General features: G+C 44.2%; 1 protein-coding gene across 1 annotated transcript; it reads left to right on the top strand.

Annotated features, from left to right (window-relative positions):
• Positions 1-21,801: 21,801 nt before the first annotated feature.
• Positions 21,802-60,017, top strand: NPTX2 (neuronal pentraxin 2). Its single transcript, XM_078664211.1, has 5 exons — positions 21,802-22,662; positions 43,066-43,282; positions 47,149-47,393; positions 52,952-53,131; positions 56,959-60,017. Exons 1-5 carry the CDS (start codon positions 22,219-22,221, stop codon positions 57,184-57,186), a joined length of 1,314 nt encoding a protein of 437 aa, XP_078520337.1. The 5' UTR covers positions 21,802-22,218; the 3' UTR covers positions 57,187-60,017.
• Positions 60,018-72,089: the final 12,072 nt, after the last annotated feature.

The raw sequence follows: 72,089 nt of genomic DNA on the forward strand, positions 1-72,089 counted from the left end.
CACCCTACCCAAGAACAAACAAAAAAGGCCCACACACTGATCTGTGAGCCCCGCCCCGCTTGCACTGCCTGTTTGCTCTATAGAGCAATTCCACCCTGCCTGCAGCCCCTCTTAACAATACCACAGAGAGCTCGTGCTCTCGTGTTGCATCCTGGGTCCATTATTTCTGGCTATAGGCGGGTCGGAGTGACGGTAAATAGGATGAATGAATCCAAGAACAAGCGCCTTTAAAATGTGTATAATTTGCCAATACATCATTAAACATTAAACACCAGTCGTGCTGGCTCTAAAATAGTCTCTAAGCTGTCAGGACAACCCCAAGGGGCTGCGGTTGGGCTGTTCATGATTAAAACTACGCAGCCGGCACTTCTTCAATAAACCATTTCATACCACATGATGGAAAACATAATTTACTGTAAGCTATGCAACTCCAGGTCCCCACTAACTCATGGCACACGACAGGCCCAGATTTTATGTCAAAATAAATCGTCTCGAAAATATTATTTAATCAAACCAGCTGGAAATATGAACCCGGTGCAAGCAGATTTAATAACAATTATGACATTTGTTGCATGGTTTTCGAGAAACCTTGTTTTCTTCCTGTTTGCCCTTGACAGGTATGCATGCTGCACTCTTCGTAATGTGATAGATATCCATTTATTACATTTACTCCGCATGGGAGCGTATATTAATTCAACGTTTTGCGTCAACAGACCATCTGTGCTTACAACAAAGGTGCATGGAATAATGCTGTGCCTGTGACATGGGTTTAGATTTCCGTGCCAGGGGGACACACTGCCCGCATTACTAGAATGCTAAAAAGTAGCGATTTTGTGTTGTTCGACAGCTTGGAGATTTTTTTAATGTAAAAACGTCCATGGGGAAAGCACACGATTGTTAGAACGACAATAGGACATTACATGTTCAGTTATGCATCACTATAGTGCACGTATTTTTATTCAATTCTACTACAACCCATAATTTCTCTGAATTTAATGATTTTGCCTGGTGGAGCATGCTGTGACACTTGCTAAGTAAAATACGTTTATCTGTTTTCTCATGTTTTTGACCTTGTGACCCTGCCGCATAAACTGGCAAGGTGACTCAATGAGTTATGTGTTTGTTGTTTACTTCTGCCAGATTACTGCTTCAATTGCCTTCTACGTCTCTTAATCGGTATTTGTGTACTACAGTTTTTATGTTCTTTCAAATAAAAAATATATGCAATAAAAAATATGGATATCTACAATTAGCTGCATACCCCCACCCCCCAAAAGTGTGCATTGTACTTTAAGTTTGACAATTTCCAATTGCTCTGATTTTGATACAGGACAATGGGTATACTCAGAATGTAGGTGTAGGGAGGCAGTGAATGATGAGTGTGGCATTTAAGGGTTAAATGATGTGCTGTCTGCTACTTTCACTTATTTTCACTGTCATGAAGGGTTCTATTTAGGGATTTCTTACACCGACCATGCTATTTTTGTAAGGGTGTTTTAGTTACACTTCGTAGCCCGCACCCTTTTCAAAGACCCCATGTCTCTCACACTCAGGGCCGGCTTTAGCGCTGGTGGCGCCCGGTGTGACAATCACTTTTGGTGCCCCCATGTCCCATGATCGCCTCCTTCTGGTCTCTCGCTACCACCTGCAGAAGTGACCCTCATCTCTCATATTGCCAAGCACAGCGTCCCCCTGAGGTCTCATCACTCCCAACTACAGGTCAGCGCCCAGTGCGACTGCACCAGTCGCACTGCCCTAAAGCCGGCCCTGCTCACACTTAAAGCACTGGACCCTATGGTAGCTTGTGCCGCATATATTACTTAGTACTTCAGAACAGTGGTAGAAGTGGGTGGAATCGGAAGGGCACAGCGTGCCCCTACTTAAAAAAATTATTTCAGTCGGTTCCCCTACTTCATTCTTTCAAAAAATCGTCCCGGGGCGGCAAGAATAGACCTACTTAATAGCGATAACTTTTTCATTCAGCTTCCAGGGGCTGCTCGCACTTTTCAGTTGAATTCCAGAGGCTGCAGCAGTCCCTCCCTGAGCTCTCACAGACTGTGGACAGGCCCATTGTCATTCCGATCCAGGATGATTATCCCCTTTTGAATGACAATGCACCACCGCCTGCCGTTAGCATATCATGTGCCAGTGAGATCCTAGTGAGTGATTACAGAGGAGCTTTCCCCAAAAAGAGTACTGTGGGGAATTTGGCCCCTTGTGTAATTTGTTAATGTTGTACACAGAGTCAACTGGGCAAGAGCAGTGATTGGACAGAAGAGGCAACAGGAAAGGAGAGGTAATGGGACAGGAGAGGTGACAGCGTAGGAGAAGTGACAAGGCAGGAGAAGTGACAAGGCAGGAGAAGTGACAGGGCAGGAGAGGTGATGGGGCAGGAGAGGTGACGGGTCAGGAGCAGTGACGGGACAGGAGAGGCGACAGGAAAGGAGAGGTGACGAAGCAGGAGAAGTGATGGGGCAGGAGCGGTGACTAGGCATGAGCAGGAGCGGTAACCGGGCAGGAGCGGTGAACGGACAGGAGCAGTGAACGGGGCAGGAGCAGTGAACGGGGCAGAAGCAGTGAACTGAGCAGTGAATGGGGCAGGAGCAGTGAACGGAGCAAGAGCAGTGACAAGACAGGAGAAGTGATGGGACAGGAGAAGTGACGGGATAGGAGAGGTGACAGGGCAGGAGAGGCGACGGGGCAGGAGAGGTGACAGGGCAGAAGCAGTGATTAGGCATGAGCAGGAGCAGTGACCGGGCAGGAGCAGTGAATGGGGCAGGAGCAGTGAACGGAGCAGTGAACTGGGCAGGAGCAGTGAACGGGGCAGGTGCAGTGACAGGACAGGAGCAGTGACAGGACAAGAGAAGTGACAGGACAGGAAAAGTGATGGGCAGGAGAGGCAACAGGGCAGGAGAGGTGACTGGGCAGGAGGGGTGATGGGCAGGAGAAGTGACGGGCAGGAGTGGTGATGGGGCAGGAGTGGTGACGGGGCGGGAGAGGTGACGGGGCATAAGCAGTGATTAGGCATGAGCAGGAGCAGTGACCGGGCAGGAGCGGTGACTGGGCAGGAGTGGCGAACAGGGCAGGAGTGGTGAACAGGGCAGGAGAAGTGAACAGGGCAGGAGAAGTGAACAGGGCAGGCGAAGTGAACAGGGCAGGAGAAGTGACGGGTCAGGAGAAGTGATGGGGCAGGAGAAGGGGGGCAGGAGAAGTGATGGGGCAGGAGAAGGGAGGAGGCAGGGGAATTGATGAGGCAGGAGCGTTGATCATGCAGAAGTACTGACTGGACAGGAGCAGGGAAAGGGCAGGAGCAGTGAAAGGGCAGGAGCAGTGACGGGGCAGGAAAAGTGACGGGGCAGGAGAATTGATGGGGCAGGAGAAGTGATGGGGCAGGAGAAATGATGGGGGCAGGAGATGTGGCGGGTAGGAGAAGTGATTAGGCATGAGCAGGAGTGGTGAATGGGTAGGAGCAGATAACGGGCAGGACTAGTGAACAGGCAGCAGTAGTGAACGGGCAGGAGCAGTAACGGGGCAGGAGCAGTGAACGGGAAGGAGCAGTGATGGGGCAGGGGAAATGTCAGGGAAGGAGCGGTGATGGGGTAGGAGAAGTGACCGGGGCAGGAGAAAGTGACAGGGCAGGAGAAGTGACTTGTACTTATGTTCCTTGCCTATTTATTTATATACTATTCATGACATCCTCTGATGTGTCTGTGAAGCATACCTGTTGCCCTGAATTTTTGTCCTGAGTTTTGACCTCCTGTCCTGAATTTGAGTTGTGAAATTTGACCCCTTGTCCTGAACTTTTACAGTCACCATTCTGAATTTGCGCCAATGCCAGTTGGCCACCCTCCTCTGCAGTGCCCATGACCTCCTCCCCCTTCCCTTCTATCTAGGGGCTTGCAAAGCAACACTGAAAGGGCCATCAGACAACTGTGAATTAACTGGTGACAAAGCAGAGCAGATTGTTGACAATGCAATATCGGCCCTTGATTAGCAGTGGATTCCAGAACAAGGAGTGTAAAATCCTCTGTGTAGAGGGTGCTGTGGTGCAGGGAAACTAGTTTATTTGAACAAACTGACTACACTGAATGGGGTACCTGTGCACCCTAAACTGGAAACACAGTGATCTATGACGTTTATATCTAATAAGCATACATATCTGCAGTATTACATTGAAAAGGGTAACTATGTCGGACTGGGAGGAGCTTAGCGGGCATCCGTGATGGCCGCGTGAGCACAGCGCTCTCCGGACCCCCGCCACTCCCGGCATAATATCCTGAAAATATCCTGGATTCTCAAATGGATTATTGAAGAGGAACCTGGGCTGAACTCAATACTGGTTTCGGATTTTGAATTGGACCAGGGGCACCGAAGATACGTCGACTCGAACTTCCCGAGGCCCGCCTTGGGACACACCCGGGACTTGGCGAGGCTCTGATGCCGTGTCTGAGTTGAACAACAGCGGCAGTGGGATTCGACTTCTGAGTCCCCCCCTTAACTTTCGGTTTCGATTCTCACTCTGACTACGTCTCTCTACCGATGTGTCTGGCCGGTGGCTGATCCAACAACGAAGACGTGTAAGGGAGCCCTTCGCTCGATTTGGATTTGTCCGGGCCGTCTCCCACCTTGACTTGCCCCCGCTGGTGATTTTTGGACGGTGGCACCCTGTTTTTCAGCGGCCATTTTCACCAGGTCGCGAGGGTCCCTCGGGGGCTCATTCTCCACCATGTCTGGCAGAGGGGACCAAGAGAGACGGAAGACCAAGACTCCCCTTCGTGGGGGCCCGGTACAGTCTAACGTCATGGACCGTTATACCCAGTCTAAATTGTCCCCGGGTGCCGTCATACCTACCCCGAGTGCAATGGGGGAACCGATGGCTGCTTCGGCGGAGCTATCCCTACAGGACGTCATGGGCGCCATCTCTAACATGAAGGAGACTATCGGCCAGCAGTACGAAGCCTTGGCTCACAAAATCGACACTGTGGCCATTGATGTGAATCTGATTCGGGCCGATCTGTCTAAGACCAATGAGAAGGTGAAGTCATTGGACCTCAAGACAACTAGTCTCACGACCGACGTCTCGGAGCTTCAGACGGAGATTGGCAATCTTAGAACGGCGAACGATTTTATGTCCCATCGTCTGGAAGATTTTGAGAACAGGGCACGTCGCTGTAACGTGCGTGTAATTGGCGTTCCGGAAAATCCTGAGGCTCACTCCGTTGATCTCCTTGTTGAAGACCTGGTTCAGAACTACCTTGCTCTGTCTGGGTTGAGCAAATTCTTTGCGGTGGAACGTGCCCATCGTGTTCCGGGTGGAAAGGGCAAGCCGGGCGCCCCGCCGAGGCCCATTGTTGCCAAGCTTTTTCACTACAGGGACCGAGACACTATCCTGCAGGCCTCGAGAGTGAAGGGCCCGGTGGCCTTTGAGAATGCCACTGTGAATTTCTACCCAGACTTTTCTCAGCTTGTCCAGAGACAGCGAATGGGCTTCCGTGGAGTCAAGAAGCGTCTCCGAGACTTGGGACTGAAATATGCCATGCTTTTTCCCACCAGGCTGCGAGTTGAGTACAATGAGTGAACATTTTTCTTTGATCGACCTGAGATCGTAAGTGATTGGCTGGATTCCTTACCGGACCGGACTAATCTGACTGATTCCACCGAACACCCGGGTGGAGCCGAGGGTGGCGTTGAGAGCTGAAAGCAATATCTCGGCCCCTGCCTCCGTAACGAGACACTTTCTACTGGGGTTCCTTAGTTGTGTGGTTTATGTTTTCTGTGTATTCCCCTCCTCTTCCTCCCTCGGGGTGGCGGGTGGGACAAGGGCCCTTTCCTCCTCCGGGGTCTTTCTGTAGAATGGGGTTGTTTGGGCGACAGGCACACTGCATGTTGGGGTGGCTTTTTAGTCTACTGCAGGGGTGCAGGGTGGGGGGTGTTGTGTTGGGTGTTGGGGGTGGGTTGGTGGGGTGTTTGTGGTTGTGTTCTGTTCTTTTCAAGGCGATGTAATGTTTGCAATTTTGTTTTCAGTGCCTGGCTCTTTGTGGGGTGGCTTCTGCGTCACATGTTGGGATGGGGGGTAATGGGTTGAGGTTCGTTTCGTGGAATGTCAATGGTTTGGGGGATCGTATAAAACGGGGGGTGGTGTTGCGATATCTGCGACGACTGTCTCCTGATATTGTGTTCTTGCAAGAGACACACCTAGTGGGTAATACTTGTCATGCGATGAATAGGTGGGGCTATCGTCTTGTTGCACACTCGGGGTTTACTACGGGTTCCAGAGGGGTAGGCATTCTTGTCCGGTCTTCCCTTCCCCTTGAGATAGATGAGTTACTCCTGGATGATAGGGGGCGCTATGCCGCCCTCGTGGGAAGGTTCGAGGGCAGGACCCTTTCCCTGTTTACCGTTTATGTACCCCCTGGCCTGCAGACCTCCACCTATTCAGATGTTGGCCGAATGCTGTTGGGACTTCCTGATGGTGCTCTTTTCATGGCTGGTGATTTCAACTCTGTTCTCTCGGGTTTGATTGATCGTCACCCCCCCCAGGGATACTCCTTCGGCCCAAGCGTGGCTGGGTGGTTTCCTGGATACCTTTGGTTTGGTGGACTGCTGGAGACTTATGCATCCCACACAGCTCCAATATACTTTCCACTCCGGGGCTCATGGGAGCTTGTCCCGCCTTGATTACTTCCTCATGCCAGCTGCGCAGGCTTCCTCGGTCCGGGAGATTAGACACCTGGCCCGGGGCATCTCTGACCACTCCCCGCTCTGGCTCTGTTTTGAAATGGGTATAGAAGCAGTCGGACGGGTGGCACCTATCAATCCTTGGTACTTGAGCTCTCCTGGGACACGTGATCAACTAATCAAGTCCTTAGACCACTACTTTCTGGACAACGAAGGGTCCGTCTCCTCTGCAGTGTCCCTATGGGAGGCCTTTAAGACGGTGATTCGTGGGCAGGCCCTATCTCTTATCGCTGCAACTAAGAAGGCAAGGAATCGGGAGGTGGTGGATCTGGAGACGGAAATACTTGGGTTGGAGGCTGACCTGGAGTTGGGTGTTACTCGTGACAAACTCCATGCCCTTGGTCTGAAGCAATTTGACTACAAGTCCCTGGTCACGGACGCTGCCAAGAAGATGTACAGGGAACAACAGGGCCGACTTTACGATGTTGGGGATAAGGTGGGTAAATTGCTTGCCTGGTTGGACAAGAAGGAAAGAGCGAATCGTGTTGTACCTGTGATTCAGACTTTGGATGGTGTGAGAGTGACTGACCCGGTTGAGATAGTGGAATGTTTTGCGGATTATTTCCGTACTGTTTACTCCCCGGTGTCGGCTAGGGACGAATATGACTCCCACTTCTTGTTGCGTGACATAGATGTGCCTTGCCTTTCCGAGGTGGAGCGGGTATCTATGGAGGCCCCGTTCTCTACGGACGAAATAGCGGCGGCAATTCGATCTCTCCGTTCGGGCAAGGCTATGGGCCCGAACGGCCTGCCGATTGAGTTATACAAACTGCGGCCTGATAAGATTGCGCCCTATCTTTGAGCGATGTTTCGGGAATCCCGTGCTCTAGGCACACTCCCCTATGACCAGCGCCTGGCCACGATAGTGGTTATTCCTAAAGAAGGTAAACCCCGAGACCTTTGTGCGTCATATAGGCCCATCTCCCTGTTAAACGCTGAGCCTAAGGTTCTAGCCAAGGTTCTTGCCACTCGTCTGCTAGTGGTCATCGGTGACTTGATTCATCCGGACCAATCCGGATTTATCCCGCACCGGAACACGGCCCTTAACCTGCGGCGCCTTCATGGAGTCCTTGCGAGGGCGGGGTCACTGACGGAACCGGCCATTTTGGCTTCATTGGACGCCTCGATGGCCTTCGACACGATAGAGTGGCCCTACCTTTGGGCAGCCCTCGTGAAGGTTGGTTTCGGCCCGGAGTTTATCGGATGGGTGAAACTGTTATATACCATCCCCCTGGCGCAGGTCGTTGTTAACGGTCGAGTGTCGGTACCCTTCTCCCTTGGTAGGGGGACCAGGCAGGGATGTCCCTTGTCTCCGCTGCTTTTTGCTCTCGCATTGGAGCCGCTAGCTGCGTGGCTCCGATGGGAGCCGTCTATCAAAGGCATACGGTGGTCCCCCGACTTTGAGGATCGTGTTTCGCTTTACACCGATGACATTCTTCTCTATCTCACCTCCCCGCGTAAATCTCTAAATGTCCTCTTTGACGTCCTTACCTCGTTCGGCAAGAACTCTGGCTTGATTATAAACTGGGCTAAATCCTGTGTGTATGTTATTTCCGGCGACTTGCCTCCGCTGCCACATAGATTTCCCATCCAGGTTACTCAATCGGGCTTTAAATATTTGGGGATTTTTATTACACTGGACTCGTCGCTCCGCTTCGAACGCAATCTCCTTCCCCCACTTCATAAATTGAGGCTGGACGTGGCCCGGTGGCGTAAATTACCTTTGTCGCCGCTGGGCAGGGCCGCCCTCTTCAAGATGATGTCCCTACCGCGATTTCTTTATGCACTCCAGAATTCTTTTGATGACATCCCTACTAGTTATTTCCGGGAGGTGGAGGGTTTACAGCGACAGCTGATTTGGGACGGGCGTCCACGCATTGCCCTTGCGAAGCTCACCATCCCTTGGTATGATGGGGGTATGGCACTTCCTGACATCAGAAGATATTATTGGGCCTCCCAGTTGTCCGCCATTAACCATTCGATATACTCGCCCGGCCCGAATCCGGCTTTTGAAATGGACAAATTCCAATTGCCGGGTGGAGACTTCAATAGAGTGCTTTATTCCAGGGCGGCTGGGCTTCACCTTACGGGACCGACTAGGATTGCAGTCGGCGTGTGGCGAGCTGCGAATGTGAGCATGGGCTGGGTTGATCGAGTCACGCTGGCGACTCCACTTTATGCGTCTGAACGTTTGGGATGTCTCTGGACTACGAAGGGGTTTGAACGCTGGGACATGATTGGTATCTGTAGAGTGGGTGACCTTTGGGTGAACGGAGCAGTGAAGTCCTTCGAGGCCCTTCGGAATGAATATGAATTGAGTGACAGAGAGTTTTTTAGATACTTGCAGGTCCGTCATGCTCTGACTTCGGTTCTGGTTTCCGGTGCCGCCATCCCTGAATCCTCCCCCCTTGAAGATCGTATACTTGACGGTCATCTCCCTGATAGCACTATCTCTTTGATCTACAAGAAGTTGATCAACAATCGAGCGGATCTGCTCGGCCGGCTTAGAGAAGTGTGGACTGGAGACGGGCTGGAATTGGACGACGAAGATTGACAATCGGCTCTGTCTTCCCCGAAAGAGGTCGCCATTCCCGCCCGTCTCCGTCTCGTCCAGCTTAAGATATTACACCGGGTGTACGTTACTGGTCCTCGTTTGGTTGCAATAGGTTTCTCCCCGGATGGGCTGTGCAGGCGTGGGTGCGGGATGAGTGCTACGTTTCGCCATATCCTTTGGGAGTGTTCGGAGGTGGCTGATTATTGGACTAAAGTGCTTGCGGTGATGGCTGATGTTACTGGGAGTACCCTGTTGCCTGAGGCCCGGAGGTGTTTGCTGAACGTGTGGGAACCCAACGATTACACAGTGGCCCAGACGAGATGGGCGACCCTGGGGTACATGGTTGCAAAACGAGATATAGCGCAGCTTTGGGGCTCGCACAGACCCCCTACCATGTCTGTGTGGGAAGAAAATATGGACTAGTCTATGTTCAGGGAAAAGACGGTATACACAGCTAGGGGCAGACCAAGGGCATGGACGAAGATCTGGTGTCAGTGGAACGCCTATCGTGGGAACATTTGTACTCCTCCCCTGGTGGAGACCCCTGATGTCCCCTGGTCCCCCTGAATTGGCATTCCCATAAGTTCGTTCATTATTCATATGGCTTGCTTGACCTCCCCTCTGTCCCCCCACCCTGACTCGTTCCATTGATTGCAATTTTGTATCTCCCATTAGTGAGCTTCCCCCCTCATAGGCTGACTCTGTCCGTTACGCTATTCGCCTTTGTTTTTGTGTTTGTTTCCTTTTAGTTTTTTCTAAAATAAGAAAAGTTTTCTATCCTGCGTTACATTCTGTGCGGCATTTTGTGTCCTGTTCTCGCCTGACCGCTGGGGTTTCGACCACTGATTTTCTTATACTGCGCCATGCCTTGCTGTTAGCGGCCGGCCCGTGTGGTTGTAGGCCCGTGTTTGTAAATATGATTTCTGCTGCTCAATAAAAGTTTTTATTAAAAAAAATAAAAAAAAATAAAAAAAACTATGTCGGACCAGGCATCAGACGATTCCCAGGGTGACTAAAGGGTAGGGGGCCAGTATAGTTTGGGGGGCAGGTTTGTACAACTACGGGAGTATTAATAACACTGCAAAGTTCCTTGTATATTCAGCAGGTTTCGGTCAACAATACAAGGGCCAAAATAACTTTGGTGATTAATGTACCTGCCGGAGAGAGATGGGAGCATGTTTTGTCCAGTGGCTGTTTTTCTCACCTAAGGTAGCGCAGAGGGGTAACATGCCTGCTGGAAAAAACGTGTACCCTGCCTATCAAAGAGCAATATTTTATGTGCATACTTCAGTGGATGCTGCTTTGTGTTCACTTCCCGAATGAAAGGACACTTGAATGCATATGGCCTGGCAGTTCGGGCTGGACTGCTCCCAATGGGCTCAGGATCAAGACTGATTTGCATATGGCTGGGTCCAAACTGGAATGGCATGGTGAGCAAAAAAAATATGGATTTAGGCCCAGATCTCTGTACTGGGATGAATGTATGACATCGTTCTGCATTCTGTCCACCAGTTGTTCTTTTTGCTATATTATGATTGATCAGCCAGCTGGCTGATAGGAATATGAAGGAGCCTTTCTTTGTGGGTTTCAGTAAGTCTAGATTCTCCTGAAGAGTACCTTTCTCTTCTGAGCCCTGCTTAACACATGTGTACAGGAGGAGCCCTGTATTCATGTCCTCAATGTTTGAGACAAAAAATACTCATGGATTTCTGAACAATGAGAATAAAAGTATTAAGGTAACATGTTGTTCCTGCTTATATTTCACACGCTTGACATCAACCTGTATTCCCGATGAGTGTTTGCTTTTTCCTGAATTAAACCTCAAATAAACATGTTTATCCATTGTTTGCATTAAATAACTTTATAAGCTGTAACTGGTCAGTGAAATGCTAAACGTACTAAAAATGGTATGTTTTGCTATTTCTAGCCACACCCCTGACTCCGCCCACTGATCCAATCTTTGGTTATTCCCACCCCCTGATTCTCCACCTCCAGTTCCCCTACTTTTTTCCCCCCACTTCGACCATTGCTTCAGAATTAATGTTTCAAAATGAGGTAAAAACGGATGCGACTTTTGCCCTATTTGATGGTATTCAGTGTAACTTCAGAAGGATGAAACACTGAGTTGGGTTCGTCAAGACTCGAATTTGAGAACTGGTGCAGGACTACATGCTTTGCACTGATGATTGAGAAATTCTGAGAGGGCGATAGTTCAATTTTGCACTGGCGTTTGCATTAAGGGACCTGTGTAAATGGCATTTCAGTCAGTGCAAATGTTGGTCTTACATTGGTCAGTCACTGCATACATAAGTTTGCAGCCATCGGTCAGCTCAAATTACGGTTCACAACTGCTAGCACATCAGTGCAAAATTGCTCAGCTTTCGATGCAATTCATAGAAACCAACCTCAGAGAAGTGTTTCGGGTCCTGCAGCAGGCAGGCCTGGCTAACAAAAACAGCAAGTGCCAGACAGGGCAGGGTTCTGTAGTGTACCTGGGCCACAGAGTTGGCGGTTGACATGTGTAACCTCTCCAACCCAAGGTCCAGTAAGACCTCTTAAAACTCAGACTCAGGTCAAAGAATTCCTGGGTCAGACAAGTTAATACTTAACGTTTGTCAAAGGGTAAAGCATGATTGTAGCCCCCCTGACTTCAAAGAAACAGGAAAAGAAAGTCATCTGGATTGATAAGTGTCAAAGGTCTCTGACACCCTGAAGAAGGCACTGAGCACAACCCCTGTACTCAAGCCACCTGATTTTGGCAAGGGGTTTATGCGTCAAACAGATACTTCTGGAAATGGAATTGAGGCAGTGTTATCACAGCAAAATGATGAAGGTCGGGTCAACCAGTTGCTTTTCTTACCAGGTGACCACACCCCAGCGATCAATGTTGGAGTAACATGAACAGGGAAGTTTTTACTGTGGTTTTGAAACTGAAGAAGCTGAGACGCTACCTGTTTGGTACTCACTTCAGGGTTCAAAACAACTACAGGGCTCTCAGATGGTATGGACTTTACAGTGGAACAGCATCTGGCATTTACCATGCCAATGCAGATGGCTATTCAAGGTTGTTCCACTTAGATAATATGAACAGCCAATGGAATATGTGAGTTGCTGAGTTGCTCCTCACCTTTCATTTAAGGCGGGAATGTAAGAAAATATCATGTTTTGTCAAAATCACACACCCTTTTTTTTACTGATGCTGCTGTTTTTTTTAATCTTTGAACCGTGACACTGCTAACGAGGCCCCAGTGAATGTGCACTGACCCCTAAAACATGTCAAAATTGGCTATGCTCTTAAATGCCTAATCTAACTAACCTTCAAGTCCCTATTATTTGATTCATAGTGTGCCCAGGTCCTATATGGTAAATGTCACTAGTGGGCTCCCGCATATATTGTTCAACTACTAATGTGAAAATGCAAAGCATGTCTCCAGGCCTTCCCCTACAGCCTGGGTGTGCAGTTTTGAAAATGCCAATTCAACCTGTAAAATAAACCTTTTACTATCCCTAAACTTTCCTTTTTAATGCTTATAAGTCACCCTTAAGGCAGGCCCTAACTGCCCCTTGGGCAGGAAGCATAGTATTTAAGAAGTAGAACATGTATAGTATATACTTCACATGTTCTGCCAGTGAAAACATCCAATGTAATTTTTCACAGTGTAAAGGTTGGATGTCCCATAGGATAGCACTGGGTTACATTATAACACCTTATTGTTGGATTTTATTGTGCTGTTTTGAAAATTACAGTTTTAGAAAGTTGTAATTTTCCTGCCTAAGCCAAATGTGCCTTTCTGCCACTGATCAACTATTAACTATTAACTAACTCTTTGATGGCTCTCCTGAGGTGAGTTATGGATTGCCAGTGAACAAAGGGATTAAGTGTGGGGGGAGTTTTTCCTTGTTGAGCATGATGGCCTAGGGCTATGCCCAGCCCCATCCTGAGCTTCAAAGGATGCCCACCCTGTCACTGGCAGATGTGACTCCAACCTAGGCCTGTCTTCCTTTTATCTTCGCAACCATCTTGTCTCCAAAGCTAGTAGGAGTGGAAGCTAGCACCAAACTGATTTGGGGTGACCACAAGAGAGGGCTTGCCAATTATCATAGCTACAGGAAGCTCTGCACAGGGGAATAAAGTTTCTGCCATCTTAGTTTTTTTAGGCAGAGAGGGGTACTGTGCGATAATTTACAGTAAAACACACAGAAAGTGCTGCCGAATGCAGTAGGGTCACTCCTATGCACTTTTACCTCAATGGCTAGGGAGTGGCTAGAAGTTTTCCCCACCCACAGACTGGAACTGGGCATACATTTAGCATCCCTAATATCCTTTTCAGAACACCTCTGGGCCTATGGAAGAGAGAAGGACTGCCTCTGCAGCTGTGACCTGTGAGGAGTACCCTACAACTGGACCTGCTCCCACCTGCAGCCAGGATGAAGAAGTGTACTCCAGTGGTCAGTTTGCTGGTCTCCTGTTAAGCTACAGGGATACAAAAGTTGCCCACCTTCCTGAAGAGCCCAGCTAACCAGTTCCATTTGAACCTGCCCCTTACCCTGCAGGTGGCTTCTACTAGAGTGAGTCCTGAACCTTAAGTGAGGACCCAAAGCTCATTGGGCCCTAAGATAAGTGTCAGACTGAACTCTTCCTGCCTAACTGTAAACGCTGGGGCTTGGAAACTTTTTCAAGGATTTTTGCCTGGAGAATCTAGAGAAGACCATATAAACCTGCCAAGTTGACGCTCACAGAGTGCATAGCTAGTGATCCTACTTCACAGCACCTCGCACTTTATTCATCTCCTTATCTTGCTTCAGCAAATTTAATGAAGTCGCTCTCCGACCAATATTTATTTGTGGACTAATTTACTAATCTGTAACAATAGGACCTATGAAGGACAATGTGTGTAGTACACCAGTGCACCATTGTTTTCACATACATAATGTTTGGATGATTGTATTTGCTTTTAGTAAACAATCAATAAAGTTTTGAGTTGAGTTGACTTGACTGCCACTCTGCTGCCCTGCTACTTTGCTGCCCATTTGCCCTGCTTGCTGGGAAGGAAGACTGGACCTGCACCCTTCATCCCAGTCTGACGTGACTCCGTGGATCAGCCAACTAATCTCTTATTCTGAGCTATAGGAACATAACAATCTCAAGAGGCCTTGCTGCAACTGCCAGCAGGCCTGCAACTGTCTGAGCCCTGCTGGCCTCTGCTGGAGTGAGTTCCTGATCTGCAAGACCAGGAGTTTAGCTTCAGTCAACCTCTCTCCTCAACAAAAGGAGAAATCCTGAAGTGTTGGGTTATTCGCAAACAGGGCCATTTGTACCAAGAGCTTGCCACCAGCACCTCCCACCAACATGAAGTTCTGGTGAACCTAACTCTTCATGTCACAGCGACCACCAGCGACACCCAAAAATGTTAGATCTGCACTTCGTGTTTTAGCATCGGCAGTTCGCGGTGACCATGAACATGAATCTTCAGCAATGACCATCCCCAATGCCAAATAGGATCTTTGTGATACTGCGACAACCGTCTGCAATGCCTGGTCTACTGTTTGGGCTACTTCAACGACCATCCACAACACTCTCCTTGCTCTTCACGTCCCCTTTCCCTGCAAACAGAACTCTACATGCTAGACTTGGAAGGTAACAATTTCAGAGGGACTTACCTGGTCCCTGTATCCGGCATGCATGCGGTTGGCCTGAACTTATGACTTTAACTCGGTCTTGCACGACCAGATAACTGCAAGTGGTACTTTGTGTTTTTTGGTGTTATACTTACATAAATATTTTAAACCACTTTTATCCGGTTCTAGTGATTGCATTTTTGTTGCTTTGATCTCAAATAATTTATTAAATTGTATTTTAATTTTCTAAATTGGTTTGGGGTTTTTCTTGTGTTGTACTTTCCTTCATTACCATGTCAGTAAACTTCTTCCCTTCCCACACAGCTCCACTAGGTAGCTGCTGCCCCTGACCCTTGCAGTTCTGCGTCGAGGCCCTCCTCCACCTGCAGGCACCCGCCTACGCCTCATCCTGCTGGTTCAGTGGGAAGCATCTCTGCTCTGCCCTCTGTCTCTTTGCCTTCTGCCTTTTTCTCCTCTGATCTTATTTTTACCTTCCTTTCATCTTTTATGCTTTTGTCCCTTTTTCTGTTTTTGTTATTCTCTAAATGTCCCTACCGCAGCTCATACCCCATGGCTGAACCCCCCTCCAGAACCGCGTTGCCCCTCCCAGTACTCCAGTCCCCCCTCACACAACTTAATGGTGGCTGCTGTGTTGCCTCACCAAAGGCAAGCTCGTCTCCCTGGACTACACCCAGCGCCACAGACCCTGGTCCTCCGACCATCCACTGCTATGACGCCTGCAGCCTCCATTACGTCAACACCCAATGTCACTCCACCTACCAACACATGTCACCAAGCAATACCCAGGGAACCTTTCACCTGCAGCAACTGCAGTGGCACCTTCACCTGCCACCGCGAACTAAACCGACCCACCACACAACCCAAAAGTACCAGATCCGATCGCCTCAGCTGTGTTCTAATCAACACCAGCTCCCTCCACAAACACACCATGGAGATCTGGGATCAGCTTGAATCCATCTCCCCTAGAACTGGCCTTCTCACGGAAACCTGGATGAACGCCAGCTCCGCTTCGGACATCACCATTGCCAACCCAGATTACTACGAAATCATCCACAAGGACCGTTACACCCAACCAGTCGGAGGCATTGCCATTGTACACAAAAACACCCTTTGCATCACAACCAGCTTGGACGACAACTCGACCACCATGGAGCACCTCCACTTCCAGATCAAACCAACAAAAACACTACCCTCTGTGAGACCCTCATCTACAGTTCTCCCTGACCCCACCCCCCATTCACGGAATCCCTAGCCGACTTCATCTCACATCTTGCTCTCACATCCATGGATTACATCCTCCTTGGAGACCTCAATTACCACCTGGACAACCTCAAAGACCACAGCACATTATCCCCACTGGAGAACCTTGCCACCATCGGACTCAAGCAACTGGTCACCTCTCCAACCCACTCAGCAGGACGCACACTCAACTCCATCTTCTCCGCAAGCAGCAACATCTCCTTCAGCCACACCTGTCAACTACAGTGGACCGGCCACCATTGCGTCCACTTCTTCATCAAACACACCATACACCAGCAAAGCCACCCATGCAGAAGCTGGAACAAGGTCACTGAAAACAAACTCACCACCAGTCTCACCGCAACCCCACCACCGACATCAGTGGGCGCCAACGCCTCTGCATGCAACCTCCACTCATTGATCTCCAACTGTGCCAACATACTGGCCCCCCTCAGGAAACCTTCAGGAAAGCAACCATCCAATAAAGTAACCCTGGGTGCAAGACTACGCTCCGCCCACGGAGTGTACGTAATGTTGCCTACTTTGCATTTTGCAAAGTAGGCATAGTAGGCAGCACTACGCACGCTCCATTGATGGAGCGAAGTTGCCCGCCATCCGCCTCCCTCCCGCCCTCTTCTACATACATAATTTTAAGTAATGAGTACAATAAAAGTACTTACCTGGTCCTCGGCGTCCCGGGGCTCCCTCTTCTATTTTGCGACAACTTCTCCCATCGAAATACGCATGCGCGGCCGCCGGCGCATGTGCATTTCTTACATGAAAAGCGCATGCGCCGGCGGCCGCGCATGCGCATTTCGATGGGAGAAGTCGGCGCAAAATAGAAGAGGAGCCCCGGGACGCCACGGACCAGGTAAGTGCCTTTATGTACTTTTATTGTACTTGTTACTTAAAATTATGTATGTAGAAGAGGGCGGGAGGGAGGCGGGTGGCGCGTAGTGGGGCTACGCAAAGCGCGTGAGCGGGCGTAGCATCATGACCACTTCACGTAGCTTCGCGTAGCCCCACTACGCATACTACGCCCAGGGTTACAATAAAGCTGGTTGGTTCTCTCCTGCCCTCCAAGAGTCAGGGTACACCTTCAGATGGCTTGAAAAAAGATGGAGAAACAGCAATGCCTCAGCAGACCACGCAGCCTTCAAAACTGCAGCCACTGAACTCCACCACCTCATCAAATCAACTATGAAAAAGGCCATACAAGAATGCATCAACGCCAACGCACACAACAACAAACTACTCCTCACCGTGGTCAAAGAATTCACCAAAGCTGGCACGGAGATGACAGACACCTCCCTCCCAAGACCTCTGCAACAACCTCACCACCTTCCTCCACCACAAGATCAAGGCGATCTACGACAGGTTGACTAACCAAACCCCACTGACGCCAAGCGAAACCACCTTCCTTAACAGACCCAGACTCCAGCGGACCCTACTCAACTGGACCTTCCTCACCATCGACGATACCCTCAAGTTCATGAAAACATCCACTCAAGAGCCCCCTCAAATTCCTGCCCCCACTATATATTCTACAGAGCCAGTGCTTCCATCGCACCTGAACTCTGCCACACAATCAACTGCTCCATTAAATGTGTTTGGGACAGATTTATGCCGGCTCCCATCACGCATTGGATTTATTTCCTCAACGCTGACTGCATGCTTAATTGAAAAGATCAATCCCAGCAGCTGTTGCCTTACTGCAGATACATGCAGTAACACTTGGACCTTCGCTGGACCCCCCTCCAGGGACCTCCCAGTGTTTCCACTTCTGACCCTTCAAGACCTACATAGGTGTCTTGATGTAGCCTGGATAACTAAGGGACCCCCTACAACCATGATTGGGACTCCTGTTGCGATCTTTGCCACTGCTATAGAAGTAAGAGTAACCTCGTCCTGATGATGGCCTAAACACTCCACCAGGCGGTAACGCTGTCGACTTTTACAGCGAAAATGTTGGCACTAATTCCTCGAGGATACCCAACTTGACCCCCCTTGCATATATTAGCATTTATTATTTGTGTGTCCCTACTATGTAAATCTCACCATCAACTGTTTTTGGTGCGCCTGTTTCGTGTCGCTATACATACTTCCTCACATATCACTTGCGTCATCACCATTTTTATGAGCACTTGTACACAGTATCCTACAGGTTACATGCCATTTAATGTAATGCAAAGCTACTTTTTTACATGTCTAAATATATTAATTTATTTATAACAAATATGTAATTATCAAACCAATTTTATGTTGTCACCTTTTATTTTTGTCTCTCTGGTTTCTCCTTCTGCTCCCAGCTATTAATTGTGCTGCTTAAAATTGACCATTAACTAACACCCTAAGAGACATTGTTGTATCTTACAGATGTTCATCCTAGTCTCTATAGGGTTTATGGGCTACCTCCTGTAGTCTGATACTTCCCACTACATATTCAACAGAACCAGTGCTTCCATCGTATCTTAACTCTGCTGTAAAATCAACTGCTCCATAGAATCCTCCACCTTCCCTGGAGACTAGAAACACACTGAGATCAACCCCCTACTGAAGAAACCACCTGCCAACCCGATGGACCTCAAGAAATACAGACCCAACTCCCTGCTCCCCTTCCCAGTCAAAGTAATCGAGAAGGCCATGAACACTAACGTCGGGTGGAGCAGGCGTAGTGCCTCTGCACGAAGTTCCACGGAGTTGGAAAAAACTCTGTGGAACCCTGCTCCTCTTCCTCCCCCCTCGTACAATGTAGGGGAAACATCCTTTACCACGCAGATTTTACTCCGCAAGGCTTTTACAACGCGTCCATTACAACGCAAGTCGTAAGCACGACTTGCGCTGGAGGGCGCTAGAGGATTAAGAATAGTATATTTACTATTCCAACACCTTCCCTAGTGTCCACGGACACTGGTGTTAGAATAGTAAATTATACTATTCTCAATCCGCGCCCCCAACGCAAGTCGTGGTAATGACTTGCGTTGTAAGGGACGCGTTGTAAAAGCATGCGTTGTGACGGTACGCGTCGTACCGTCATACTTCCACAATGTAGGGGTTATCAAAGAAGAAGGATGGCGACGACGAGGAAGGAGAGAAGCCATGGCGAGGAGGAGGCAGCCACGGCAGCTAAGAGCATTTTTTCTTCCTTTATCATTACTTTGGGAGGGTGGAGGGGCTGGCTAACTGCGCTCCGCCACGGAGTCGGAGTTTTGCCTAAACTTTGCATTCACAATGGAATGCGGACTATGCAAAACTATGTAAACTCCGCTGGCGGAGTGTAGTTACCCGCCCGGGCTTAATCAACACCCAACTCCCAGAGTTCATCGAATCAAACAACATCCTGGACTTCTACCAATCAGGATTCAGAAGCAACCACAGCACGAGACCACTCTCCTCATCACCACAGATGACATCTGCATCCTCCCCAACAGATGCAAAACCATGGCCCTCATCCTCCTGGACCTCTCGGGTGCTTTCGACACAATCTCTCATGACACCCTCTGTACTAGACTTCATGACACCGGCGTCTGCGACAAAGCCCTCGACTGGATCTGCTCCTTCCTCACACCGAGAGCTAGACTCCCACCTTTTCTCTCAGAATCCACAAAAATCAGCTGCAGAGTGCCACAGGGTTCCTCACTGAGCCCCATCCTTTTCAACATCTACATGGTTACGCTTGCAACCATTGTCATAAACCACGGACTCAACATTGTCTCCTACACCGATAACACTCAGCTGATCCTCTCCCACAAACCCACAACTGACAAGAACAGCTTCCACAGTGGAATCAAGGCAGTTGCTTACTGGATGAAGGACTGCCACTCAAGCTCAACTCAGACAAGACAGAAGTCCTCTTCCTGGACCCCAACCCCTCCACCTGTGATGACTCCTAGTAGCCTGCAGTGCTCTGAACCCCCCACACCCACGGATCATGCAAAAAACGTTGGCATCATCCTGGACATCTCGCTCCCAATGAACCGCTAGATCAACTCCTTCTCTTCCTGCTTCCACACGCTCTGCCTGCTTCTAAAGTTCTTCAAGTCGATCCCGACTGAGACAAGGAAAAATGTCACCCACACATTCTCCAGCAGCAGACTCGACCACAGCAACACACTCTATGCCGCACCACAAAAAACTCCAAAATAAGCAGCAAAACATCCAAAATGCTTCTGCCAGGCTCATCCTGAACATCACTTGTCGTAGCCATATCACCGACCACCTGAGAGACCTCCACTGGCTCACAGTCAACAAAAGGATCACCTACAGGCTCCTCAGGCACCCCTACAAATCCCTCCACAATGCCGGACCCGCATACCTTAACCATTGCATCTCCTTCCACACCCCCACCAGACATCTCCGCCTCACCCTTTAGGCCCTAGCCGCCATCAGAAGGAACCGCAGGACCACCACTGGAGGAAAATCCTTCTCCTACCTTGCAGCAAGGACCTTGGACTCCCTTCCTCTGCATCTCAGGCAATCACCATATTTTCCTCAATTCAGGTAGGACCTCAACAGCTGGCTCTTCGTCTGAACAGCAGAACCCCCCAACAGAGCCTTGAGACCCTTATGGGTGTGTAGTCATGCTCTACAAAAGCCTGATTGATTGATTGGTCGATTACTGTTTGAAGTGATGCATTGCACATTGACTCTAAATGAAGCCCGACTGCTTTTGTGCCAAGCTCCAGAGGTTTGAGCACAGAGTAATTTGGGGTTTGCTTGTATTTCACCCTGAGAGAGGTGGTCAACCAGTAGCCCAATTTCCAACAAATATGACTCACCCAGTCACCATCTTAGCCACGTCCTCATGTGGCAGCGAGCCCTCAAGTTGTTAACTTAGGCGCTTACATTTAATTCTCTTCAACCAACATGCTTTGCTCCATGCGAGACTACCACCTGTGCAATCCTCAACAAAAATGTTTGCAGTTGTTTGAAGTGCATAGAACCAGGGCTCGAGTCAGGGTACCACGCGGGTGGACGGCGTCCCCCCACTTATTTTACCGGGGGGAGGCCATCCCCCCTGCCAAACAGCTGGACTTCACTCTTTGGCCTCTCTAAGAAAAGGAGCTCGGCACCTTTCGTGACGTCACTTCCTGTCGTGACGTCACTTTCGGTGACAGCGTCCCCCACTTCTTTTTTTACGACTTGTGCCCTGCATAGAACCTTACCATAGCTGGTTGTACATAGGCGTTAGCAACCCCTGGTGCTGGTGCAACACCCCATGCTTCCCTGGATTGAGTGTCAGTTGCGCTGGGGGCGATAATAAGGTGGGATATGAACGAGGCTAAAGTAGTTCCGTTCATTCACAATCTCACATTTGGACAGTAAAAAGCCTCTGAATCACAGCTCGAGTATGATTTGAACTGCTTTTGAAATCAGCCAGCACTTCTTCTTAGCCGGGACCCAGCCAATGACATGGCAGCCTGCCCTCACACCCACCGCCAAGAGAATCGATCCGGACTTCCTGGCGCGGCGTCCATTCATCTGGGACGGGACTGACGTCAAGCAGCGCGAGGGGGCTCTGCTTCCGCCTGGCCCTTTAAGACGCGCCCGAGCGCGGAGCCCTGGCAGAGGGAGGATCTCAGAGAGAGGCTGCACTGCTCGCGCAAGCTGCCAAGGCGCAAGGACTCAGAGCGGGAGCCTGCGAGTGCACCTGCTCCACAGAAGCAGAAGAGGCAGAAAAGTGGCCGGACCTGCTGCGTGCGCTGCCAGCTTGTCGCCTCAGCCACCCAGGTGCTGCCCACTGCACATGCAACGGAGCGCCTTCTTCACCAGCTTTAACCTGCTTTATTAGAACAGCATAGTAAAGCCCATCGATGCAGGACTACAACAAAAAATTTAACCTACTTTTTGGTGTTCTAAACTGATCTTCTGGCGCTGAGCTTTCTCTGGCTGATTTGATTTTGGTTGTTCCACTTAGGGTTTCATTGTTTTAAATTTTGCAATTTGCCATTCACACGCTGCACATCAACTAGTCACTTAAAGAACACCTGTCAAGCAACTGGTCTAAACTGAGGCGCTCCCAGATCTGCGCCCTCATAACGGGCAGCATGCTGGTGGTTCTAGTCGGCGTACTCTGCTTCGTCGCCCTGGGCGGGAGCCCAGGGGCGGAGAGCCAGGGGACCACTGAAGGCCGCTTCCTGTGCACTTCCATCCCCATCGACGCCGACCCCAAGTGCCCGACCATGGCCATGCAGGGCACGCAGGAGGAGGACCTGCGGGCCACCGTGCTGCAGCTCCGAGAAACCATCCTGCACCAGAAGGAGACCATCGAGCACCAGAAAGAAACCATCCGGGAGCTGACCAGCAAGCTGTCCCGCTGCGAGAGCGTGTCCGAGAGCGCCGACCGCCACAGCCCCGGCACCTGGCGCAAGGAGTACGGCAAGGGCACAGCCAAGGACACCATGGGCGACTTGCCCCGGGACCCGGGCCAGGTCATCGATCACCTGAGCCGCACCATGCAGAGCTTGAAGGACCGGCTGGAGAACCTGGAGGTAAGGGATGCCCCTCTGTGCTCTCTCTGTCCGGGGACCTCACTCATCCTGACTTCGGGGGAAGGGGGGTGGGGGGATCCAGCCAGGGGCCACCGCGCGCGCCTAGGGTGGATAGAGGAAAACCAGAGTCCTCTATCTTGGGTGTGCATGTAAATAGAGGTCCGTTCCCCCACTGCAGGGTAAAGGTGGCTAGGGATGCGTAATGAGGACCGGGCTGAGGTTTCAAGTGTGCTTGCGAAGCGAGGGAGGAGCAGCGCGTTTAAAGAGGAGCGACCTTTTGCTCCCGACCCGGGCTATCAGCTCCTACAAACACTGCTGTCCAAAGAAAACTTTTAGGACAATGGGCGAATCAATCATATTGGCAGTGCCAGTCGTGGGAATAAGTTCACGAGACATGGGAACCTAAATATTGGGATTAAATGTATCACACGGGCGTTTGTGTTATTGCATATATCGCGCACCTCGTTCTAGTTCATGCTGCTCTCTCACCCACTCTCATTCGCTCACGTCGTGCACTCTCACTCGCTGAGCTGATACCACTAACTCACTCAGCAACAAGCTTACTAGCTCACATTTCTCACAAGCTCACTACCTCAACGAAACCCACTTACTCACACTGCTCGCTTTGCTCACCCAACCACACTCGCATCGCTCTGTGTTCGTATATTATCAATCTAACTCGTATCACTGACCCTCTCAGTCACCCAATACCTCACTAGCTGAGTACTCGCTCCCCCACCGTACTAATTCTCTCGCTAACTTCCACTGCTCACTCGCTGTATTCACTGACCCCACATGCTCACGCATTCCCTCTCTAGCTCACTTCGAGAGAAGAGGCCGTTCTTGCTGTGGAGGGCTTTTTTGTTGAGTAGCGAAGCAGCGGGAGCAGTGGTACAGGCAGAGTGTGCGCGCGTGCGTGTGTACGTACATATGCGCCTTTGTGTGTCAGGGAAGGATGGAGGTTTTTGATGCATGTATTGGCATTGCGTGCACAACTTCAATAGGTGAAATGAGAAGTATTCTTGTTAGATTTGTCTAATCACTTAGTGCAAGGCCGTCGTGTTTATCCGATGCAACTTATTAAACATGACGCAACCACCTGGCACTCCCCAGGGCTTTGAAAGCAGGCGTGGCTTGATGTAGGCACATTGCTATGTTCCCCTCTGTGTCCTTATGCTTGTGTCTGTAGGATCAGCACTTCACGTGCGCGGTGCACAGGAACCCTCTCACAGCCCGGCCGCGTGCCTGCGCGTTTCCCCGCTGGGGCGCCTAACTTCAAACGCTGCTCTAAATCTGAATGTTTGTCTCCGCTCCCTCAGGCTAGTACTCGTGTGTTTGTGTACCCTTCCTGCGTTGGTAAATTGGAAGCGTTGCAGGAGAGGGAAGCTCCCTGATGGTGAGCGTCCGGGAGTATTCACGGCTGTAGCTGTCAGATGTGCTGAACGACTGCTTGCACAGGAGGCCGTCCCTCGAGTCTCGCGCCCCCCGCAGAGGGCAGGCTGTAGCTGTCCGCGGTGCTGAGCCCCTTGTTGCACTTCAGGCTGTCGCGAGTCTCTTCATGGGACTGATAGTTTAAGCTTGTAGCTGTCCGCGGTGCTGAAACACTCTTTGCGCTTGAGGCCGCCCCACGTGGCTCCCATCCCCAGAGTTCAGGCTGTAGCTGTCCGTAGTTCTGAACCACTCCTTGCAATTGAGGCCTCTTTGCCAGACTTGCACCGCGGAGGGCTCAGGCTGTAGCCGTCCGCGGTGCTGAAACACTCTGCAGTCAAGGTCGCCCTGTGAGGCTCTCACCCCTGAGAGTTCAGGCTGTTGCTCGGCGATATGCGCTCATTTTCTCAAGAGGTTTTATCATCCACTCAAACACACACCCTTGCTAGGAGCGTGAAGAGGGGCGGGTGATGGGGAGGGCTGTTGTTTTCAGGTGTTTTACAAGCTCCACGCAATCGGTGGCAATAGGCACGTACCATGCAAATTCAAATGCAATAATAAACCCGTAGTACATAAAAGACAAAGTGTAACTCTTGGGAGAAGTACGTGTCATAAAATCGTTTTGACGAGTCTTTGGGCTAAATTATCAGTGGTGGACCACGACCCCATCCCCTTCTCCAGATAGGAGGGTACATGACTGTACAAGGTCTACTGGCAAGAAATAAACACCAGTAGACAGTGTAACATGCTATTAGCTCTACTCTTTTAATCATGCTGCTCTTCCAGCCACTCAGAAGGGAGAGAATTAGGTTACACATCGCCTGCTGTTTTTCTAAATTGCTCGGAGAGGTGTGACAACATGCATTTCATAGTGTTGGGGTAACGTGTGTTCAGGGACTTCGCAATCATTGATGCAGTAGGTGCAGTGGTGCCAGGGTTCATCGGTTTGAGGGGGAGCCATTTCATTGAAATTATGGATGGTGTTAATTACCGAAGGGGAGAGGGACAGGGAACTCATTCTCCTTGCTAGCAATGTGGCCTATGGTACCCTTGCTATGTCAATGCATACATACACACAGGCACGCGGGAGCGTGCACACAGACACACACACACAATATCTCTATAACACATGGGAGCGTGCAATCCCTGTATAAAAAATCTGTCTCTAATTTCCTTATTGCAGGCGACTTGTGATGAATGACGTAGATGCTCAACTATAATAACTTATAAGTGTTGAGTTCTGACACCACAATCACAATGGCTGTTGCCAAAGCCAGAATCCAAGGAAAAAGGCAGAACATGAAGCAGAATTAAAGCTGCTGTTGAAAAAGGGAAAACAAAATGTAGTTTATCTTCTCATATTCTGTTTTTCCGGATGAAAGGTGATAAGCATCACGTTAAAAGCAAGCTGTTACCGAACTTGTTTTTTTCTACATGCTTTATTCAAGAAAAGATACTCTCTCTACATGTTTCTACACATTCTGTGCTACAGCGTTTGCTGAATTCTGACTTGTATTACATTGACCATACCTTTTTGAAACAAATATCTGTTTTTTGGTGAGCATGAGTTTGCACTAGAGAGTCTAATTATATTTTTTATGTTTAAAAAAAATACTGTTTTCTTATAAAAGAGCCAACAGGTTTGTCAGAAGGGCTATAGTGTGACAATGTATTATAAGGAATAAAATACATCCTGCTGTAGATTTTAAGGATATTGCAAGATACCTTGGAATTCCATTACCTTATAAAGGAACTCCACATTCAGCCTCCTTCCTCTTAACCCCTATGCCGAGCTGCAAATTCCGCCGTGGTGCAAGGGGGGCGGGGCTAGGCGTGACACTCAGGTACCCAGGACGGCTCCCGGCCGTCATAAATCACAGTGGCCGTGTGCTCATGACGTGCCCTCACAGGCGGAGAATTAACCGCGCGTGGGCGGAGCGGCAATGGTCGGACGGCACCCGGCCGTCATGAGCACACGTCTACTGTGACTCATGACGGCCGGGAGCCGCCCTGAGCATCGATGAGGTTAATGGTCAAGGTAGTCCTCAGTGACTTGCAAATCCTTATAACGTATGGAAGGAGATACTTTATTCCATGTATATGTGTACTTATGTATGGGTGTGTGTTGCACCAGTGGATTGTAAAACATCCTTTTTGCTTCACTGTTATGAGGGGTATCCTCAAATAAAGCATTCCCTAACTAATTCACAAGAAACAATGTGAACACTGTCAGGTAGATTATTAATGATAACCTGTTAAAAATGATGATATAGGAGGTGATCCCATCTTTAACAACACTCAGGGTTACATATATTCATGCACGCAACACACAAGCACACACTGATGTGTGTACACAGACTGACAGTCACATACTCACATGAACATGACATGCACTGAGAAAGCACACACACTCGGGCAGAAAATAAAACACACACATGGACAGAACCACATGCATACACACAAACACGCACATACACACTCCAAAAAGCACACATCTGCTTTGATCTTCACATATCCTGGCATCTGTCTTTACCCACCATGCACTCACAAATTCAACCTCAAACATGTACACCGTAAAAACACAAACACACGCCCCCCCATAAGGTTATCTCCCTGTCGTTCTTCCTCGGTTTTACTATGTGTAATAAGCCTTCTTTCTTTCTCTCACTTCCCTCTTGATTCCTTTTTTTTTCACTCTCCCATTCTCTACTGCTCTATCAATTTGTCTATCTTGTTCTTCACGTCTAAGCTTCATTGTATTTAACAATGGCTCTTGCTCTCCTTTTATATCTGTATTCTCTACACCAGCTACTTTACTTCCACCTCACCACATCTATTTGTCCGCCTCTATTTCGCTCCCTCGTTCTGTTTCTCCATCTTTCCCTCTCTCTTTATATATCTATAATTTCGCCAGCGTTTCTGCCCCTCTCCGTTTCTCCTTCTTACTTCCTATTTCTCTGTTGCCCTCTTGCTCTTTTTCCCTTCACCCCATCTGTTGGCATCTCTCCTTCACCTCTCCCTCCATGTCTTTGTCACCACTTTCTTTCATCCTCACTTTGCTCACACTCCCCTTTGTCTTTCTCAGTCTCCTTCGCATCATATTTACCCCATTTCCTTCTGGTCTCTCACAGGAACAATCTTTCGCCCCTTTACACCTCTATGCTCCATCTCTCTGTCTCTTTCTCTCTCTTTCTCTCTCTCTCTCGCTTCTGCCAGCCCGGTTTCTCAAATTTCTTTCTTCAGGTCTCCCCTTCTCAATCTCTCCTCTCCCAGGCTCCCTTACGGTCTCCTTACTTCTTTCATGTTATTCCCTTTATTTGCCCCTCTCTCGCTCTATTACTCTATTCCCGTTTCTCCATTTCTTTCTCCCTTCTGCTTTCTCGCGGTCTCTCTCTTTCTCGTTCTCTCTCTCCCGTTTTGCCTCTTTCGCTTTATTTATCAATCTCATATACGTGTGCAAAGTGCCTAAGAGCCAGCTCAAAACCATAACCGCTAGAAAGGGAGAGGCAAGCTTTTTTTTCTAAAAATCAAGAACATACCCTTTGTTTTCCAGGAGCGCGACAATGACGTCATAGGCTAACGTGACTGTACTCCTCCCAGTCACGCGAGCTGCATTCATTACAACCTTCTGCTCAGATTTGGAAGAACATTAGAGGCGAGCTTTTGTGGCGAGAAATCCCTGACGTGGGGTGAAGGCGGGGCACTCCATAGTATTTTCTCAAGGCTGTTAAATCTCATATTTTGTTAAGAGCACGAGTCTTGAGATCCATAAATTGATAAACTCCGACCCCCCCCCCCCCAGGCCATGGCACTTTCTACAGTGCTACGTCACGATTTTTTTCCAATTTAAAGCTCTTTCACACAAATGTAAGGCCCCAGCTTGTTACTATATTATGCAATGCAGAGTTTTAACCAGAAGTCAGCAGTGCTCGTGCCCTCCCACACGACACAGAGCTTCAAAAGGCTGTGTTGACTGAATATAAGTAAACACTTTTAATTTCTTCAGCAATGGGCCTAATGTGGCACTGCTGGTTGAGAGGCCCTGTTTATGATTTACAGATAGGCGGCTTTCTAGCGCTTAGAAGCCATTACATTTTTTTCAATGATTTTAAAGCCGCCCATTGCTCTGCATTACATTTGCGGATTTTGATAAGGCCTACATATCTCTCTTACTAAGGGATGCGTACAAGTATGAGTAACATATAATGTTCGATTTTATGTATGCTTGTTATTATGCTTTTACTGGAGTGGTGATTTGGATCCGCACAACATCCGGAGGCTGTGCCAACAGGCATATACTAACTTTACATAAGTTACATTAGATAACATTAGTACAATTAACATAAGTGCACACGCTAAGTAACCTACATAAGTTGATACATCATAAGTAGACAGAACGTGGTGCGATAGAATACCACAAGACAAAACACACCAGGGCACAACATAAAAAATGCCATAACCTTAGGGAACACAACACAACAGAGTATGCACGTTACAATATACCATAGCCTAATCTAACACGGCACACTGTAAACTATAACCTAATTCATGCCGTAATCATGACCTGCTGTAGTATCGCACGCCCTACCATGTGATAACATACCGCGTCATGACACAACGTGACACTGGGGATGTGGCCCAACGGCCTGAGCTGCCGACGTTGGAGCTCAGGAGCCAGGTTCAAGTGTCGGCGTCGACCCAACATCCTGTGATTCTGTCCAAATCATTTGATCCCCCCCTGCATGCCAATCCTTGTGTAATAAAACCGGTGCGCGTGCAAATCGCTCCAACACTTTCGGGTCGAGAACGCGCTATATACAAACTGCAACAAAAAAATGAATGAACTTCATACCATGTCATAACATAATATCGCACCATAACGTAAGGTGCGTAGAGTAACATGCAACAAAAGAAGCAAGATGTGTATAGAAAAGACACCATTACAATACAGTACAGTTGCCAGAATATTGACGCAATTGCTTTCTGATGGGGCCGGTCCTCTGACGCCCTCTGAGGCCCGGGCCGCCTTATTCTGCTGTTGTAATGGGCGGGGTCGTTTCCTGTTATACAAGTAGAGGTCCTTTAACACACAGCACAAAGCGCGAGACCTTGCCAGGCTTGGGGAATCGTCAAATGAAGCGGCTTAAAGTGCCCCACCCCCTCCACACTCCTCTCTCAGCCAGGGGTATTAGTAATGATTATGGCACGTGACGCCAGCGGCACCACAGCTCCTCGCGCCCGGCACTGGCAGTGCTCCTCTTTCAGTCTCTCCTCCTGGGGCGCGCTGGGGGCTGCAGCGTCACTTCTTCACGCGGACAGCGGCGCGTGGCCGGCCTGGGCGCACACTTCCACTTTGACCAACGCGTGCCTTGACCAGCCCCTCATTGCCTCCTTGGTGCTTTGTTTCAAGGCAACTGAGCGAGACATTTATTTCAACTGAACGTAGAAGGGGAGAGGGCGACCATTTGCACAACGGCGTGTCTCAAAAAGTCGTGAAACCTCTTTTTGCTGCACACATTCCGTCCCATGAGCTTCTGAAGGCAATTTACCGGAGGTAACCCCGTTGACGCAGCCCCTGATTGAAGGATTTCAACTCTAATTGTTGCATTCACTAGATAATTGAGGAGAAAGAAGAGGGTTATTAACTACAAGAACAGGATTTGGCATACTTGGAGACAATACTCCAGGTGTTGCTGCTCAAACAACAGTGGCATCAAACCTCATAATTCAAGGGAATTATCTCACAGGGGTGAAATGTTTTCCGAAATTCACAGGAAATTCGATACACTTGTGTATGAGCTATTTCAACCAATGAGAAGCCAGTAGCGGCCAGCATGGTTAGTAGGTGATGGGGCAGGCGCGAGGTCACTTGGGGAGGTTATAAAAATAAAATAAAAATGTAAACCTACATTTCCGACCGCCCGGGTGCTACGTCTTCACTACTCCTGCTCTCCTGCATCCCACAGGAACAGGGAACAGGCAGCCTCCCTCCCAATAACAACGCTCCAGTGGAGTAGTGTGATTGGTCGGGACGCCGCCCAGCCAGGGGCTGTAGGGGATGGCATGTTCTCCATGTAGGCTGCCCTACATGGAGAAGGGTAGAGTGCGTATGACTGGTTTGGGCAGCCCGAGAGGGCCAACCAAACAGTCTTTGCGCACTCAGGAGTGGGTAAATCACTCCTGCCCTGCCCGGACAGCTCCGCCAACCCACCCGCTCTCAATGCACAAAGAAACATAAAATGGTAATAACCATTTATTGTTTTGGCCACTCGCACTGCGAGAAAGCAGCGGGACGACGCTCCTCCGCCCTAGTGGAGGAGCCGAAAGCAACACCAATTGTTTTATCCCCCCTCACCAGTTAGTCTTTGCAAATCGAAATGCTTTTGAATAATCAGTGCACTTTGCTCAAGCAAGTTTCTCTGAAAGTTAAATAAAACTGAATATTCATTACAGTCAGCAGTCCCTTCTTCGCTGAACACTGGGGATAGCTACTGTAATATTCTAACTCCTGTGGATACAATATGAGTGTAATACCTCAAAATAACTTCACTAATACTCTGCCTACTAACATAACGTTTTTTTCTTTACCATTCTCATGCCAGCAAATAATCAAGCAGTGCACTAACGTACTTAGCTTACAATTCGGGCTAACAACTTTCTGGTTGAAATGCAAAAAGTAAATTTTTAATGCCAAACTAAAGCTTATCAAATAGGAAATATGTAAAGGTTGACCTTTATCATGGTTCAATAATAACATTTGGAGTTCTGGCCACATTTATGGACCCATTTGATGACATCTACAATCCAGTGATCCTTGAGGATTTAATGTCCATTATCAGAAGCTTTGAGGGATTTTGGAACCATAACATAAATTATACCTTTTATGCATTATGCATACAAAAATAAACACACACATAGACACTGAATTTATATATTTGTTTATGTATGTGTAAACAAAGAAGGAATCTTAATTTGTGGAAAAAAGCCCAGGGCCCACAACTTTTCTCAATAAGCCCCCAACCACCTTCTGCTGGCGCTGGCAATTGTTAGTACTGGGTCTGCTTATATGGTTCTGTTCCTTTCTCTGATATAGCTCTGATATTTGACACATTGCTATATACAAGCTCAATTGATCCATATTTTGCACAGTATTATAGAATTACCAATATATACCTGACATTTAGGTATTTATTTCAAATATGCAGTTTTTCACGTTTATGCGGAGAAGATTTGATCTTGAGTTGTTCCATGTCTGATTTAAGTAGCTGGTCTAATGTTGATTTTCCTTTGGAATCTGTTTTTTGTAGTTCAGCATTTATAATTGAAAACTAACAAGTTGCAGAATTCAATGAAAGACCATGAAATGACTAGTTAGTCACACGACCGCCATGTTCAACTGCTAGTCCTTGCTTCGTCTGTGATTCTAAATCTAAATCTTAAATTTAAACCTAAATCTAAATCTAAATCTCTATCCACATCTAAATCTAAATTTAAATCTACATCCACATCTAAATCTAAATTTAAATCAAAATTTAAACCGACATCTAAATCTACATCCACATCTAAATCTAAATCTAAATCTAAATCTAAATCTAAACCTACATCTAAATCTAAATCAAAATCTACATTCACATCTAAGGGGCCGATTACGATGTCCACCGGAAAGGCTCCGAATCGGATTTGGGGTCTGCCGAATCCGTTTTGGAACCCATCTTTCCGACCGATTCTGAAAGCTTTCTGATCGAACGATTACGATAGTCGGAAATCTTTTGGACTCGGTTCTGAATGGCATTCGGAAGAACGGAGTTGGTTGGAGCCGACTTTTACAGGTCTACAGACCGCATTTACGACTGAGCGATTACGATGTTGGATCCGGACAGCCTTTCCAAATTGGTTGTTCCAACATGGACTGGCTGTTCGAATCTGATTTTGGGGGCCCATAGCAGGCCTTTCAGATGGAGCCCATGGGGGTACCCAAGGGACCCCTCTGCCAACCATGCACAGTGTGGGATGCACAAATGGCTGCCCGCCACAGGGTGCATGACTTTCACCAGCTACCCCTTTCTTCAATGGGAGCCTGTGTATTCGGTCGGAACACGGGTTCCCATTGAAGTCAAAGGGAGTCCGACTGAATCGTATTCATATGCATCATAATCTGTCGGTTGAACTCCCCGAATTTGATACGGTCAGAAACCATTCGGAGACCGATTCGGTCTAAATGTTTTTCGACTGCCATCGTAATGAGCCCCTAAATCTAACTCTAAATCTAAATCTAAACCTATACCTGCATCTAAATCTAAATCTAAACCTAAATCTACATATACATCTAGATCTATACTTGGCCACACCAATGCCAGACCAGTTGCAGAATAGTTTAGTAGACAGCATGGTGGAAGATTAGCACTGGCACTTGCCTCTCCCATCTTCACTCAGATCATCCAATGGTAAGCAAATATAAAGCTGAGCTTGCTTGGAGTTGTGATGGGTCTGGGAGAGGCATCTGTCTTGCTTGGTGTTGTGATGGATCTGGGAGATGTATCCTGTGTCCTTGCTCCTGCTGTGGTAACAGTGCCATTCTTGATATAAAACTCTGTGTGTGTTTCACAAGAATTAATGTGGCCCAGCTGTAGCCATTCTGTCAGCAAACTGTACAACTTCTTGTTCAGTAAGCAATCAAGGCACTCATAGTGCAAGTAACTCAGCTCAAGCTACTCTAAAATAAGATCCTGCCTGAGTCCTGGTACATATCTCTTCAAAAAACACCTAGTATTATATACCAAAAAATAGAAACTAATATCTAGGCACACTTATACATAAAGGCGGAAATGTAAATAAACAGGACATTTTAATACAAATAAATTACAAGAAAATAAAATGGAGATTTTTGTGCATCACCATTGCTGATGCTCTCTTGAGGGTTTTGGTTACATCACTTTATCCATGGGTTAAATGACAGAGCGGCAAGCAAAGCAGTAAGACCCATGCTAGACTGTATCTTCCTACCTCGACCAGTGAAAGCGCATGTACTTCATTCACCATCTGTCCCTTTGCTTTCACTTAACCATTAGAGCAGTGACATTTCAGAAATAAGCAAAACCTCTTGCTTTGGGATAAAGGTTTGGATTTGCCTAAGGTCCTTCTAGAATTGAGTTAGCCTTGAAATAATGGCACACCTCGACATCTGACCCAAGGATACACTAGTCAATTCACTTCAATTGTAGTCAGTGCTTGAAATGGAAAAATAGAAGTGCAGGTACTCTGTAGCCGAGTACCTGCTTGTTTCTGAGAAGTGCCGGTACTCTCTGATTAAAAGTATTACGTCAGTCTTAAAAAGTGCCGGTACTCTCCCCCTCAAAATAAAGAAGTGCCGGTACACCCTACTGGGCAGTACCGGCCCATTTAAACCACTGATTGTAGTCATTTATTATTCTTGTGTAGTATCAACCAGCCAGCACCGGACACAAACACACTGCCTTTCCCTGAAACAGGAAAGGAGGAGTCAAGTCCTAAAAAAAAGCGGGGATAGTGACTTAGGTAATGATGTCACTTCATCATATCAAGTGATCTTACAACTTTGTCATACCATCTGTTGCAGTCATAGCAGCAGTTTTGCACACTTTGCTATGTTTCTTATGTATGTGGGTAAATGTATATTGCACAAATATCTGTCTCTCTGCCACTTCAGCAAAGTGAATGAGGGAACCCATGAGCCTTCTCATAAATATGATACACAGATCTATAAACCTTTAATCATATCTTCCATTAACCTAAAAGAATTGTTTAGAAAGATTTCTTTAGGAAACTATATACTGCTGATGGCCTTTATATGTACTCATTCAATAAATCAGTGGGTGGTAAAGCACATCTTCTCACCGTAAGGGTCTTAAGGCGTGGGTTGGCGGGTGGCTCAGTTGAATGCTGGGGTCATCCGAAGAACCAGGTCTTGAGGTCCTTCCTGAACTGGAGCAGTGTGGGAGCTTGCCACTACTCATTAAGTTAATATTAGTGATGAGAAATCATGAGCTGTATTTGTGGTGCATTACTGAAAATAGTGTGTGAAGGGACCTGGGTAGAGTTTTCCATCCTAACCAGACCATTTGGATCATTTTGTATTTGTTGGTGCTCTGAAGTCCCTCAAGACAAATTTACCTATAGTAAGTCACTCTCATTTTTTCCAGATTAGTAGAAATCATTAAAAGAAGTTCAAAGTAACAAGGACCATTTGCAATGGGTAAAACGTATGCTCTAAGTTTGAGTGATATTGTTTTGAAACTAAGGCTCGGATAAGAGAATTGCAGTGCAAATTTAGATGGCTTGTATTTTCAGATGTGTACATGTCTCTAACTCCAACAACAGTCGCCATTAGCCAACACTATCTTTTAGAAAATAGCGCCTAACAGTTCTTTTAACTGGAGATGAAAGGCATTTGTCATATTTTTCTCCATAATTGATCATATCCCTTCCTCCTCAATTCATCTTACAGGAGAGCCTTGCAACTTCCTCCATCCTTGGGTAGGGTTGGATACACTTTGTGAAATATGCTGTTTAGACCCTTGGGCCACCAACAGAATTTGTCGCCTGGGACAAGGTCACAGAAGCCCATAGAAATTGGTGCCAATTCAACTTTGCATTTTCCTTCTGTTAAAACACCAATGGCTGTCAGTATCCTTCACTATCCTTCAACAACCACATGAAGAATCATGATGGTGTAGCAAAAGGGACAAACTCACACCCATGGCCCAATGTATGTCGAGGAGAATCTATCTGGGTAAACAATATGGCCCCTTCTACTTCTACCTTGGCTTTTAAACGATACTATTGAATTTGTATGGTTGACCTTCAATTGGTGGTGCAGAACACATTACAAATGATAAATCGGCAAGTTTACCTTTTTCATAGTGCATGTAAACCACATAGATACACATGTGCCCACATACAACATTAAAAAAATACAAGAAATTCAACACACAAACAGGTAACAATTTTCACAAATTTCAGCAGACATAAAGACACATATGCACACATACTAACAAACCTGCTGGTATCAGGGAACACTGTCATGCATAACCCTCTGGAGTAGGAGGCACAGGGTGATGTGTATCAGCAGCACACAAGATGTGCAACAGAGAACACGTGAATTTGTGTTGCAGGAAGACACATAATGTTGCACAGCAGGGTGGCACAGGTTGAAGTGCACAAGGATAACCATGGGTGATCTTTTACCAAGAAGCTTCATTGATATTACACCCCAGGGGAGCAGTGGGAGGGGTGCCTCTGGAAACAAGGGCTAACGTGCTTTATGAGAGCATAGAAATGTTAAGCATCAGAGGAGACTGGGTGGTGGGCATTATGTGAGAATAGGGTGTTCTGCATCATGGGAGCACTCTGTGATATGCTGGTCAAGGGGACTGGTCTGTGTCTATTAACCAAAACCAGGGATGATGTTCAGCAGCTAGCACAGGGTGATGCACACCGGGGGAAAATGGTGATGGACAATAAGTGGACAAATCTGCATGCGGTATATGGCCACAGGATGATGTCAGGGAGGTCTCACGCTGTCCCATAACCTTTTGGAGATGCAATAAGAGTATGCGATAGGTGGTGGCTTGACGACTGGCTTAGCAATAGAAGGACACAAGTTGGTTCTTTGGGAATGAAGTTTAGTTTGTTTACTATGCTAGTATTCCAATTAAGGTTTCATTTATCTAGCCTTCAAAAAATCATTTTAGCAGTGCACTTTTTAACAATATCAATCTTCAGTGGAAGTGTGGTACCAGAGTATTGTACCCAGAATATTGTCTCACTTAAATATCATGTCTTAACTATTGTGTGCAAAAAGTTAGCCCCATTGGTGGTAACAAAAATAAATCAACATGGAGCACAATGCAAGTTTAGTACACTAACTTAGGGGAGGTCATGAGAAAGTAATCAGAAATATCAGACATCTGAGTCAATTCAAATAGAGGCGTAAAAGTTGGGTTTACAGCTAATCACTTAAAGATGATAGGGTTGAGTTTTTATTCGGATGGGGCAAGGTTCAAGATGTTTGTTGAAGAACCAATGAGTTACTGATCAAGCACTTGCAAAATGTGAGTTTTATGGTTTCCAATTAAAGTTCTTAATTCTGAGTGTCTCTAGTCCACTCAAGATGCTCTGATTGTTCAGATGAAGAGCTTCATGGGCAATGAAGCATATTTTGAACTTGATTCCTGCACCAAAGGAAGTCTGTGCAGGGGATTCAGTACTGTAGATAGGCGATCAAATGAGTCCCTCAGTTAAATAAAGTGCAAGCAGGCTTCAGCAAACCTCCAAGAATGGACCTGCCAAAGCCCAAACAGGGGATGACTAAAGTTAGTTCGGTTGTTTTCAGTTGAGTAGATGTTTCATTTTCTCAATTTGCAAATTGGAGCAATCGGCTGATATAGGGGTGAGGAGCAGGGTGACCTTGAGTCTGAAGTCGGCTGGAAGGGGTAGAGTCCTTCCACCTTGAGGTGACCGAAAAGAGGATCTAACCAATTTTTGTGTTAGGTGGGTGTTGATGAAGAATTTAGCAGCAAAGGTTTCAGCATTATGACGCTTTAGAACCTCCACAGTTGCAATTTTGAGAAGCAAGAGTATGGGGTAATGATGTCATTAAAGTACGAAGTTTTCAGATGTAGCTATGTGTCCACTAAATTATGATATATATATATATATATATATATATATATATATAGTCTCCCGGTCCCTCAAATAGCGAAATTGTTGGTTCACGGCATCGATGCAAGCATAGACCCTTGAAGAACACTGCAGGACATCACCACCCAGAGAGGTGCCCTCCAGTCTTTACGATTTGAGATTGTCTATCATGAACGAGCTCAGGACCTGGCCATGCATGCGCTAGCAGTGCTTGAAAATTAAAAGAAACCTGCCTTATTCGTGGTCTAAATTTGTTGGGGCCTTGAGTTGAGAATGATGTATTTCCTAGATGCTTGATGCTTTGTGCCTGGAATGTAATGTGAACAATAGTCTTCTTGAGACTTTTATTCTTAAGACTACATGTACCATAACACCAAGGGAAAATATTAGGACCACACACATTCCACACACCTTGTATTTTCAACAATACAAATTGGCATTTTCTCCTTTTCTTACTAATGCATTTGAGTGCTGAGTTAAGAAGGGCTTGGATATATGTATCGATATATCCCATAGGTGAAATAGCTTGTTTAGTACAGAAACTGACATATTCTGATGGCACATACAGATATGCATAACTTTCATAAGGGGCTTATGCACCTATCCATAGCTGCAAGTTCTTACATATTATCTTTCCCACCTCATAATATAAATATCGCATTGTAAAAGCAACAATGCAGGTTCAGCGATGCAAAGATCTGTAAGTTAAAAGAGCAAGAAGTGGTTGGAGGTGCTGACCAGGCGACATGGCTTCAGTAACAGATTTTTATTTATTTTCGTTCACTTTGCTCATCCCAGACTTTCTCAGTTCCTGTGTTTCCATTAATATGCAGCATGAATAGTCTAAGACTATGCATTTTAATGTGTTGTATGAAGGATAAGAAATTTGCTGAACTCTCTTACGCTCAGGGAACACATTGAAATGCTATAAGAATTTAATTTATTTTTAGCCGTGCACCTAAGAAACATGAGGTGGAGTGTTACACTGTGAAAGGGCTTAACTCTGTAAAGCCTCACACTTGCATACACCTATCACTATACCTATAGGAAAGTCATTTAGGGCTCTCTTATAGATCCAATAAACTTATAATATCTCCAAAACGCTTTCCTTAATGCATTAATTCGCACCCCAAAGAAGTGGCAGGTTGAGAAAGGCTGCCACCCTGTCACATATTTTCACCAATTATGGAATCCATCCCATAGCTATATAGGTTCTGACTCCAGCTGGTCAAGCATGCAGATAAACCATTGCTGTAATAACCTCAAAAGAGATAGAACCACTACTTTTATTGCTCTATCATGTAGGAAAAGTGAGTGCTATGGTCCTCAAGATCCCTCATCTACTAAAAGCATGGGCACTGGAATTATGCGATTGTGTGGCGGCAGCGTTTTTCCGCATAATTATGGATCTGCCACATGTGCCACACAACTCATCATCTGCTGCATATGCTACAGATTCTGACAAAAAAAATGTAATTTCTAGCTCAAAGGGTTCAAAAGTTACTAAAATTGCAGCAACATGCGTTCCCGCATTGGTGAAGACCATTTGCAAAGTTTGACTGGTCACAGTTCTATTGCTTATTGCTATGTTTGCGTGTTAAACTGGTACTAATAAGGTGTAACATGCCCAGACACTGTTATCAAGTGTAGAAAAGACAAAATATTATAGTAAAACTGTCAGAAAATGAGCCGCATTACGCTGCATAATTTGGCTTTTCTGGCCGCAGAATTTAGTCAACAATGCCACATAATTTGGCCCTCTCCTGCCGCATATTTCCAGTGGCCCTGATTAAAAAACAAAATGCCAACAGATTTATGTCTGATTTAGAGTATTGCAGGTGGGTAATCCGCAACAAAATGAATGGAAATCCTGTCCACTGTATTACAATTGCCATAGTACATAATGCACATGCAATAAGGCAGATGGAATAATCAGCATGTTTGTAATAGAGCAACCTGCCCGCCAAACTCTAAATCAGGCCCTTTGTTACAGGAAAGACATACGTAAGCTTTATTTAACATTGCAACTCTTGTCTGTTGCATCCAAGGCTCTAGTACTCCTGCAACAAACGGCTTGTCTCAACTTTATTTATCCATCTGCCATTTTAATTCTACAGGCGTAGCACAGTAAGTTATATCTCTTCAAGTTCTCCACCTTCCTCTCCTTTTTTCGAACATTATCTTAATTTTTCCTTTCAAAAACTTCTTTTAGATTTATATTTCACACCCATCAATTTATATTCCATTTATTTTTGCTCACTTCAGTTTCACATACGTGCCACATCTTGTGTGAGCTCCCACCAACGCTGCACTCAGCATAACCCTTTCGCTTAGTCACTTCACAACCAGCACCTACAAACCCTCAACTAAGCATGCACTGCTACCCACATGCTCCTACTCAATTCCCCCATTCTTCTGCTGCTCATGCTGTACAGACCTCACCTCAGTCTCCACCCCCCAGATGGGCCAGATGCACTCAAAAGCAGTTCCCACACAGCCATATGTACACACACTGTGACCCATGCTGATGGCAAGCGTCTTCACGGCGACGACTGTGGGTGTGTTGTCTTTACGTAGGCGGAGATGAGACACAGTAGTCCTTGGATGTGCCAAGCTGCTGTGAAGGAATCTGCGGTGGCTAGTAGGCACACTCCTTTAGTGTTTGATAGTTTATTATTTTGATGTTTGTGAAGAAACAATCCCCCCAATGGTGCTAACCTTGGGGTGCCAATCCCTGTATGAGAAAAGCAAAAACTGTAAATCATGGAAATCAAAGAATCATTAGAGGACACTAAGGTGAGGTAGATCCCACCATCCAACATGTTTCTGTTTCAACTATGGGAGATGCTTAACTAACTTGAAACTTTCAAAAATCAGTGTTTTTATGACATAGATGTACTCAGGTGCAGCTGTGTGCAGTGGACCAATGAGATTATAGAGTGTGGGACGTAGAACTCCTTTGGAATGGTCACTGTGGGTTGTTATTCCCCAATCAAACAGCATGCTGCAGATTTGTGGTCCCTAGTGTGAAGATACTGTGAAGCATTTTTTTGCAGAAATGGAGAATTGCATGTTCAACACCTTAATCACAGTGTTGATTTGAGGGGAGACTCCATGGCCTGAATCAAAGGTGATTTCCAAATTTTCAGCTTTCAGACTGGGAGGAGAGATGGGCAACTGAAAAGAAAATAGTCGCTATGACGTGCTGCTAGAACAAGGATTTCTGTATTTTCCCTATTTTGGAAGAGAAAGACTTTTCTTATCCAATGTTTGTTTTGTTATAGGAAGGGTATTCACAGAGGGAGCTATAGAGGGAAAAAGGAACACAGGTCGCCCTCCATTCAACAATCAATCCTTACTACAAGACCTGGTTTCTTAAGGTGCCCATTTTCAGGTTGTGTACTTTCTAAACAAATGCGATGTACTATAATTATTAGAATCCATAAACACCTCTCAGTTAAAAGAAAGAGGAGTTTATGGATTCTAATACTTATAGTACATCGCATTCGTTTAGAAAGTACACAACCTGAAAATGGGCACCTTAAGAAACCAAGTCTTGTAGTAAGGATTGATTGTTATAGGAAGGGGCCAATTTTAAATAGGCAGTGGTTGTCTAAATGGATGTAGACTTGTTTGCTGACCACCCACATCTAGAACTGGATCTTGTGTTGATTTAGCAAGTGAGAGCAATGGCTTGTGGAAGCATTAAAGAATAAAAAGGAGATGACAGATCATTGAGGGACACCATACAGAGCTCTGTGGGAAGAGGCGTTTGAACAGCCCAAGAATACTTTGGGAATTTGACCTATGAGAACCAAACAAATTCTGTGTAGTCCATTGTTGGATATCCCACACATCTATTTCCTGTGTTCAGTAGGATCTCATGGTTCATGGTGATGAAAGCTATAGAGACATCAAAGATAATTTGGGCATCTGACGGACCTCTGCTGATGACTTGATAAGTCCCTCTCAAATATGCCCTTTAGGGCTAAAAAATACATTTTGAAAAACATAGATGAAGACTTTATTGCGTATTAAAAGCCCCTTTCCAAACTGTGATATCTGCTTTGTCTTAAGTAAGACAGTGTCTAGCTACAAGGAGACATTTCTTTAGACATCCTTATTGCCGTGAGAACATCCCTAACATGCGGGGCTGTACATAGAACAATCTAGTGAACCTGTGGAAACCAGATGACAAAAATTAGGATTTTACGGGGACTAAATATTTGGGTCACATACCTGCAACACTAAAAGACAGCAGATTGTATAGATCACAATTTTATGTTAACCAGTTAGTCATATATTTACCATGGTGGGGGTCAAGAAAATTAATTGATTTGATCAGATTCACACAAAGGGGCATATTTACAAACCCCTAACACCACTGGAGCATCACTTTTTCTGACACTCCAGTGGCTTTGCTCTCTACCGCATATTTAAAAGGTGGCATTAAGCTACTTAACAAGGCTTAATGCCACCTTGTAAATATACCCCTTACTGCAGCAGTCTGCTGTGGCAAAGGGTGGCAATGGTTGTTGCTGTGGGCGTTCCACTGCAACACCAATTGCTTTTGATGCTGCCCCATATTTACAAGGATGGGGCAATGCCAAAAACTAAGGCCATGTAAAATCTGGTCTTTGGAAGGCAACACAATGAACAATTATTAATTTCTCATCATATTTTGCTCTTGCTTTGTGTGCAGCATTCTGCAGCACACATGGAAACAGCAAATTACCTTTACATATTATTTATGTGCAGGAAGGTGTCCCTTTCCTGTACATAAACAATCACCCCTGCAGCGCAGGCACCCTTGCGACATGGCGCATGGGTGCCTGCCCTGGCGCTAGGTAGCCTTTTAGCACCAGCGCTAGGGGAAACGCAGGGGTGCACCACATTTTTGTAAATAGAGTAAATCTCTGCATTTAAAAAAATTCAGAATGCTGCTTTACCAATTTTGGAGTAATCAATCAATCAATCAGTACATTTATATAGCGCACTACTCACCCGTAGGGTCTCAAGGCGCTAGGAGGGGGGGTGCCGTTACTGCTCGAACAGCCAGGTCTTGAGCTTCTTCCTGAAGGTGAGGTGGTCCTGGGTCAGGCGAAGGTCGGTCGGGAGGGAGTTCCAGGTCTTGGCGGCTAGGTAGGAGAAGGACCTTCCTCCTGTTGTCGCTCTTCGGATGCGTGGGACCTCGGCGAGGGCGTGGCTGGTTGATCTGAGGTGGCGTTTGGGAGCGTAGAAGTAACACCCCACTCTAACATTTTATTGCAAATATCCCCCAATGTTTGGTCAGGTGCCAAGGCAAGTTAAAAAGTCCTAAGTCTGTGAGTCCGAAAGTGAACAACCTAGCCAGTAGGCCATTTATCTTCACTTGTGTGTTCGAAAAATCTTATTTCTATGGTTCTGGTCACATTTGGATGAAAAATGCTCTACTAGCCTACAATAATGAAAGAAGGGGCTGCAAAAGCAAAGTAACACAACATAACTAATGTGTGTAGGAGTCTCGTAAACACCTTCAGATGTAAACAATGGGCGCAAAGACCTCTCTTGAGTGCCCGGATGTCCAGCCGATTGGTTGCACTACCAGAGTTCCCGGGATACGAGTTTCTAAATAAGTGATTCAACTATGTGACTCGTGAAGTGAGAGAATTCAAAGAGATGAATGAGAAATTCTCCCCATAAAAAGCAAACATAAGGAGATGATGGTCGGAGCGCTGAAACTTTTCAAACACTCACCCCCAGAAAAAAATCTGAATCCTTCATTCTTTAGCTCACTTTGCCACCCCAATTCAGACATAGCTATATGCAAATCAGTCTTGACCATGTGCCCACGGGAACAGTCCAGCCCGAATTGCCAAGCCATGTCTTCCCTGGACCGGAAACAAGCATCCTGGGACCAGTTTCCGGCTAACAGACCTCATCAGCCAGGCTAGCTTGAATCCGGTGACAAAGTGAGCAAGGGACCCACGTTTGTTTGCTAAATTCACCCCTAAACCCACTGATTTACTGACTTACAGGGGGTTGAGAGACCCAGAGATTCATTTTAGAGCTTGACATTGATGGGTTCCTTGTTCGTTTAGGTGAAGCTGAGCCTTGTCAGCAAACGTTTGTTCTTTAAAGGCATTTATTGGTGAATCTATACCCGATCATTTCTTAGCATCTCTACCTGTTCTTATATTATCTGTGTGTTTTCTGTTTTACTTATAAACACTGTTCTGTCTCCCTTAGTTACTGCTCCTCTTAACAGGCCTATGCATTATGCCATTGTTCAGACTCACACCATGTCATGTCTTGCAGCTCCAGTTGAGATCCAATGTGTCCTTTGCTGCGCTGCCGCATGACCTGCGAGAGATGCTGCAGAAAAGGCTGGGTGACCTGGAACGCCAACTCCTGAGCAAAGTGGCTGAGCTGGAGGATGAGAAGTCTCTGCTGCATAACGAGACAGCAGCTCACCGACACCAGACAGAAACTGCCCTGAACGCACTTCTGGAGAGAGTGAACGAGCTAGAAAAAGGTAGGGTCTGGAAAATTATGAGTGGTTTGGTCAAAAGCTAGTCCTTCCAGTGAGGGCGATCAACTGCTCTCTATTGTGCAGTTATGTTACTAACAACTTGTTTATTATGCACTTGTTACCATAGTGTTGCTGTTTGTGATCACTGTTGTTAACAGATGTACTATCACACTAGTCACTGTACTCAGTTGATCAATGGTGTGAGGTTGAAAGGTTGAATGATTACAAAATTGTAAAAAAAGTTGCACTTTCTCAATTGTGTTATCTTTCCAACCATATTAATCACAGATGCTCTCAATTTTGTAGAGTTAACAGTGGCAAAGTGTATTGGCAAAGCCAATAGGTCTGAAAGTGCCTTTACAGACACTGATACGTAGAGGCACTCATATCATACATGCTCTCTGTCACTCATCCTTGCAATCACACATCCATTCATCCATGTACTGACTCACTTTTGCATTCATCACTTTACCCATCAGCAAAAATAGACAGACAAACTAAACCCTTCATCCAGAACAATGACCTCAAACAAGCGACACAATCCTTGGTACTCTCAAGACTGGACTACGGAAATGCATCCCCTCACAGGCACCGCAAAATCACTACTAGCTCCCCTCCGATCAACCCTGAATGCAGCTGTTAGAATGGTCACTGGAGTAAAAAAAATATGACCACATCTCGCCCGCACTCAGAGACCTGAAATGGCTCCCAGTTGAAATGCGTGCAAATTTCAGAACTGCCTGCCTCACACACAAAGCCCTTCACACAGGGAAACCCGCATACCTAGCCTCCAAACTCCCGAAGGCCGGTCAGACAGGAACCTCAGGAGCTCAAACACTCTACTCCTCAGACCGCCAAAATTCCGTAAACGAAAAAAAAATGCGACATGATGCTTCTCTGGAAATGCGCCAAAAATCTGGAACTCCATCCCAGTGCATATCAGGACCATCCCTTCATTTCCAAAGTTCAAAAGGCAGCTCAAAGACTTGTTCCTCAAGAGCACTCTCCCAATTGGACAGAGTGCCACTAAAACTCATGAGCGTGCACACATTAGCACAACAACACTTTGAAACTAAGTCCTCTACCTCACGCCTAGCCTGACTCCTTCCCACATCCCCTCGTTCGTAAGGATGCACAGCTTGTAATATGGTTCTCCCTACAATGAGACTGTGCAACTTCACGGCTTCTAGCATCACTCAATCGTGCTAAGTCCCCCTCTGCACCTTTGAGGCTATTGTGTTGTGACCACTGCTATAACATCTGTTTGTTTTAACACTGCTATAATATTGTTTTCTCCTCTATTAAGTGTTGTAAAGCGCTCCGGTACCTTCGGGTCTGGCTAGCGCTCTATAAAACTCTGAAATAAATAAATAATAAATAAATAAACACCTCTATGAAAGCTAAATGAATAGAATCAAATTAGGAAAAAAAGAAAACATGCCACCAAGTAAATTTGGAGGATGCTAGCAATACAAACAAAAAATTAAACAAAGCAGCAGGTGACCTTCTTCCAATGAAATTGAACCTTGTGTGCAGTTGGTTTAAAGTTCGACATAGCTGCTACTTGTAGAAAAAAACAACGATAAATTATGCACAAAATCATGCCAGGAAATATTGAATTGGGCAGCCACTTCCAAATGCCATAGCTTCTAGTACATCACTGCTGTGTTGATTCAAGGTGGGCAAAAAAATGCTTCTATACGTGGTGAATATCTTTGAACGTTAAAACAATAATACAATATAGACAGTATTCAAATTCAAATTCCATTTTTATTGTTTGATTACTTGAAATCATAACAAAATGTTAAAACCATACGACTCACATGTACATGTATTAATTTAAGGAGGGGCGAAAAGGAACTTTGATTAGTACAAAAGCAGTGCAATAGTATAGTAGTAAAATTGGGTAAGATTTAAAAAAGTGTCTGAATGTACATTTGTCTTTTACGGATCAAGTTCATTAAGTAACATAGATAGTACCATTCAAAGGTGGACATCCAGATTAAAAATAGTGGCCCACAGAATGCAACATACTGCAGATTAAATGAGTAGCAGATGAACGTCCCTGTAGGACACTCCAGGGAGCTGCAGGCCACTGTTAAAAAAAAGAAAGAACAAAAAAAAATGAAAGAAATGAAAAGAAACAGCTAAAAAGAAAAACTGGAAATTTAATGGACTTGCCAACATCCCAGACATCAAAGCACACTCATTCTCAAGAGGATTTGCACGTTATCACGAAAAATGCCATTAAACACAGCGCAGTAGTGCAAATGTCAGAAATTGGCTAACCCATTGCTTTATGTAATTGTGAGAAGCAGCACGTGAACAGACAGAAGAGAACAGACCCAAAGGCCCTCTGTGCATGTACATATATACGGGGTTTAGCATTGATTATTTATATCAAAGGTCTGCTCCTGTCATGCCCCTTTAAGAGGGTCTAGAAAGGAGTATCACAGTGCAAATCATCTACCCGAGGATTTTGTCAAAAGAAGTAACCAAGACCATAGTATTTTCTTACTGCTGTAATCTGTGAGATTCAACGTTTGTCAAAATAAATGTCTACAAGCTTTAATACAGTTGTATGACAATCCACCCTTAAAAGGCTTGTTTGCCTTAGCATATGCTATTCAAAATATATGAAGCCTACTGTCTTTGTCATACCTTTTCATAATAAACAAATCAGTACTTGTCACCATAACCAGTTCTACCCTGCTGTGTTCAGCAAAATCTTTTGCAAAAGGAACAATAAAAGCATTCCTTTTCTGAGGAAACACACAACGTCTGTCCAATCGAAATTTGTACTCAATGCTATTAACATTTGGGTAGAGCAGAGGCTCCTCTCTTAAAGTGCTACTTAAGGTTCTTTTTCTGTTAATATTATAATGTCTGGCAACAGCTGCATTTGTATGCCAGACCAAAACATAATGGTATTTCATGTAAATCTGACCCGTTGTGAATACAAATACCCAGATATTGATAATACGGAGTGTTTTAAATAGTGTTTATTTAGAATTTTATCAAAAAGGCAGATAAAGTGATATTCTTATGACTTCACAGTTAGTTAAGCAGTTGATTTGAGTGGGTCTCTTACTTATTGGTGCGAATAGGCCCCTGAAACTCTAGAAGAGAGTCATGATGTTAAGTAGATCTTCTTGAACTAATTCTGCTGCCTTGCTCTTGCTGTATGATTCTTATATTCCCATTTATCACTACCTCTTTCTTTCTTGTTTGTGTGGATAACTATTCCAACAGGTTAATGTAAATACTGAATAGAACTGTGCTGAGGTCATATATCCCATACCACTAACTGTATTTTTGGTGAATGTACTTACTGTAGAGACACCTGTCTAACCTAAAGTGCTCAAGTCTGAATGTTAGTAAAATTGCTTAGAGGGGTCATGACACTAGATGCAGAAATGAATGCAAAAGCTGCAGATGACGGGCATGAATTATAGTAATATAATTCAGTAAGATAATGTGCCTGCTCCAGAGATTTGCTTGCAATCCATTGATTATAGGTTGGAATTCGATAGCACTCATTCAGTCTTCATTTTTCTAAAGTCAATAAAAATGTATGAATAAGGTGGGCAATTATAACGTCTACTAATAAAGTTTCAAGTGGCAACTCAGTTTGAGTTGGGTACTCTATAAATGGTACAAATAACACTCTTTAAAACACAAAGAGGAAATTAGTATTTCCTCGCCTGTTAATCACCCCAAGCTTACTTAGTATACCTCTTATCTCAATGACCAGTATCAGCTTCCAAATGTGTCTATGTGCTTTGAAGTGTCTGTACCACAACATGTTCAGTGCAATGCTAAACTTTATGAAGTGATTGTTGAAACTCTGTTTCTTAATATTGTTTCAGGCCACAGTGCATTCAAGTCACCAGATGACTTTAAGGTTTCCCTGCCTCTACGCACAAACTACTTGTATGGGCGAATTAAGAAGACTCTGCCTGAGCTCTATGCGTTCACCATCTGCTTGTGGTTGAAGTCAAGTGCGTCCCCTGGAATTGGAACGCCATTTTCCTATGCTGTGTCTGGGCAGCCCAATGAGATCGTCCTGATCGAATGGGGAAATAACCCAATAGAGTTGTTGATCAACGATAAGGTACGTATTCTATGGTGTGTTCAGAATATGTGTGAAGATAAGGTTATTAGTGCCTACTTGTATTGACAAGTCTTGCATAGTCTTCATTATGTTCAACTTCAGTGCTTTGTGAAGTCACATATTCAAGACTCTAATTTATATTCCCTCTATGCGAGCATTTCCATAAAACATAAAGAATATAGAAAGAAACTCATCAATACAAATTCAGTATTTAATCTGTGTACAGAAACTTCACTCAAAATGTAATTGTCTATAAAAACACATGCTAGTTGTTTGGTAAACAATCAGTGTTATATATGGTGTATTTAGCAAAATTGCTACCAGTAGCAGCCTTATCTCTATCTATCACATAAATTGTAAGTACACAATCATGGCAGGATTCATATCTTACACATCATTGCAATAGTTGTGGACCACCGCATCTAGGCTAGCTTACTATGGTACTATCTTAGGTGTCTAATAAGAATGTGTTGCTCGAGTTGGTAATAATCCAATAAAGGAACTGATCAACAACAAGGTACGCGTTGCATTGGGTGTTGAGAATACCCAGTTAATCTGTGCCAAACATTGACAGAAATGTCAAGTCATAGCATTATTTCAAAATGTATGGGTTTTGTGCTGTCCCACTTATAATATTTTGTGTGCAACGGAGAAATTCTGGATTGTGGTATAATTTGACAATTTTAGAAAACAAGAAATGTTTGCAAGCAAACCACAGTATGTTATATTTTACACAGTAGTACAGCAGTACATGAGCCATGAGATCTAGATATCTGAGAAAGCAGTCAGTATATCAAGAAATTGTGCATAAACACATCATAAAATTATTAATTCAATGCATGTATATCTCAATATTGGATGGAAAATGCTCTAGTCCTTTCCATATGCCATGTAAGATTTTCATAGTGGAAAATACATTAGAGTGTGCTAAAAATATTTCGCAGTTTATGCGCACATGTTACATTTTGGGCCAGAATTTCTCATAAATGAAATTTCACCCAATTAACAAACAGCAATGTTGTTTCACATAATGACAGAAACACCACTGTTGACAGATTATTTTGCCTTGAATGTTTGCCAGTTCATATGCATCTGCTCTGACCTAATCAGGCTGTCCAACTTCTATATTGCTGGAAATACAGCATTGTCATTAGAAGAGGTTGCGCTTGAATTGCTCCACAAGATGAGGCATTGATTCATCTATCATTCTGATGATTCCGATAAACAATTTTCAGAGTTTTCTAAATGATTTTATACGGGATGCCCCTATTGCACTGGCACTGATTTGAACCGGTAGAGATATTGTTTTCTTTTGAACAGAGGTCTGTATTTTGAGAATAAGATTTGAACCTGTTTTCAGCTACATCATTTTGTAAATTAGTGTCAGAATTTTATCCTTAACTCATCACTTCAGTGGCAACCAGGCAACCACCGCAGCCATTAAGACGTCTATATATGCTTATATGTTCAAACTATTCAGAACTCTTTGGTTCAGCTGCACATTCTTTTTATCTCATCCAGTACAATAGCCACTAGCAATTCCATACATAAACAAATTACGCCTGTACTTCTGGCCAATGATCTGGGAGGAGCAGAGGATCATGGTTGCTTTGTCAGTGGGGCAAGAGGCTGCTGGTAACCTGATCTCTTGCTCCAGAAGACCATGATGCAAAGGACGCTGACCTTGACCCACAAAATGACTTAGAATCTATGGAGCACCATTGGTTCAGGTTTTATAGATTTCTGTCATTTTAGATTGAAGGGTGATCTTGGTTCTTTGGTACACTGCCAGATTATACATTACAATAACCTTACTTGCCACAAATGTCTATCACTTATTTCCTCTGTGGCTTGTCTTGAGCAATGGCAAAATGGTTTCTTTGAAGAACGGCTAGGACTTGGTACTGTTGGCCAAAGCTTCAACGTAGGGGTGAAACAGAAGATTTAAATTAAATAATACGGAGGTTATTGAATTATTAGATAAGACAAGAGATGATGCTGAATGTTGGTGATTTAAATGGATTGGACTTTCTTGGTGGACATCCCCGTGTGAGGCATAGCCAATATTTCCTCATCCAGCGGTGTATGTTGTCCAGACAGTAGTTATTTTTCCTACGTTATATAGTAATATTTCTAGGCATAGATAAATCATTTGCTTAAATCAGGATGTTGTTCTGGTTATGTTTAGAAATGAGCTAATGAGCAGACTCCTGGGCGTGCCTTATTTCTCTCTTTAGAATTTGGCTTTGAAATAGGAGTTTGAAAGTGGTCTGTAGTTAAATTATATGTCTGGATCTCCTGTTTTTTTTTTCAGGAGTTGGATGATGATGGTTTGTTTCATGCTCCCAGTGACAGACCACACGACAATTGAGACATTAAGGATGTTTTTGATGTCCAGAACTGTGTTTGGAACATTGATTTAAGGCAAATCAATAGGCAGGGCCCTCCTGGCATGTTTGATGATTTAGCATTGTAAGCACAACTTTCCCTGTCTTCTGCCCAGAAGTTTTCAGTTTTCAGGGGAAGCTTAAACGTCTAGTTGGGTTAGGTATATATATGAATAGTGGCACCTGTATATCCCGATCCTCAAAATATTGAATTTAAAGATGGAAATGAAGTTCCCGTAACACCATTTGGAGATTTTTGAGATGACTGCAAGTTTATCCAGACTGACTGATTTGTAATTTTTATGGATGATATTGATGTTCTGAAGTCTGCAAAGCAATTCATTATTTGTGTTGTTCAATCCTAATACTTAGATGCATTGATCTATCCAGACATTTAGACTGGTTTATTTAGAAATATTTCTCTTTTACCAGGAATATATCATGATTGTGTGTTTTTTAAAAAAATATCCAGAATCATTCCTCTCTTATTTGAATCAGAGTTAAAATTCAGGACATGCATATTGTTTTTGTCATCTACTCTCTCCATAAATTCATACATTTCTTTAATTCCCACTTATCCCTGCCCTGCCACTGATCTGTCCTAATCACTCATCCAATTGTATAGTAACATTCCTCAGCAACTCCTTGAACATCACCTAACTAACGTTGCAATACACAAGCATTTGTCACCATTTGATATGTCAGTGGGCCACTGTAAATAAGAAATATGACTGGAGTGAAAGGTTTGTCCCTTTGTATTCCATATCGATGTTAGATTTCATCACTTTGGGTTTCCACTTCTAACCCTCATTTTGAACTAACATTTTCTATTGCTATCTATACCACTTCTTGATTTCCTTAGATTCTACCTCTCCCCTTTCACTCATCCTCATCGGTATCCCTATAGTTCACTTTTCCAAGACCTTTTTAAGTCTCTTCTGAGTCCATCCCCCAAGAAGTATTCATTCTCTTATTCTCTACATTGTAACACTGAATCCTAGTCACAAAAAGACACTCTTCCCTGATAATAGACAAGGTCTCATTCTCAACTCTAAGTTCTCTTCATTGCCATCAAGGTAATTTTTGTTCTCCATGTCTATTCAGCTTTTTTCAAATAGGCTTGGGCTTTCTCAAGAGACCTAATGAAGTAGGCATTATTGATATGCAGTGTAAGGAAATTGATTTTTTGGGGGAGTGGGGTGACTACTGACTAACCACCTCAAGGAATAATCGCAATCTTTGTCTGGGTGAACCTTCAAAGCCACTAAGTTAAACTGAACTCAAAACCCTGGTAGCTATAGCACAAAGCAAACAGGCTTCACCTAGGGTGATGCATAAAGTAGTTATGCAGTACCAAAACAGTAATACATTTGAAACACAAAACTGTAAAAATACCAAACTGAATTAGAAAAATGGAATAAAATGTAATAAACAAAATGACACCAAACTGACAAAAATCCAATGAGGGGAACGGAAATAGGAGTTTTTAAAGTTTTAAGTAGGATGGCATCAAGAAGCATAAAGGTCCAATGGTAGTCAAAGTTTGTGGTATACTGGATTCTAGGCGCATGGGCCACATACACCAACCAAGCTCATCCTGGTCAAAGATTTTACCTTCTGACCTTAGTCCTTTATGTCCCAATCCACCACAGGAGTACACTTTTAAAGTCCACCCAGGACTTCAGGGAAGGCACTTGAAGACTTACCGGCTGTCAGGCAGAGGACAACAGCAGGGCCAAGTCCATGTTATTTGCTACTGGTCAGTTGCAGGACAGGCCTCTTGTATCTTGTTGTATCCCTGTACCTTAAACAGGAGGCCAGACATATTACCCTAGGTACAACAGAGAGCAGGCCCAGTCCATCTGGGACACTCAGATCACAAACAGCAGGTACAGTCCTCTTATGATGTACCTCATGTCCAGGAGTGCTTTGAAGTGGGTGCCTGAAGATGTCACATGTATGCCTGATATGACCTGGTGGGTGATAATTACTCCTTGGCATGCCCTAACCAATAGGATAAACATTCCTGGGGCCAACTCAACCCACTTTAGACATTTTCAAGATAGCAAAAATCTTCAGCCACACTAAACTTTGTGTCTGAATGCTGTGGGTGTGTGTGGAGGGGTGTGTGCAGTATGGTAATCCTAGTGTTCTCATATTTGATGGCACCACCGGACAAAGTTACAATGCATTGGCATGACCCACCTTAATGACGGTTCCCGTCAATGCTTAAAATGTCTCTCAGACATTTCAAAATGTGTAGGTCGGCATCTGTCATCAAGGCGACAGAGTTATTTCCTCTTGGCCCAGATGGAAGATAGGTCAACTACCAATATATAAATGAGGCACCTAGTTTTGTAAAAAATGTAATTTGCCATTTGTGTCTACACTCTCTCTTTCATTTCAAACTTGCCTCCATGCAACAATCACACTTTACAGGCAGGGGGCAGACAAAGCAAATCAAGTTTAACATTCTAGCAATCTACCTATTTTATACTCCATATCACATGACCATGTCCATGAATCGTCAGAGTTCTTCACCCTTCAATGTATTCCCTGCAGATATTTAAATGGCTCTGCAGGATTTTATCTTTGAGGATTCAGTTCTGCCCATGAAAGCATGAATAGAAATTGAAAAGGTTTTGTACTTAGCACAGGCTGCTGCTGACTATTGTGTTTTATTCTATGTAGGATAACCTTGTAAACACAGTACACATGGGACATTTGAAATCATGTTGCTAGGCGACTGGACATACGTTTGTGTGGTTAAATGTTCCAGTTTCCTAAAGGTGCACACAGTCATCCCTGTCTAATTGGAAATTGTTAATAATGCATATGCTAATTAGAGATAAACAACCTGAGCAAATCCACATGATGCCGCATACAAGTTACATGATTTGTCACTGCTGGATATCACCTACAACCTTTAAGCTTAAATCAAGGACAGGCCTAAGCATTGTTGAATATTGACAATTAATGTCAACTGGTCTATATTGATTATTCTCAAAATTTGAAACTGCAATCTGCTTCCACATCCTTTGTGGGTGTTTTCCTATGAACGTACATATTTCTGTAGTGAGGCCTATGAATGGCAACGAAGACTCTAGTGTTTATTTGGAACCATTCTATGCATCATATTGAACATTTTAAATTGTTTCCTTGTCTGTGCAGGTGGCCCAGCTTCCTCTGTTCATCGGTGATGGGAAATGGCATCATATCTGTATCACTTGGACTACAAGGGATGGAATGTGGGAGGCGTTTCAAGATGGCGAGAAGCTCGGCACTGGTGACAACCTCGCCCCATGGCACCCTATCAAACCAGGTGGAGTTTTAATCCTGGGGCAAGAACAGGTGGGTTTATATTCAGTTTGTTTCATTCAAAACATATTTTATTGTACTATAGCTTTTGGTTACACGTCTTGATTTGTCTGATGTTGTTGGCCATCCAATTTTATCCAAAAATTGTCATCAGCATGTAAAGGCTTGAAATTATTTACAAACCACTGTGTGTAGGATAAACTCTCCCATAGACTTGCACACGTTCAAGCGCAATTTAAACACATATTAAATAATACAGCATGCGTTCCTGTTTGTGAAACACCAAACCACTTTCTTAGTGGCACTGGTACACTCAAAGATCAAACAGCTAAACTGAAGCTTCATGAAATGTCTCAGTGCATATCAGTGCATTCGAAATTCATTGATGGAAACATTTTGTAAACATTATCTTTTACTAAAAACTTTTGATTCATACAAAGTTTTAAAGCTGGATACTGTGGCAAAATACAATTCAACTCCCTGAACGTATAAATAATACCAGGAACACAATGAGAGGATTTAAGATGTCAACACCATCCAAAATGACACTATAAGAGTACCTGGAGTAATATATAAAGGACAAAGAAGCCAGCGTCAGTAGTCAGGAATAGTTTGCAAGGCAATTAATGATATAACAGAAAAGGCGAGACAAACACCTGAAAAAGGGGAGGCGGAATATCGTTTTGTGATAGAACTATTGCCTGAACAACTACATAACTTACTTACAGAGGAGATCTTTAACAGTCCAAACCACATAGCGGGTGAGCAAAAAGTAGTGGAATGGAAGACAGGCTTACTATCCTTACACTGTGGAATCTTCACTCGTTAGAACAGACTGCACAGGTCAACTACAGTTGATTTTCTTACACCAAAACATCAGGTGCCTTTTTTCTATAGTATAGCAGCAAGTATACATGCAAATATAAGCAAATGCAAGTCATACATATAGTGGTGAAACATAACTTGAGGGTGCCCCCCCCCACGGCAAAGTACTTGGAGGGGAGCGAGGCCCACAACTTGGACCCAGTCAGGAGCTCCCAGGCCACAGGGTCATAGGGTTTCCCTGTAGCTTGCCCCACCCCCGAACCTGCGGGGCTAATGTTACACCACTGCATATATAATGCACATTTTTCATTAAAAAAATACTACAAACAAGAAAACAACTTGAACCATTTGTTTGGTGCTGGACTGCACACCCTCAATATATAATGCAGATTACATTAATGGTAAGGCTAGAGAACTATTCCTGGTGAAACCCCAAGTTTACCACTTACAGACAGGTTCTACTGCCTTCTATTAACAGCACATAACCTTTTGGACATCCACCAAGTAGCTGAGGAGAACATTTCAGTTGATTCCACTTGCAACTTTAAACTAAATGCTGGAGTCCAAAGACGTCTAATGGTTACTGCTTCTGCTTTTATATAACCAGTAGAAAATTCCACACTTCTACAGTATCATGCTTAATATCAATATGCTTCAATAGCAACATTTTGTAATATAATTTGGACCAGGAAGTTGATATATACTTACATAAATTACCCATGTTGCTGCTTGCAGCACCAGGGCTGCTCTTTAACACTTGTTGCAGAACAGTCCATGGTATACCTGCAGCTTTTGGAGTTTGTAGCATCAGTTTTAGGCCTTTTATATTTGCCTCTCAATTCTCGAGCTGAACTCACTCTGAGCCATCCTAGATGCTGGCGCTCGACTTGTTAACGGTGCTAAGAAATCAGATGGTATCCTGTATTTTGTGAAAAAACTCCACGCCATCTTGACGTAGGAATTCACGTCAAAAGGGCATGCATTACCCACAAAGCCTTAAACGTAGGCCTACCCTGCCATTAAAAAGACTGAGGTGCTCATTTATGAGCTTTGTGACGCAGTACAGCTCAGTAAATCACCTTTCTGGGCTGCACTACGCGAATGTGCCGTATTTAATGGAAAATTGTATATTCCTGTCCTTTCCCATGCGATGGCACACAATGGGCTGCCTAGCTCCAGCGTAGGCACCCTTGCACCATGGTGCCCCTGCATTGTTTGTAGGATTGTTTTTGTACAGGAAGGGATGCCTCTCTCCACAAAAACAGTCCTGGGAGGCATATTCCTCTTTCTATCTGTGCTGCACAGTGGTGCACAGGTAGAAAGAGGAGGAAACAAGGAGAACTACAGATATTTCTCCTTGTTACGCCTTACCTGGGAAGGTGTAAGATTTTGGTGCATCCCTAGGTTTGCAAGTTCTTCTTAGTCTGGTGATGTGCCAAAATCCATGGGAGTTGAGTGGCAACACCCATGCAAAATCCATGGAACACCTTCCCTGGACAGAGTAATGCAACACTGCCATTTGCACTGTATTTGCGTTACTCCAGATTTTTGGATCCACTCAGAGCCACGCAACGTGGCTTTGCGTGGCTTTAGAAATCTATTTAAGGTTTGCATTGCTCTTGCACTACGTTGCGAGGTGCAAGAGTGATGTAAAAGGCCTCATAAATACCCAACTTCTCATCAGAAGAAGGAAAAAGAATTCAAGAAGCAAATCTCATCTGATCTTGAAAATCCCAAAAGTGAAAAAAAATCCCCCCAAAAAACAAAGCTAAGGGCCTGGTTCACAATGGTAACCTTCACTTTTGAGGAAGTTTTCATATTTTAGTAGATTTACTAGTTTTCAGTATTCACAAACTCTATAAGTAAGTTACTACTAAAAAACCCCACATATGGTTAACCACGGGTACCGCATGACCCTCCCATGGAAAATAATAGAGGTAGGTCCATAAAATAAAACCCATATGGTAAATATTGTTAAATTTAAATTATTTAAACTAATAACAATTATAAATACATATAAAGTAATGTTTAGGTTGTGTTGTGCAAGGGGAAGAGGGCAATGTAGAGCCATACTTACAAACAACGGATAGCTGCAGCTCTCTTCCCCTGCACTCTTACACAAACATGCTGCCTAGAGCCCCACACGCATCTTTGCACGATGGTTCAATGGTGTATGCGCAATGTCTATTACAGATTTTCTACTGGGCGTACACCCTTCCAGCTTGATATATCTGATACATCTGATATATCTTGATATACCTGCACCAATGTGTTTAAGTTTACAATCCCTACTGAGAACCCATGGTAGCCATGTCCAGAGCCTCTAGACCAAATTCCATTTATTGATAAAGGACATGGTTTTGTTTTTTGTCTGAAGGTAATTAATGCCAAATGAATCAACAAATACTGACTCTAGTAAGAATAAGATGATTTTAGTATGGAGGCTTATTGAGTTTTCAGCTATTCCCATACATTACACTTTTATACAGAGTAGCTTACTGAACCTCTGACTTACTTTGGAGTGGTGTTGTAGTGTAAACTCTCCGTAGCTCCCTAGGCTAAGTTTCTTCTCAAATTCTCCATTTCACATCTTATTCCACGAAACCATAATATTACTCAAACACAGTCTTTCATTTCCTGGAGAATTTGGTGACAGAATATAACAATTATATTTCCCACCACCTGAGACTATTTGCATGTCTGGTAGCTTCCATTTCATTTCAAAATATGTTTGTCTGCCCGTATGTGTTAATGTCAAACTGCTAGGATGGGTGCAAACGAAAATAGTACTTTCAAGCATTTGTTATAGTCACAGATGTCACCAAGTAGATATGGAAACAAGTGAGGCACGTGTAAGAACTTAGCAAATGCACTCGCGTTCTCTAGAAATCTGAACAAGAAGTAGAGAGTTTCTAATTACAGTATAGTGGTTCCTCCAGGCATGAAATAACCACTTGTGTGTTACCAATATCGCCTTGTAAATATTTGTAATCTTTCCTTAAAGATAATAACGGGAACCTATTCTTTTTTTAAAGGACACTGTTGGTGGAAGATTTGATGCAACACAAGCGTTTGTTGGAGATTTGAGCCAATTTAACATATGGGACAGAATCTTAAAAGCAGAGGAGATCATGAACATTGCCAACTGCTCTACCAACATGCCAGGCAACATCATTCCCTGGGTTGATAACAATGTTGATGTGTTTGGAGGAGCAACAAAGTGGCCTTGGGAGTCCTGTGAACAGCGTGTGCTCAATTTATAACTCTTGTTGACCTCCACTGAAGTGCCCATTTCTGTTGAGACAATCTCTTGTGAGACATATTGCCCATGATGCCATTATTTCCCTAGAATATTTTTTTAACCTGAGAAAGATTATTGAGACCATTGCGTGTTTTGTTGCTTACTTGTGAGATTATGAGACACCGGCATTACTTTTAGTAGGTCGCATTGGTCCTTGTCTTCTGCTACTGATAACTGATTTTTAAAGCAGAAGATATACTATGTCCTGGTACATAGAGTGCTAGCAAAGTCTGCAACAAACCCTTAAGCATTGATTATTATCCCCCTGCTAAACTGCATTGTAATACACAAAGTGTGTGTTTTGCAGGACGTCCAGCACATGGGCACATTAGTTTGACTTGTGCAGATGTAGGATCAGGGACTACTCAAATAGGTAAAATTGATGCAAAAATGCATTCAGAAATCCGTGCTGAATTTACCACCATGGTACTGGAATGCTGCATTTTTGTTGGGTAATTGCTTGATTTACATGAAGCATGGCTATGTATAATTGTTGGCAACCGGGTGTAGTCTCTGGTAGTTGTTTGGTGAGATGAGAGTAAACCAAACTCATGGAGTGACAGCTTGATGACCTGTCAAATGAGTGGCACTTAACTTGAAACTTGCTACAATGACAGTGAAAGTGACTGTCTGGTTGGCACTTGTGTGTAACAGCTTGTGATGTGGGGCACTTAAGATCCCTGTGGTTCAACATCTCTTGGGAGTAGAAAGCTGATGTGTCATCAGAAGCACATGGAACTCTGTGTGTAATTGGTGGTGTCTGGCACTGAACTTTGAAGCATCCCATTAATCCATTTTTATCAGGGACGAGTCAAGCACTACATGTCTTACAAGTGACAATAGTTTTACATTGCTTTAAAAGTTTGGGTTAACTAGGTTGCAGGATACAAAAGACAGTGTGCTGATTTACAACAAAAAAATGTTCACTTTCAATATAATACAACCCAAAATGCTTTAATCCAGATAGCTATGTTATTAATGGGTAGAATTGGCATGTATGCACAAAATATAACACAAAATAAAAAGTTTGACAGGTTTGGTGCTCCCTGCAGTCTATGTTCAAACAGTATGTGCCAAATCCCCCATATTCATAATCTTATGGTATAATAAATCCGGGTTGCTACCTTCCTATTGGAAAGTACATTTTTTGTTGTGGGTGCAAAATCTATAGAAATTAGTTTAAATCAGGGCTTTCCAGTAAAGGTTTTGTCCATATCAAACTTTAAGTAAACCACAGGATTGTATAGTAACAAGAACATACTATACTTCTCTGATCATAGCACCTTATTTTTTTTCAGCACAACAGTCTTTGTAAGAGATTGAACACAAAGATCAAAAATTGTCTTACAAAATAATAGCCATGTAGGTGTTTTGGGGTGTTTTTAGACTCTTAGACTTACACAGCTTTATGTCGCCAGAGTTTAAAAGCTATGCGGACGTAATATTTTTATTCTAAGTTTGTTGAGAAAGACATAGAGACCATCCCCCAAATGGCTTGTGCTTTTGATGATAAATTAAAATTCTTTGTTATGTCAATGAATGCAAAATGAGTGGTGGTTTAACCTCTGCATTACCTACTTATACTTCGGGAACATGGTTAAGATTCCCTAAAATATAATGATGTCACATAAAGTAATTCTATCCCTTTAGTTTACATTAATTTAAGAAATGTTAGAGTTATTTTTGGTATAGTTTGTTTCTTGCTTGAAAGGGCTTCATGAAGCCAGTGCCAAAGTTCAGTTTGTGCTTGACGTAAAATAAATATATATATATTTTGCCAATGGCATATGAAGTCTTTACTCAATACATTTTATGTGCTTGTAAAGATCTTTTACACTTTGACAATTATGCTCTTTTGACTACTTTATTGTTTATGTATTTGTCTAGCAAAAATGTAAGCTGAAAGTCCTTCTTTTCCTGTGAATATATTTGGCATACCTAGGCTCAAGTCAATATTTGGTTTGCAATGTAAGGAAATTATATTTCCGTTATTTTCAGAAAACGTGATAAGGAAGTGTATACATTTCCATGGTATATATTTTATTTTTCATAAACATGTTAGTGTGTGTGTGAATTTTTAATCGCGTGAAATAGGAGAATAATGTTTTTGACAAAGCTAAATATTCCCATTCAAAAACTCTATGGATCTTTGTATTTCAAGGAATTTCTTGTATTGAAATACAGAACAAAGGATAATAATTTTGTATGCTCTTTTTGAAAACCATACAAATATATTTTATTTCCCTCCTATCATCTGTCTATGGCCCTGGCCACTTGATTTACATTGTTTGAGAAAGATTAAATTTACTGTCAATTCTGTATTGAATGAAAATGTGTTTATTAAAAGAATATTTTTGATACCAGCATTCTTTGAAGCCCTTTTACATAATACATGTATGCACATCCTTATATAATTTATATAGCACCAGCTCTCAGAAAAAAACAGTGTTACTATTAGGAAAATGTAGCTAATATTTTTAACAGCAAAAACATGTAAATAAAAAAGTCATCAATATTAAGGCAACCTAATCAATTGATTACCTTTTACTAATTGCTCAATTATTTTTTTCAGTTGTTTAACTTGGTAAATATAACATGAACAAATACACGTTCTTACTTCTCATGCCATACATGAATCCATCTATATTTCTTTGACATTTTTCAATCTTTGACTAGAACTATGTGATGATTATTTTGACATGCATGAAGTCGCTGCCACAAGTCTTCATCTGAAATGTAACTGTGGGCTGTTTATCTCGAATCTGATTAAGCACTTTATTAAAAAAATGATAAAACGAGAATCTGAAAATACTGCTTTTTATTTATGTATGGTAACTGTTACTCATTTGCTTTTAAGAGTCCCCAAAATCTTGCAATATGCTTCTGTTGCATGTTTTTGTGGATTTGAAACATCACACAAATGAAATAAATGAGTGACTGTAGCATTTCTGCAGGCCTCCTTTCACTAAAAATGCACAGTTCACAATAGCTTCTTGTGTCAAAGTCTAGCAAAAATATGAAGGTCTTTGTTAGAAATGGGGTTTCTGGTTAGCAGGGGTATGCACCTAAGCCAGGCAGAACCTAACACTCTAGTCAGGGTAAGGGAGTTACACACCCAAGATAACCCCTGCTCACCCTCTTGGTAACCTGGCACGAGCAGTCAGGCTTATACCAGAGGCAATGTGTTATCATACACACATACACACACCAGTGACACAATAAATACACCACACAGTAGCATATAAAAATAAGTATCTGTATTGCATATAAACATAGACCAAAACAACATAAACCAATAATCACTTTGCCAATTAGACAATTGTCATAACATCACAGTTAGTGCAATAAGATTAAGACTTATATGTTGGATATGCCATAAAAACACTGTCGCTCTACATATTATGCAGATCCTGAAATGATACTCGTTATCCTGTCATTGCAAGGCATACAACAACATATCTCTGTGAACACGAAATGCACCACGTAATAAAACATGAATCATCACTATTGTACATGCCTGAGAATGCAAAACACCAAACGATATGCCTCATTACATCAGTGCCTAACACGTAGCAGACAATGAAGGAAAGGCATAAAGCACTATGACACTATAGGGCACAGCGCATCTGTGCTCCTATTACGTGCAGTATGATAATTCAGGTCAAGTGTGGGGCACAGGAGTCCCTGCACACCTACCACAGTTAATCCAGTAACTTTAACAGTCACCAGATCCTCAATCACTCAAATAGGGATCCTCTCAAGAAGAAATTTCCCCTGAATTGCCTCAGATGCAGACTAGTACACCCAAGGCATGTACCAACATGGAGGAGGGGGCACACACTCACTTCAGAGCCGCAGGAAGACCTTGCTGAGTCCCCCACAACTAACAGTGAAAAGAAGCTTCCCGCAATCGCACAGTGCAGCTGCTGCAGGCATCAGCTATTGGGAGCCGGTCCGGGTGAAGGGATTTCCTCTCAACTTTTGGAGGTGGTGGCAATCAAGGGGATCCTCATTGTTTGGGCTGTGTGCCCAACAGTAATGTGGCTGTGGGGCTCGTATTTAGTCAGGGAATCCTCACTATTCAAAGGGGAGTGGAGGAGACCTTCCAGGTCCCTCCAACAGCCCTATCTTAAGTCAGGTGCCCCGAACATGGCTAGGCGGGCTGCGCAGCCCGGCACAGGGTGGCAGTGCAGTTCCTCGAGTTGTGCACCAGCTGGCCGTCAGGCAGGGGAGCACCCGCTCTCTCCTCCCAAGCTGCAGTATTTACCAACCACCCCCCAAAGGCAAACTGCAGGTCACACAGCAGCAGTCAGGGGAGCAGCACGAGGCAGCATAGAAGCACTGATCTAAATCACAGCACCGCGCTGGGCTCTCTCCTCATAGGCTCAGGGACTGCAAAAGAAAGCGCTCCCCATTTTCTGGTTAACCAAGAAGAATAAAGCCACATGTTGCTCCCTGACAAAAAGCAGCACTGACCCGGAATCCGGCAGATCACACTTGAGCAGGTATGGAGCCAATCCACTCATCCCTGGAGATCACTGGGGGCACAAGAGCAAGGTAACAGGCAGCAGGCCAGCACATAAAGCAGTGCAAAGTGGCAGTACTTGCTGCAGCCCTGTAAGCAGTCATCCAGCACAACAAGCAGATTGTCCAAATGGTGGTTCCTCCTGGCAGCACAATAGTCCATGTCAATATGCAGCATGTAGAGCCAGCAGCATCTAGTTGCAAGTCCCACACAATGTCTAAAAACATGGTGTCAGAACTCCTGTACTTATACTCAAAATGTCTTTGATCTGGAGGTAACTTCAAACAAACTTTAGAAGTGCATAAGACCTCCATTCAATCTCTAGCCCTGGCTCCAGTCACATTATAAGTGGGTGGAGACAGCATTGTGAGAGGACAGGCACAGCTCTATTTAGGTATCAGTGACAGCTCCTCGCACCACTATAGCTTAGGAAGACCCATCAGCCGGGTGATGGGCCAACAGTATATGCAGGGCACACCTCAAACCCCTTTGTGTAAATGTCTAAAGTGAATAGACAAAACAAGCCTCTGTCAGTCTAAACTAGACGTAGATTGGAGTCCCACACTAAAGCACAAAGAATATAATCACACAGAAATGCCCTCTTTCTACTAGTAGCAATTCTAAAACAGTAATGAAAAATCCACCTTCACAAATAAGCTGGATTTAACACCACTTTTCCAAATATACTAAACATAGCAACGCTACTCCTTCCAGATCAGAAATTACCACTAAAACACATATCAGGAAATTCCCAAAGCAAACATATGAGAAGAGTAGGCCTCACAGCAATGAGAAACCAAATAGGCTGTTTGTCCCTACCAGGACATGCCACAAAATCAAGGCATGTTTCCTACCTTTTACCTACACATAACCCTGCCCATAGGGCTACCTAGGGCCTACTGTAGGGGTAACCTATATGCATTAAAAAGGAAGTTCCAGACTTGCTAAGTAACTTTAAATGCCAAGTCAATGTGGCAGTAAACTACACAGACATACCTTGCAGTGGCAGAGGACTGAGACAGGTTTGAAGGGCAACTTCTGTGGGTGACATAAGCAGCACTGCAGGTCCACTAGTGCAGTGCCACCAGTAGCATTTAATTTACAGTCCCTGGGTATATGGGATACCACTGTACAAGGGACTTACAGGTAAATTAAATAAGCAAAACAGGTGTAGACCAATCACACTAAGTTTAAAGGAGAGCACTTTAGCACTGATCAGCAGTCAAAAAGTGCCCAGAACCATAAAGCCAACAAAAACACATCAGAAAAAATACAAGAGAAAGGCACAAAGTTTGGGGATAATCCTGCCAACAGGGCAAGATCCATCAGTCTTAGTTTTGGCACCAGATAAGAAAAAAATCCACTCCCAACTCAAGAAAGAAGATGATCTGAAGAAGCGATCAGGAGCATAAAGAAGAACATCAGCACCAGAGCCTTGTGGACAATGTGCAGGGATCTAAAGGTGAGATGCTTGTTGATGGAGGCCATGCAAAATCAAATGAACAACAATAAAGATTTAACTTTGTGAATACTCACAAAAATGTTTTCATGATTTTTCTCTTCCTGGAAAGACATGGAAAATTATTCCAGCAAAAGTTAGTAGCATGTTCCCAGGGTTGTACATTGGTAATCCACACGTTTCATGATGGTGAACAGGCTTCTCCACAGGAGAAATGAATTTACCTTTCTGTAGAAAAATTTGATTAAAAATAAAAAGTGCAAAACCCTACAAATTAAAAGTAAATAGGTGTCTTAGCCATCTGTTGAGAATGTGTGTGGTACAGCGGTAGAGTTGCTTGGCAGCTGAAAATTGCAAATATACAGATCTTACACCTCAGTGATTTATAGCAAATGGCTATTTTATTAATTGAAAACCTTTATAAAAATTATTCGGCATATGCCTTTTTATTTATTGTCGTCATAAAGCTTATTTTACGAAACAGAGTCTTGGAGATGTGTTACCACAGTTCATATCTGGCCTATGATACCTGGGGGTTCCAATTTAACTCTAGGACTTCTACTGACTATCTGGGCACCCTGATGGAAGAATAAACTGTCACTGAGGAGAAAAAATAACTGAATAGGCCACCTGTTGAAAGGAAAAACAGAAGGCCGAAACTAGCCAAGTCTATAAAAGATTCCTTTTACAGGATGTTGTGGTATGTCAGTGTCTGTGTTCTAGCAACAAATCAGTCATAATTCTTTTTTATACTTGTGAGTTAACAGTGACAGCAAAATGAAAAATCATACATAATAGCACTTATTAAAAGATATTTTGCTAGTTTTATGTACAAAAAGACCTGATTACGAGTTTGGCAGTTTGGCAGCGGGACCGCCCTGCTGCCACACCACCAAACCCGTGTGGACAAGGCCCACCATATTATGACTTTTTAAGTCACTAGTGGGTGGTTCTTTGGCCTTCCCATGGTGGTGCCTATGAAATAGACACCGCAATGGGAATGTCAAAGATAAGTACCTGCACGGCATGAAATCGTGCAGTCCATGCAGTACAGGTACTGGGGTGCATACACACATGGGGGCCCCTTTGTTTCCTCTCTTCCACAGTGTTCATGGAGTAGGAACTTCATAGCAGAGAGGAAACTCGCGATATGTTTGGTCCCGCCAAGCATGTTACGGCCTCAAGACTGCCGTGCCATGGCTAGGGACCTCTGCTCCTTGGCAGTTGTGGAGGCACAATGGTGGACTAGTTGTAATAGGGCGGTTGGAAGACCGCCCCCGCCACGTCCTTGAGTCTGGCATTCCATGGACCGCCGGACTCGTAATCATGACCTATATGTTCATGGCCAGCTACAGTCACTTTAAATCTTGGAAATTAAAATTTGAGTAAGGATACATTTTTGTCGATTTCATGGTAGCATAATGTGCTCAATGAATGGTCATCAGATGTTGTCGGTGGTACATATCATTATTTGAAGGTTGTTTTTTTAGCAAGTAAAAAATGCCCTCTTTGAGTTGTAAACTCATTTGCTCAATTTAAATTCCTTAACTGGAGTTTGTTTTAAAATTGAGTGGCTACTTTAATCAAATATTCTGATGAATATGTAGCATTTAAAACAGCTATAATGGACAAGGTAGCTGTTTGAAAAAGCAGTATCATGCTATTGAGCCCCAGGATTTTATCCACCACATCTTGTAATCAGTAAACGTAATTCTGAAACTGTGTGTTCAGTGAGAACTATAATATTAGAAATGCCTCATTTCACCAAATTCAAGTGAATTCGGACCCAACCAAATGGTGAATAGTCTTCATGTTTTAAATATTTCGGAAAATTAAAGTTTGCTAGAAATAGTTTTGAGCACACTGATTAGATACGATTTAATGGATAAGTAAATATGTCCACCTTGCCCTTTGGAAATCCTGTAAGCACTAGATACCATGCAGGCATGAAGCCAATAATACCATAAACAATCTGGCCAATCAGGTTACAAAATAGTTTTTCTCTGGTGATTCATAGAACAGAGTTTAGCTAAATAAATATCTCAATACAGGATTCTAATTTGGAAAACAACTTAACAGAGATATAAACAGAGAGCTGTTGGAAAACGAAGAGGTACTTCGAATTTTCATTTTAATAAAGTTAACTTTTTATCTCAATGAAATTGATATATTTTAATTTTGATCTCGCATCTGATGCCCCTTGGCCCATATATTGAGGTAATTAACTGTCAGGTAGTCCGAAGTAACACATTTGCTCCTCCCTCTTTAGAATTTTAATTGATGGCTGTCTAGTAATGTCAGACACATTTAAAATCAATAATATGAATTATTTTGACAGATGTTGCAGCCTGCAAATGAACCAAAAGAAGGTACTGTATCCAGTAGTATAGTTAGAACTAATGGTTTACTTATAGCCTCTAGTTTCTAAAAGTAAAATCGTTAAGTCATTGGTGAATAACCTAACTTTGTTAATAGATGTCCCAAATGTATACCCCAGAATTTCTTTGTTTGCTCTAAGTGATCTTACTAAAGGTTTGAAGAAAACTGAGGAAAGTAATGGGGAAAAGAGGCAGCCTTACCTCTTGCATCTGCGTATATAAAGTGTTTCACTCAAGGGGCTTAACACATGCCCTGAAGTCTCTGTGGTGCAGGAGCAGGGCCGGACTGTGAAGGAAAACCGGCCTTGGCAAGGTGCTCGCTCCCCCCTGGGGGAGGGGGCGTTGGGGATGCGACCGAGCTCTTTGCTGGGGCCAGTTTTTGGTCGATTTTGTTACAGGGCCGATTTTAAAGCTATGCTGCAAAAACGGCCCTGTAACAAAAACGGCACCCAGGGACCCAAAACCGGCCCCCACCCTTACGGCGCACTGGGGGATTGCCCAGTACCCGCAACGGCCAGTCCAGCCCTGTGCAGGAGTCTCCCGCCTTCTGGGGGCCCCTAAACAGTCAGGTCTCTAGTTTTCTTTTAATTTTTGTTTAGGAGGGAGGGCTTTCCATCTTTTTGTACTGCAGACATAAAATACCCACCCACCACATCAACAGCAATTAATGTATGGAACTATCTGCAGGTTGGCTGGCTGGCCTTGGAAGAGCGAAGGTTGGGGGGAATTCAGAGAATTTGCGGATGAAGATCTGAAAATAGCTAAGTCCAGATCCATTGACAGATTTATGGTTCAGGCATAAGGATTTAGGGGCAGATGTATCAACTTCGAGATTTGCGAATCTCAAATAGTGTTTTTTTAGAAATCGCTATTTTAGATTTGCAAATTGGTATGTATGTAGAAAATCAAATTTTTTTGCAATTTCTTAAAATTCCTTAATTGCGATTAGCAAATTGCGAATCGCAATTAAGGAATAATTTCTCATTCATTTTTATGGGCTAGGAGGCCCATAGGAATGAATGTGAAGTTATTCTCAATTTGCGATACGCAATTTGAGAATCGCAAATTGAGAATAATTTCAAGAGTGCAAGGGTGTCATAAGGACACCCTGATGCACCCCTGAAATTCACATGTGTGGGCATATGGCGCATATACATGCCCTAAGGGCATGTATGTGCGCCACATGGCACCTTCACAAATTCAAAAAAGTGCTTTTGTGAAAGAAATTGCAAATTACCACTAACTTCAAGTTGGTGGTAATTTGCGATTTCTTAATGAGAAATCGCACAACTTGGGTGCTTCATACATTGCATTTAAGGAATCGCAAAATTTGCGATTTCTTAAATGCAATAGCAAAATAAGGAATTGCAAATTTGTGATTCCTTATTTTGCACTCAAATTTGCTACATACATACAATTTAGCGAAAATGAGTTAGCAAATGCCGAAATTCTGTGAATTTCGGCGTTTGCGAACCCATTTGAGCTTCATACATATGGCCCTAGAACACAGCTCTTTTCCAGATAGGGAGCCATTATAGAGTTTAAAGCCTGGGCGTAAATATAAACATGATTGCATGTTTTATGTTGATGTTCTAACTGCAGTTGTTGGATCTGAGGCGAGAACTAGTTCTTTCAGTGATGATCTTTTCCTGATTGTGTACAGTTTGATCGCTCCTTGCAAGAAGACCTTAGATGCATCCCAAGAAATAAATATATGTGCAGTGTTAATTTTACTTCTAGGAAGTCCTCAGTCTGCTTTTCGTTATGCAAATAAATCTGTATCATGAAGTGAAAATATATCACAAATACAGCATATACGTTTTCTTCCTGTATTACAGTTAATTTTTAGGAAGATTATGGGGATGTCTGAGAGATATGTGGGTGCAAAATCAAGATTTATTGCTTTTGTCGTTAGTTAAGTGGATATTAAAAATGATAATATGATCTATAAAAACATATAAATCAGGCTGAATGAAAAGTAAAAATAGGATTTTGGTCTTTTTAAAATTAGCTTGTATTATAGATCTAATAGGTCTAAATTACGAGATTATATCTTGCGTGGGATTTTCACTTTTGTGTGCCTGTTTTCCAGGTCTTTCGAAATATGTATTATGCACATCATCTGTGTTGGGTTTATATGTGTACAATGTGTGAACCTTTCATTGCCTAACTGAAGCATTGCTGCTGCCCACCTACCTAGATGATTTGCCCTGAAGCTCACTATCGAGATATGGGCCTCCCTTAAATATTTTCATGACATTTCTCACTCTTGAAACACTTAGACAAGTATTGTCGCAAACGTTAGTAACATATTGCCTGTGTAAGAAAGCGATGGTCCAACATTCATAGAGATGCATAGGAAGAGGTTTCTCCACAGAGGAATCTATGTTCTAGTGCAAAAAAATCAAGTATAAAAATAAAATCCCAAACTCACAAGAACCCTAAAACTGAACAGGCAACATATTCACCTATGAACAGTAGCGGCTGCCTCTGTATGAGGGTTGGGAGGCGGGGGGGGTGAGGCATGATATAAAAAAAAAAAATGAACGTACCTTCTTCCCTGCTGCACGTCTATCCACAATCCTCCCAGAGCCCCGGAAGCACCCAGTCTCCTGGACTCTCCAAGTCAATCACGACACTGCAGGAGCAACGTTGTGATTGGTCTGAGTGGCCGAAACAGCAGGGAGGCTGGGCATGTTCTCCACTGGGCTATGCAACACACTCTAGTGGAGAACATGCCAAGTGCGCATGACTGTTTGGACGGCCCCAGAGTGCTGGCCAAGCCATCATGTGCAGTTAGGGAGGGAGTGCAAACCACTACTGCTACCCCTGACGGTGGGGGAGCCCAGCCCCACCTCACCCAACCTGGCTGCAGTTGGATTCCAGCAAAGAAAAATAAAATGATAATAACTTCTTGTTATTATCTTGTTATTGTTATTTTGCACTGCTCAATGAGCAGTGGGGCGAAGCTCCTCTGCCTTAGCAGAGGCACCACCACTGCCTATGAAGGACATGTGTGGAAATGCTTTAAAATAATTTGGCACCTGGCCTTTCATAACTAAGGACTGTTTTCGGAATCATCTCTAGTGTTCCCAGTCATTAATGCACCTTATTAATTGCTTTCAATATGTTTGATGTTTTAAATATTTGTTTGGATAGATGAAAGTTGAAAGAATAAGAACAACCACATAATAACGTCTCCCGGAAACAATCCATCAACCAGATACAGAAAAGGCAGTATCAATGCAGGCATGCACACTTTACTGTGGAAGTCTGCTGAAATGCTGATCTTATAACATCAGATCATTGCTCATGTTGTATGTGTCTTTATTCCTTAGTCATTATGGTGACAATGAAAGTGGTAGTGTGATTTTGTGTTGGAAGTTGGGTAACTGTTAGAGAAATGGCTCCCTGTTATTTGGAAATTGCAGCATATAAATATAGACAATTCACCAAAATAACAGAAGATACTTTTTTGTGAATCCAATCTGCTATTACTTGGGGGTCAGAAACTATGGGCCGATTCACAAAAGTAATCAGAGACAAAATCCTAACTTTAAAATTTCGGTATTCACAAAGGAGTTTAACTTAAGACCAAAACTTACGTTCAACTGAGACAAAATCCTAATTTTACTACTTCTAAATGCCCTTTGTGAATACCGAAAGTTGTAAAGTTAGGATTTTGTCTCAAATTACGTTTGTGATTCGGGCCCTTAGTGATTTTTGGGATAATGCTAATTGCTTTTAGGTGGTGTGATAGTGTGACAGTTTATCTTGTCATCCTTTGTGCTCAAGTCCAGAAACAACATCATACATCGGGCCTTATTTTTACCAATTCACCAAATCTACACATAGTTTCTCCCATATCAGTGGTCTAGACTGACCACTTCTCCATAAACTTTCAGCTCGTTACTGGAGAATCTTAAGCCATGAGACAGCAGCACATAAAATGAAGAGACTGTGATGGAAGGTATCATTTCCATCTTTCATGTCGTGCTATTCCTCCCCTCCCTACCCACTTCACTCAGATATCAATCTTGCTCTGGAAGAATTCCAGAACTCCTTCAATCAGGTGTTAGATACCTTTGCTCCTGCCTAAATTACTCACACAAAACCTAATAAAGCCATCTCTACTTGGTTGAGTCTCTCAAAACAGAAAAAGCATCCTGCTAAAAGCTCGAATGAAAACAGAGAACCACAAAATCACTGGCAAAAGCAGAATTAGGCAACTACCACAAAAACATTAGGGAAGCCAGAAAGAACCACAGAGTAGACAGAATTAACAATGCAGGAAATTCAACTAAAGAATTATATAAGATTCTAAACCCACTGCTTGCAGCTCTCCCATCCCAGCATCCCAGTCTGTATGTGACAACCTCGTCGGACCATTTTGAGGAAAAGGTTTCTAAAATGTACTGTACTGTCTCAAAGAGCCACACACAGGCAGAGTATTCCTCACTTGCTCCCTCAGTCACTAACCACCAGACCCATCAGAAAATGTTGATGTTGTCACCTCCGAGCAAGTGTTCACCTTCATGAATAAGACCAAATCAGGTTCACCAGAGGGCCTCTCCCCTCCCCCACATCATGGCGACCCTTTCCCCAGCACTTCTTTCCATGATTATAACCAGTCCCTGAGAATCGAAAAACTTCCTGCTAAATCAAAAGCAGGTCAGACCTATCCTAAAGAATCCTACGGTGGACCCTTTAGGGGCAGTCAACTATAGGCGGATATCATTGCTCCCTTTTCTCAGCAAAATAATAAAGACACTGGTTAGCAAGCAGCTCACATCTTTCCTGGAAAGCCAGTCCCTGCGGGACCCTTCCAAGTCAGGTTTTCGTTCCTCATTCAGCAGAGAAACGGCACCGGTGACAGTACTAGACACCATCCTACTCTCTCAGGACAAAGGCCACCCAGCTATGCTGGTACCAATAATAATATTAATAATAATAGACATTTATAAAGTACAATGTTCACCTCACAAGTATGCTGGCGCTAGTTCAACCATGCCAGATCAGGTGCAAAGAAATAGGACCTACCCTTCCTTGCATAGGCCTCATCTTTCTTGACCAGTCCTAGATATAAACTAACTACTCTTTAGAAAAGAGCAAGGTTTTGTAAGTTTCTTTAACCCCTCCCCTGCTGGTGACGGAACCACTCCGTCATCAGCTGCGGTCGCGCTGTGCTGATGACGGAGCGGTTCCGTCACGGCCCGCTCGGCACGCCTGCGCGGCGCGGATTCCGCGCCTGCGCTGAGTGTCCCATTGAGCGGGCGGGGCCATGACGGAACCGCTCCGTCATGAGCACAGCGCAACCGCGGCTGGTGACGGAGCAGTTCCGTCACCAGCATGCGGCCGCCCCGCCCCCTCAGCACTGCGGCGGAATAGCCGCAGCAGTGAAGGGGTTAAAAAGTGAGGCTCACGCTGGCTCTGATGGAAGCTGGTAGCTCATTCCCCAATTGAGCTGCCCTCACCTCAAAGGCCCTGCCACCAGACGTCACTTTCCTGAATTTCTGGACATATACTAGGTTAGCAGAGGAGGACAGTAAGTTCCTCTTTGGCCTCAATCTATACAACACCATCACCCACTCTATTTTGATCCAAAGACTTGTTGAGATTGGTGTCGACAGAAAAGCCCTTGGTTGGCTTAAAATCTTCCTGAGTGACCGGACTCAAAACTCGCAGCTGGAGTCTTTAAGCTCCTGTACCATGGCCCTTGACAAGGGAGTGCTGCAGGGCTCATCTTTGAGCCCCACTCTCTTTAATATCAATGTGCCTCCCCCTTGTTCAAGTGGTAAGATCCTGAGGTTTTAAAGTTATAGCCTACGTGGATGACACACAATGAATTATTTCCATGGGACCGATTTCTGAATCTACCAAGATCAGATTTATTGAAGGCCTAGAAAAAAATTCGGATCCTGTCCAACAGCTTATAACTAAACAGAGGAAAGATGCACATCCTGCTTTTCGATAAGCCCCATACTATTTGGTCAGAGGACTGGAGGCCCCCAGAAGTGGGAACAGCTTCCATCCCTAACACGGTAGTTAGAAACTTGGGTGTCCTGAGAAGGCAACCTTTCTTTGAAAGAGCAGGTTAACTCCACTTTTGGTACCTGTTTCGGGATCATGAACCTACTTAGAAATTATTTCCAAAAGCTGTATCTCCATACCCGAACACCCCTTACTCATGTACTCATTGTAAGCCACCTAGACTACTGCAATGGTCTAATGGTGGCAGCAAATGAATTTCTTCTAATAAAACTTCAGGTGGTGCAGAATACTGCTGCTTGCCTTGTATGCAACCTTCCACAACGCACCCCTCTGAGCCTACATCAAATCTCTGCATTGGCTACCAATAAAAAAGTGGCCCCTCTTCAAACTCCTCTGCCTAGTGCACAAGTCACTGTCTGGAAACGGCCCCCTCTATTTACAAAACAAGCTGTATCCCTATCTACCCGCGCGCAGCCTGAGGTCCAGTGGGCAATCTCTGATACGCCATCACT

Source organism: Lissotriton helveticus, chromosome 10, assembly GCF_964261635.1.
Source record: "Lissotriton helveticus chromosome 10, aLisHel1.1, whole genome shotgun sequence".
In the NCBI taxonomy this organism is placed as follows: Eukaryota; Metazoa; Chordata; class Amphibia; order Caudata; family Salamandridae; genus Lissotriton; species Lissotriton helveticus.

Excerpts from the sequence above, each read along its gene's own strand:
- NPTX2 (XM_078664211.1), top strand. The coding sequence starts at position 22,219 with ATGCTGGTGGTTCTAGTCGGCGTACTCTGCTTCGTCGCCCTGGGCGGG. Across the intron at positions 43,283-47,148 it reads AGTGAACGAGCTAGAAAAAG|GCCACAGTGCATTCAAGTCA; the intron begins GTAGGGTCTGGA and ends ATATTGTTTCAG. Across the intron at positions 53,132-56,958 it reads TAATCCTGGGGCAAGAACAG|GACACTGTTGGTGGAAGATT; the intron begins GTGGGTTTATAT and ends CTTTTTTTAAAG.